The 72,089-nt window shown below is 36.1% G+C and overlaps 1 protein-coding gene across 1 annotated transcript; it reads left to right on the top strand.

The window, feature by feature from the left end:
- Nucleotides 1-13,438: 13,438 nt before the first annotated feature.
- Ogre (optic ganglion reduced) lies at nt 13,439-44,745 on the top strand. Its single transcript, XM_076805109.1, has 4 exons — nt 13,439-15,062; nt 21,033-21,140; nt 34,373-34,528; nt 41,403-44,745. The coding sequence occupies exons 1-4, from the start codon at nt 14,814-14,816 to the stop codon at nt 41,973-41,975; spliced, it is 1,086 nt and encodes a 361-aa protein (XP_076661224.1). The 5' UTR covers nt 13,439-14,813; the 3' UTR covers nt 41,976-44,745.
- Nucleotides 44,746-72,089: the final 27,344 nt, after the last annotated feature.

Genomic DNA, 72,089 nt, shown 5'->3' with positions numbered 1-72,089 from the left:
TGTGCTAATCGAAAATCTCTGTTTCCTGCCCATTTTTGATTTATGGAAGCATGCAACAAATCCTTTAATAGATTTTGGTCTGGAACTAATCGTTTTGGCAAGGTGTAATATTGATCTAACTTTGTGCAAAAAATCATGAGACCCTTCGAGACCCTTTCGTCACAATTTAAGTTTAAATATCAACTTTCAAAATTTCCAAGAGTGAACCATGCGGAAGTTACGATTATTTGATGTTCCAGGTGAAATTTTTTAGGAATATGTCTAATTAATAAAGGAAAATGTGAAGTGCGTATGATTTATTAATTTTTTATGTATAAAAAAATATTTAATAACAATTTTTTTTATCTTACATAAATTATTTTTATAGCGTTCATTGGAGCACTACCAAAAAATACCTGTTGCATTTTCGCAACAGTGGTCCAGTGAACGAAAACTTTGTTTATTTAACATAAAAAATTGTTATTAAATATTTTTTTATATGTATGAATGTCACATTTTTTTAATTATCTGATATGTATCCCTTAAAAATTTCACCTGAAACATCAAATAATTGTGACTTCCGTGAGATTCATTCTTAGAAATTCCGAAAGTTGATATTTAAACTTAAATTGCGGCGAAAGCATCTCGAAGTATCTCATGAAATTTTGCACAAAGCTAGATCAATATTATAACTTGCCAAAACAATTAGTTCCAGATCGAAGCTATTCAAAGGATTTTTTGTATTCCTCCATAAATAAAAAATGAGCGTAACGCAAAGAGGCTTCAGGTTAGTCTACATAAAGAAATTATTTAAAAATTTTTTTTATTTAAACAATTAATTCTAACTATCTATTTCACTTTTTCCTGCATTATATATGATATATCCCTAAAAAATTTCACCTGAAACATCAAATAGTCGTGACATCCGCGCGATTCATTCCTGGAAATTCCGAAAGTTGATATTTAAACTTAAATTGCGGCAAAAGCATCTCGAAGTATCTCATGAAATTTCGCACAAAGCTAGATCAATATTATAACTTGCTAAAACGATTAGTTCCAGATCGAAGCTATTCAAAGGATTTTTTGTATTCCTCCATAAATAAAAAATGAGCGTAACGCAAAAGGGCTTCAGGTTAGTCCATATTACTTAATGTTAAACAACTTTTTTTGGAAAATTTTTTTTGCCAGTTAATAGTTGAAGCCATTTACAATAACCCATATAATTTGTAGACCCCTAAGTATTCAATTATAGGCGGAGTAATTACATAACTATCTTTTTGCCGCCTTGGCACCACTGTGCGTCGTGGTCACTCCTTCACCCATCAATTTCGGATTCTGAAGAAGTGCAAATATCGTGTGACAACGCTAATATGTAACGCACATTGCTACAATGCTCTGCTTGTCAAGAGAAAGAGACCAATAGTCTATGAAAGAGAATTTGAAAATCAGTCTAGACGAGTTTACGAATATTTAAAACGTGCTACAGGTTTTGTAAAACTACTGAACTATTTGACTCATTGTATCCAGAAAGTAGCTTATATAAACTGTACGAGATTATATAAACTGTTGTTAGATAGCGATCGCTGATTGCATTAATGCGATCGTTCAAACATAAATATATAAATAAGTAATATAATAATCATTCGTAACTTTATAAAATAAAAAATCAGATATCAGTCATTTTAACGGATAAAGTAGTTTTAGTGACTGGAATGGATTCGTGAAAAGAAAAAGGTTAAATTAAAATTTTTCGACTTGAAGCGTACTGTGAAATACCTATTATTATGACGCATTGCCTTTTTCTTCCGGCGAGTATCGTTTACCATATAATCATTCTCGATTAACCGGTTCGAACGAGTGAAATCTTTATTGTGGCTCATGTAACCAGCATTAGAAGAATGTGAAAACTTGAAGTTGAGAAAGTATATTTCAACGATTTGAAATATGTGGTGATTACACGGTTGTACGGGGTAGTGGGCTCAATTATGTTATCGACTGAAGGATCTGGAGAATACCATTTCCCCATTCGATTTATACACATTTAACGAATTAAGGGATTGCATATCTGTTTACGGTTGAAAAATACGAGAAATTCGTCATTCTAGTTCGCTATCACCTTTTAGAAATTTCTCTTTTTGTTTTTCTTAATTCGACGAATTGTCTCTTTCACTTCATTGCGTCATAGTATCCCTATTGGTACAAATTGGTACAAGATATTTGTAAATAAAATAAAATTTTCCATATAATTGGGGGGAAGGGGGGCTATACAGGCAACGTTATCCATCACATAGATAATCAATATATTTTTCGTATAGTGACTCTAATAATTTATTTATTTACTGTAAGTATATATTATTTTTGACTTCTAAAACTAGAATTAAATGTGAAACTCATTTCTAAAAAATTACATACAACATATTTTTTTATCGACGCTAATGAAGACGATATTTATGTAGCTACATTGAGGTGGACCACCCTGTATAAATGTTAAAAACACTTGAAAATTTTAGTGGAACTGTAGTTATACTCCACAGAGTGTACACTTAAAATGTTAGAAGCGTCAAGATGTTATGTATCGCAAGTTATCAGTTCGTATAACAGAAATTACAGCGTGCATCGAAATAAGCAATCAGGGCGGCATGTTAGAGAACACCGTCGGCGAATATTTATATGAATAGCGTTATCGATTGCCATTGATACGGCGGCATAGAACATTAGACGTTTCTATATCAGCTTACTTCAGATTAAAGCTGCTCGATTTTCTTTCGTGGAATATTATTTTAGCAGGCGGTGCATGGCGCGGCGGTAGGTTCGTTGCCGGTTGTTAAATGGTACGTAACCGGAACTTCCTCGCCGCGTCGAGCCTCCGGGGGACTTTTCTCCACGATTTCATAAACATATGCGTGACATGTGTCACCGTCGATTTTACGCGCCTAAATATTTGTACACGAGCCGTCGTATCTGCTTTTATTTTTAAGCCGATGCCGCCACGCCGTTACCGATCTCATGCGTTCTTCTGCTATCTACGCGCACAACGGAAACGGATACACAGGTGACTCCCGTATAACGTGCTAGTTGCGTTACGCTCCTGCAAAATATCGTATAATTTGTAATGTTCTTTCAGTATAGTTGTTCCAGAATATGTGTGTAAAAGAATTTGTTAGAATTCGCAAAGTTGTCGACAATGGAAGAATGCAAATCGCGTTGCGAGATTCAGCGCGAATCTTTCAGCGCGTTTTTCTCGAAACCAGTTTTTTCGAAATAGTTGCCGCGATACCTCAAGGTCTAGTTGACCAGTTCACTTTCAATTTTGTGAGGATCTTCAGCACAGTATTTTTAAAATGCGTCAGTTTTTCCTTATTTTTTTTTATCGTACAAATCCCGAAAAATGCCAAGAAAGAAAAAATCTGTGACAGTTGTCACACGGCATGGGCTTGATAGTATAAATATTGATTACGCTGAATTATAACAACACACGAAGATGAATAAAATAATTGTATCCGTACAAAAAAGCTATAATATTGGAATTCCCGAATTCGCAAATTTTAAAACTTGCTTTTCTCGAAAATGAAGCTCCGTATGAAAAAACTATATTGTTTATTTTCGACTAGATTTTATGTGAGGAATCATCCCATTGCAGGTTGTACCACGTTTTCCCAAACACCCTGTATATAAATAAAGGTCTGTAAACAATCACATTATATTTATGTGATTATTAAACTGCGAAGTTTATGCATTTATGACAAAAATGAGTGGATGCAGCTTCAAACAATACAAAGATTAAAGGCATTTGAGAATATCGATACATTATTTGCAACTTATTAGAACCTGTAAAGAGCGTAATAAATTCCTGATTAGTTCCGGTGAATTGCAATTGATAGAATGAATTTTTATTTCGCATAAAGATCCGCAGAATGGAATTGGTAAAGTAGAAAATTTTGAAGATATGAAAAGACCTAATCTAAGAGCACCGTGATGCTATTTTCGACTTATTAGTATTATTAAAAGAAAAAGTACATTTTTATTTCGTTTCTGTTGCTTACAATTGGCTTACAAAATTTCTATTTTGCATACAATTCATCATTACATTCTTTGTACTTACATTAGTTGTTCTTACAATTTTTTCCTCTCAAATCTGGATTACAGAATATTTACGATTATGAATATTTATGTCACAATTTTAAAGCACTAAGGAAAAGTAACTTTAGGGTATTCGATATACAAATTATTCCTAATTTAGTTTCTACGCAAACATTTATCCGAAGATAGGAAAATAAATATAATTCAAGCATGAAGTCAATCAGGTGGAAAGAGAAAGCAAGGAATACTTCCAATATTACTATAAAAATAACAATAAACCGAGGTATAACAATCAAAGTCACTTGCGTGAATTTATCATCACTAGACTGTGGGTTTATGTGCAAAATAAAAATTTTCATTGTTGGAAGGAATAGAAACCAAATAGGAACCTCTTCCGTTCTTTAATCATTTTAATAGATAGAAAATAATATTTTGAGAAAAAGGTGGTCATTTTGGTGCCAAGACCATGCACGGAGCAGAATTTATTTGCTCCCTATTTCCTATGTTCATGTAAATTTTTACCAGCAAAACTTGTCGACAAATTCCGAGCCTAATGTGGAAACAGATGGCTCGGTATTTGAGTGCAAAGTTTGCAGTCGCAAATCCATGACAAATCCATGACAAACCTTGCCCTCGTGAAGAGGGCAGGTCAGCGGTACTAAGAGCGGACCTAATTGATTTAATCCACTCGGATAGGAAATTATTTAAAGTCACTTTCCCTAGGTTATTTCTACTACAAAATTAAGAAATGACTCGAAGTAGACAGAACTCTTTTAGTTGCCTGATATATGTAATCAATATTATATTAGTATTATAGCTTTTTTACTGGGAACTAAGTCGACTTTCGTATGTTTTAATTTTCTTTCTTGCGTTACAATTTCAATAACCGTGAAAGTTGGTACTTAAATACACATTATTCCGTACGAATATGTAAATCTAATTCACAGATTGGCATGACCTTAATGACCGAGGTTTCTCGGAAAAGAACAACACGGTAGTACACTTAGAAAGTATAGATGCCTGATTTATGTATTTCAGAAGATAACATATTATATGTAAATATGAACAAAATGGAACTATATTAGTAGTGGAACTACCTACCCCTGTTTCTATGACCTTTCCTATAAGCTTAAATACCGAATTGTATAAATATTTAATTTTAACTTATGATACGTTGTTTAATTTTATAATGTATTAGCTTCAATCTTCTAATTCGCAATACATGGTGGTCTTCAGCTACGATATTTAGATCGCAATCTATCATAGAAAAAGAATTTTATTTTTTAAGAAATACCATCGAGACACTTTTGCTAAGAGTACCTTACAGGATCATTATTTTGCTGCAATTTATATGCTGTGTCAGTAACTCTTCAATCATTTTTGTTAATTCGATTTTTTATCAGTTTGTTGACAAAGTAATTGGCACTGTCCAATTTACTGTGAGTGAAATTAATGACTGCTTTTTCATTGCATTTAATTACTACCCAAATCATCATCCTTCTCCACTCATGTGATATTTTATTTTTATAACATTTATTATCTTATACCGCGATATTATTGTCAGAATTATCGTCAATTATCGTCAGAACACCCACCATATTTTATTCTACATACAATTAACATTCTTCTTTGAGTTTAATCTTTAGTAATGATTACACTGCGGATTTTTATAGAAAATCAAAATTATTTGCATCGATTACAATGAACATGAGCCAAATGGAAATTTCATGGTTGTTTTAGTAATTTTAATAAATTGGTATTTGTATACTGGAGCTCCTAAATTCTTTTAATCTGTCTCCTGCTTTAAATTCACCTGCTCATGTTTGCCATAAGTGCACAAAATCCGCAGTCTAATAATGACCTCCTTTCAATTTTAGTCAGTGCACTGGTTGTCTGTTATACACTATGAGCATGTTAGATGATATTATTAATCCCAGAATTGCAAGTGGTTTCTAGATCTTATTAAAAATAATAAAAAAATTATTTTTCATTCTCTCACTATTATCGTGTAGTTGAAGTTACATAAGGAAGTAAAACAGCCAAAAGATACACTGATAAGAAAATAACTTTATTTACTTTGTATTAACTGTTATTAGTTATTAAAACTTTTATTTTGTTATTATAAGTACAAGAATCACCAGTTTCTGATTAATCGATATCACTGTGCAATTTTGCATAATTTATTAGAGATTTTTTAATCAGACCATATTATTAAACTGTGTATTTTATGCATTTATGGCAAAAATGAATAGATGAATCTTTCAACGCGTTTTTCCCGAAACCACCTTTTTTGAAACTACTGCGACGTTATTTAGAGAGAAGGGAATAAGAAAATGAGCAATTTCAGTTCAAAATTCCGCTATTTTCTAAATAATAAAGATTTTTTATTTATTTTGTTTTGATTATGAACCTTTATCTGTATTACCTACATAATATAAATATCCTCACATATTCAGTAATAATTACAACTTCAATGTAGTAGTTCATTAAATATTATGAAATGGCCACCCGAATCACCAGATTTGAACCCCATAGAAAAATGATTGGATGAACTGGACAGACAAGTACGGAACTTTTGCCTTACTTCGAAAACACATTTATGGAATATTTTCGAACGAAAATGGAATAATATAACAACAGAAAGTATGCAAAAATTGATCACGTAGATGCCAAGAATAGTGGAAACTGTAATAAAGAAAAGTGGCGGATTCTTCGATGAAAAGAAATATAAATATTTTTTTTTACTTCTTGGTAAGAGTTTTGATATACATATAAGTGCAGCATCCTTTCCTTGACATGTAAACCTTTAAATAAGGAAAACTTTGTTCGCATCCTTCAACGATTATTTCATTTTTACAGTGTTGAATACAAATATGATCACTGTCCTAAGACTTATGAGCGGGAATGTAATTCTAATTCATTTTTTTGTTTTCGATCAGCAGAAGAACCGGAACCATGGCAACAACCAACATACGTATATATTGTTCCAAACATATTCTATAAAAAGGAACAACTCGTGCAATTTTGATTATCTTTATTTTAAAAATAAATAACTTATGTAGGTACTTTAAATATTTATAAATCGTTCATTCATAAGAAAAGTGATACAACTTAAAATAAATTTATAAAAAAGATTATAATAATAAATATATAAATTGTGGTGTACTTTGTAACTAATGTACATGACTAAGTTGGTTATAGGTAATAAAAAAAATTGGAAATTTAGGGTAATTTTCAAATGGCTTTTCTGTGAAATTTCCTTTCTTTTCACTTATGTCACTTTTCTTATGAAAGAACGAAATATGTATGCAAAATCCAAATACAAAAAGTTCATATAGTTCTTCTGAAAAAAATCCTAAAGAGTAGTCAAAAAACGACTGCGGAAACCAGAATAATCACTTAAGTTAAACGTTAAACCGAATGGTGTACTTGTGAGCTCGAAATATTGCAATATCCTAAACGGATCGCGCAGGACGAGACAGCCCCTGGTATTTCCGGTTAGTGGGGCGAGACGTGGTCCTTTCAGAACCCTGTGCATTGTGCATCGTGCATCGTGCATCTGGTCACGTACACAGTCGCATCCGTCACCCTTCGTAAAATGGAATAAAGGCTTGCGCGAGACAACAGGAGGACGGAATACCACGAAATTGTTGGTATCGATTAACCCGCGGGGAGGTTACAGTCCTTCAAACTCTTTATTAGGCTGTACTGTATCTTGACAATATTTTTAAGGCGGCAGTCTCGCGTAAACGCTGCAAAATTTAATAATTGTCCTGAATTTTTTTCAAAGCGTGATGATACGTCTTACGTTATAATTTTTTTATGTAATTGATTTAGCTACATTTTTGTCATACAGAATAATCTTTGTTTTAATTACTTGTAATTAGACATAACGCAATAAATACATGTTAAAAATTGCATCCTTAAATCAATTCAATACAAAGAATACAGAAGAAGAAAATACAAAGAATGTAATAATTGAATTCAAATAAATACTGCACATTGTGTCACATCTACGTGCAGTTATAATTAACCAAAAATATTCTCGTGAAGTGTAAACGTATTTTGTAAAAGAAAAATAAGTAAGTAAATAAATAAGAAAAGTTAGTTATTTTACAGGCATTGTAAGCGTAAAAAATTATATGTCTTCATTTGTTGCCAATAGGTTTTTGTTTCTACCACTATTGACATTGTGTGCGCAGCATATCATATTTATATTTCATATTTATCAACCTCTGCAACTTCAAACATTGACTTTTAGGAAAAATTGTTCACTTAAATAATTATTAGATTGCGGACCTTTATGCAAAATAAAAATCATCTGCATCAATTATAAGAAACAAGGGTTAAATAAAAATGTATATCCTATCTCAATAATCTTAATAAGCTGAAAATAACAATTTTTTCTCAGGAATATATAAAATCCGCAAGTTTAATAATGATATATTGCATTTTATAGACAAATTTGAAAAAACTGGAATTAAACCAAATTTTCTTGCTTGTTCTAATGCTTCCAGTAAAGTACCTAATTATAAAGTCCAGTACCTAATTATTTCCTATTTATTTCCAAAATTAATCCTTGTTACTCTTTTGTTTATTTCCATAATTTATTTCTATTAGGTTCTTTATTAATTTAGTTAAGAGAAGATATTGTCCTTTACTATTTGTTCTGTAACGTGTGCCGATTCATTATTAAAAATTACATCCTTAATTTGAAAAATGTGAATTCATACATTGGAATTAATTTTCTGTCCAATGGAGTCATTTCCGAGAAAAACGTCTTAGACAAAACTTTTACATTTTTTTGCGTACAATTTGAATATGTAATAAAAAATACCAGGTCCCGTTAAAAAAAACGACTTCCGGTTTGAAAATCATATTTCCGGTTAGTACCGGAAATGGCAGCTATCACCATGCGATAGAGCGTACTCGAATTAGGTACTAAAATTTTTTTAGTTTTCAATAAAAATCACTCTCCACCATTTTAATAGGGGTGAACGAGTAGTCTAGGACAACCTGTACGTTAAATAGAAGATATATGGATTATGAAAATAAAAATATTTCGTCGTACTTTAATTGTCAGTCGAAGTTTATTAGTATAACAGTTGGTAAACATAATTCATTCTCCAAATTCGGATTTGAAGAAAATATTATCAAAACATCAAACCTGGTCATTTGCAAACCGATTTCAGCTATTGAAACAAGTGTATCAACGAATACCAAAATGATTTGTTACAATATGTTGTAACCTTTTCTATTAACAAGTTCATAAAAATTACCTATCTTTAACGTATCCCAATTTATATATACTAAAGTTAAGTAATATAACTATAAGTTAAATATACTAAAAGAAGAAAAACTATTAACTATGAAATATTTAAAATTTAATTATATCTTAGTTGTAAATCAGACATTTCAAATGCATTATACACTTAACCTTTCTCCTTTCGTATTAATTATTACACGAAACGTCAATGTATATAAGTGGAAAAAGATAGTGTACATTTGAACAAGATATTATCAAAATAATACATCTACACATTTCTTTGCTAGGTGCAATATTGTGACACTTATTAAATGTAAGCGAATCATAAAAAACTATTCAAGATATAACGTGTCGTAGTAATATTTTTAAAAATTTTGTACATAAAATGAATGGTAACAAGTAAACTAGTTAAAATTGACTTTTTTTATGAATAGATCACAACCACATGAAATAAAACAAAAATTTACTATTGTTTAGTTCCAAGTAACATGAAAATTTTGTTAGAATGTACTAATGGACACGTTTACTGAATTGGAACCTTTTTTCTTGTTTTCATTCTCTGAAGTTCATACTATTTTAATATGCTATTAGAACACTCCAAAATATTGTTCCAAACACTACTTCATTTTCTTATTTCTAATTTTTTAACAAGAAGAGATGCCTATTTTAATTAAATACACATTTGCGATCCTATTATAGACATTTCTATCACTATCGAACGTACGATAAATTAATACTAAATTACGAAATTTGATGGACGTACCGTATACAAAAATATTTATACTTCCATATACATCAATTTAATATATCAACAAATGAAATAAAGACTTTAACAAAATTCGATACAAGTGCAACTTTGTATCCTAAAATCATTCGTAATGAAAATAAAACCTTGTGTAATATTAATTTCTTTAAACTACTTTATAAACATAAATAAACATGAAGTGCAATTGCTTCTATACAAAATACATAGAAGACGATGAATTCCTTTACATTCTGCCGTCTATTAGATAGTCTATTTCTTCTGGCAAGTATAAAGCTTCCTCTTTCCCGTCAATAAAAGCGGATACAGCTGGAGAAAAATTAAAATCTGATGACTCATCGGTGTAATGAGTACGGTGAATGATCACACGCATTCCAAACCAATTGAAATGATATTGTTACACCGCCGCTAGAAAAGTTTGTACATAGTCGGTCACTGATGAAATGAAAGACGACTTTGTCACATTACGACTTCATCACATTATGACACGACTAATACTTGTCGGCACTAATTCTCGAAAATCTAAGAAAGAAATGCCCCGAGCCTATAAATTACCAAATGTTGAAAATGTGTTACTCCTCTTATGTAGAATATTTTTAAACAGTAGTTGCTCTCACTTATGTATACAAGTCTCATACAAACTCATTGACTAAGATTTATTGTAATCATTGTTATTTTTATTTCTTCACATTGGATAGAATCTAAATTCATTTGGCACATTTAATCTATTAGTACAAACATTAATTTTTAAGTTCATAATACATGTATTTTGATGTATCTTTTTATACATAATTGTATGGTTCAGATATGAGTAAACTGCGGATATTTATGAAAAATACAAATTTTCTACCTCAATTGCAACAAATTGGACTAAAACAGAAATTTATTCCCATTCTTAATAAGTTTAATGGGTTGAAAATAATATAACAGTATTCTTAATTTCTTCCTATATTTTTATTATCTCATGCTTCTCCTACTCATTTCCGCTATAAATGCATACAACTCTTCATCATCATATGAGTCACATGGTAATGAATCGTTTTTACGATACTAAATTAGAAGAATCATTGAAAAAAACTAATTACCCACGTAAATAGATAATTGCCCCTTCTCGAAGCTTAACTTTCCAAGGATTCCTTATTTGCTTTTCTTCTGTAAATTAAATAAAACGACTCAAATCCAATCAAGGGGACAGTCTCATTTAAACGCTGCAAAATTTAACAATTTTCATCAAATTTTTTCAAAATGGCGATACGTCCTACATTTTCATTGTTTTTATTGATTTAGCTTTTGTTATACACAACAATTTTTTATATAGTTTTCATTACATGTTTAATAATAATAAATACATGTTTAAAAATGGTATCTTGCTGGCGTAGATTATTAGAAATCTTAGACAGGCTTGAAACCAGAAAGTCAAGATGATTCTTGAAAAAATGTTGTACATACAATGCAAAAATATTAAGGATAAAGAAATGTTTATTTTCTGTGTTAATGATTCTATTATTCTAACATTGTACTGTAAATGATATTCCATTCTGTCAAACTGCATATTTTATTGTATCTCTCACATCCATATTTAACATAAGTCCACAATTTAAAAAATTCGATTTTTTGACCCGTCTAATCGAGATTGCTCCCTTAATGTGCTAGACGTGCTAGAGTGATAAAAATTCGAGAAACTGTTGCATTTTCCACGGTGATACGAAGATCACCGAGGCCCTACGTATTATTCTCGCGGTGACTGCAGGGTTCAATTGAATATAACGATCGAATTAAAGCGATTTACTTTCATTACGATGTTACCGACGACGTAGGGTGGGGCAGAAAGAGAAGATAACAAGAAGGAAGGGAAGAAGCAAGTGCATGCCATGACAGCGATGTTCAAGCTCTTCGAGTATACCGACTTTAAACATTACAAATTTTTATACTTTTCATTTAAAAAAAAAAGAATTTCACTTACGGCAAGTGAACAAATTATTATGAACGCTACGAAATTACTACTCATTTGAAGTTTGTTCAGAAATAAAAATGAAAATGCACTTGTATATAATATCTTTTTCAAATACAAAACACATTATTATGTTTCTAATGGCATATGACGAGGATTTTATATATGACGAATGTATATATATTGCAAGATATAATTATTTCAATTTATTTTTGTTTATTAAGTACTATATTTCATGTAGTTCTTGGTTGCTACGCCATGAGAAAACATGAATTTTTGGCAAAATTAAATTATATATGTACAAGCGAAAACCAGAGGAAAGTTAATATTTTACCATTAATGACATAATAAAACCGAAAATATATAAAATGTAATTTTTCCATCTGTTCGTAATAATTTAATTACCTACCGTCTCTTATAGTGGTATAAAATTTGCCTCTAAGTTATATTAATTCATTTGTATTCTGGATTGTAATATGTCGAGTCTATAATACATTTCTGTTTGAAGATACATCAGAAAACCTGAGAAACTTTATAAAGCTACGTTGTAGAGGACAAAAAGATAAATTGATGCTGCAGGTTTCTTGTATTTTAAAGCACTTAGGTTCGTTCACAAGACAATTCGCTGTTTCCCAGAACTGCAATCAAATGAAATTGGATCTCGTTGTTCTGCGAAAGTGAAATCTGACTTTTGCATCATATACTGTACATCTAAATAAAAATACACAATTTTAGTGTAATTTTTATTAACAAAGATAGTTCTTCTACCTTCGAGGTAAATATGTTTTTGCTGAATTGCAAATTTGTTACACTATTAACATGCCCAATTATGTAGAATTTCACACAGTAAAAGATTGATCAAAACGCAATGAATAAATCATTTATTTATTTTTTAACTACCAACAACTGTTCAGATATATTTATTCTATCTTAGAATAAACAAACGAATGGACGAATTTGTTATTTCATTAGTAGAGAGAAATTGTATTTATTTATTTTTTTCTTTATTAGTTAAGTGGATACAACCCCTAAGAAACAGAAGCTACAAGTCCGAAATCCTTTCTAAATAAGAAACAGCATGTAGCGAACGGAGATTGTCCGATGTCCCCAGGAAATCTGTAAAATCGAGCTTCGATTTTCCCTGAAAGAAGTCGCTGAAAAACGCCAGCTAGAGGGAGACCGAGCGCAGTGCACGGTAGCCGGAGCGGATCGGTCTGCGGCAGGAGCATGCACTATGGAAGCAGGGTATAGAGTGTACAATGCGGGCTCAAGTTTAGGGGGGAGTTTGTAGCAGCCGTCGGACCCCCACCGTTTCAGATCCCCACCTCCCGGGGCCCTCTCCTACTCGTTTCTACTCCACAGCAGTCCCCCTAGCACATCGAAAGAGTTTCCCTCTCGCCCCCCGACTGAACAACAAGCCACTGACTTCTCGTCAGTCGACGTTGAAGAGACTGCTACGCACGTACCGCATAGGTGTATATTGCCGACACCGGATTCGTAAACCGTTCGTTCCCTACGATCCTACCTGCGCGCGATACAATCCAGAAAGACCTAACCGAGAAAAAGAGTGCCGCGGCCGACCGGAACACGGGGTGAAACGATCCGAGTAGGGAGACAGAAGGAAGGAAGGAAGAAGAAGAAGAAGAATACGAGTAAAAGGAAAGCAAGCGGTAGGAGAAGGAGGGAAGAAAAAGAGAAAGAAAGAGGGAGAGGTTAAGAACGCCACCGAGAGACAACACCAAGGTAGAAAGGAGAGACGTTGTTACACAATTTCGCGTCAGGCCCGTGCGTTTCCTGACGACTACGATCGTTTTCGGCCCGACGGCTGCGATCATCGACAAGGATTGACAGTGAGTGCCGTGTCTCCGACACGAAACGATCGGCGCGGCACAGCACCTCAGCACGACGACACGTTCGCTGGCGGTTTGAAAGGTCGAGAGGGAAAACAGAGAATCACATGTAGCGTACGCTCGAGTAGGATCACGTGGAAAAAAGGACACGCTGTAGGCACCGCCAGGTGGACCGGCATTTGTTTACGGCGTCCGAACGTGTTCCGCGCCGTATATTTGTACGATCGATCGTCGAGAGAGAGAGGGAGAGAGAGTGTGTGTGCGTGTTCGCATGCGTGTGTGTGAGAGAGAAAGAAAGAGAGGAAGAGAGTAGAAAAGAGAGTGAGAAAGATGTTGTGATACGCGTGTTTTGTCAATGACGACTGTTGGCTGCGTTCAATTCCTCGGTCGCAACAGACTAAACTAGAAAGATCTCGTTGGGAACGTGGTTCGGTGACCGATCTGCAGAGCGCTTGTCGAGCGAGCGAGACCGAGCGACCACCATTCGAGGAAGGAACGAGAGAGGCTCCGTGTAACTGTGACCCGGTAGGAGGAGGAGGAAGAAAAGGAGGAGCGGTAGTAGGGCAGAAGAAAGAAGTAAGAAGGACGAAAGGCCGAAGGAGAAGGAGAAACTGGAGAAAAGGAAAAGAGGGAGGCAACGCCGCGTGGACACAGCCGTACGATCCGTGTGTCCGTTTCGTTTGGATTCGTTTCGTTTTACTGCTTTTCGTTGGCGGCCCCGCGGTAGATGAGAGGTCCTGCGGTAGTTGTTGCTGTTGTTTGTACAGTTCCCCCTTTGTTGTTCCCGTGATATACACTCGAGGCCCGGTGATCGTCGCGGGTGATCGTTCACGACCGGGACGCGACGGAAACGAACAGACAAATTTCTCGAGCCTCGAATTGAAAACGGGGACCGACCGCCACCGGTCGCGCCGCTGAACAATCATGTACAAGCTACTAGGGGGTCTCGCGCATTACCTGAAATGGCAGGAGATCACGACCGACTCGATGGTGTTTCGGTTGCACAACCATTTCACCACGGTGCTACTTTTCACGTGTTCGATGGTGATCACCGCCACCCAATACGTCGGTAATCCGATCTCCTGTATCGTTCAGGGTTTACCCACGCACCCTATCAACACATTTTGCTGGATCACGTCTACGTTCACCATGCCAGACGCGTTCAATCGACAGGTGGGTAATCGACTGTAATTTCAAATTTAGTCTCGCGCGGCTCGATCATCGCTTTTCGAGCCACCTGTTGACCCATCTCGCCGCAAGTGTTCTAAGCTGATTAAATCTAGCTTCCGTGCTCGTCAAGTTCATCGAATCGCAAGCCACGCCGGGACTTTGTCTCGTTTGTTAACGCGGCTTGCTGACAACATCACTACACGTGTGTCACGTTCACGATCACGCATTTTTCGTAAAGACAAGTCGGGTCCAGTTTCGTTTCCGTTGTTATTTCATTTCATAACACGTGGCGTAATACGGAATCTCGAACATTTTTTTGATAAAATATCGATCTTTTTTTTTTATCGATTACATCCTTTTTTTATTGAATATGTCCTTGATTACCGGACGCCCTTGATAGGATTTTTCGTGGTTCTGCCACGCCAAGATAGAGTTTGAAATATTAATTTTTTTTTGTTGGAGTATATTTACTTATCGAATGCCTATCAATGGGTATATTTCGTGATTAGAATTTTATGCATTTATATAGAAAAATTAAAAGAATTTGAAAGCATTAACATATTATCTTCAACTCACCAAAATCATTAAAGGAAGAATCAAATATTTAGCTGGCTTCTGTTCGTTACAATTGATCAAGGATACTTTTATTTTGTATAAATATCCATTGCCTATTTATCATTCTGCTATATCAAAATAGAGTTTAAGAATCTTAATTTCTTTTTATTGAAGAAGCTTAACTTACCACATATTTACATTAATTTATTTTATATACTATCATTTTAATAATTGATCTTTTCATGAGACATTATTTTTGATCATGTATTATTAAGGATTGTTTTTTTTTAGTCTGAGAGGTAAGTCAAGTAAGGCTTGATCTTTCCAATTTTGTTCTGCAAAAGCTAAACATCATTTTCTATAATTTGGTACATAAATTCATACATGTTTTGGAAGAGTTTATGCATTTTCATATTTCATTTGGTAAAATTTTATAGACTGAAACGTATACCGCTTACTATGGTTACATTCTTTCTAAACATCAAATTCCAGTTACAATCTATTGTTTTGTACGTTTAATTTACTAATGCAACAAGAGCAGATTTTTAAAACATTCTGAGGTGTATGATAAATGATACACAGACCATTTGCATAGCATTTTAATTGTTGTAACCTCTATATAAAAGTTCTAGTTATTAGAAACAGAGATAAGAAGAATAACTAAACGACGGTTTTTTTCCAACTAAAATTAATCTCAATGATGACACTATTTATAAAATGACCTAAGGTCACCGATACAAGGTTCAGATAAGTGGTAATGAAATATCATTTCCACGAGGTTAATTACAGCTACTCTACAGATACTGACAAAATCTTAATCCTTATTATAAAATTATGGAAATATTGTAGATTTATCAAAATAACGGGAATAACAAAATTTGTATACATATTTAAAAATTTTGTTTGTTTCCGAACAATTTAAAAATCTCTATAAACACTTCAAAAGATTGTTAGGCTAGTTTTCGATCGTCCATGTCATCATCAAAAAATTTGCACTCTAATTACGTGTTTCCTTGCAAATACGGATTCACGCTCGTTTATTTTTGCGTCAGCATACGTGACAACATCGTGCAGCGCTCAACACGTTCTTCTGCGAGATTTTATCTCTTTGATTTTGAAGAACTCGATTAGCGCCGGATTTGTTGGAAAAAAAAATAACGAAGAAATCTTCTTAGCACAACGGAACAATTAATTCTGTATGATAGACAGTACAAGACAGCACTATTTGCATATTGCATATTATTACAATGTACATATAACTCGACGTACCAATATTAGTGGTACAATTCGTTTTCATTCCTTGGCATTTCTTAATTGTAAACTTGCAATAGTAGAAGTAATAATTTAGGAATGCTCAATTATAAAAAATTTCATTATATTGCTTTAACGTTTTATAATGTATTCACATTCGATATTAAACGATCATCTGTTCTATAAGGATATATATAACTGTAATAACTGTTAATACTTGTTGATTAGAGAAGTGTAATGTGAAGATACTATAGGGCAAACTATTGAAGGAATTTGCTTCAGTTGGCTGGATACCCTTTCATATCTCAACGAATATGATTATATTGGGTGTTTACATCCCCACTTTAGGTTGTGGACTATAATTGAGGTCTATAAATGAGGTCATCCCAACACCGCTTTTGCAGACGTCGATTGAATATATTTTCCATGCAAGTCCATTCTCTGAGAGTTTATCTGTAAAATTGAAGGATGTAACTACATTTTAAAATACAGCTGAGCTGTTAGCGCAGGTGATAAGCTGTTTGCAGTATCGGTACACGTAGAAACCTAAATGTTGAGTTTAGATTTTACAGATAAAATATCGTTTACACTTGAAAAGTAGGTAAAGCTGGGAAAGGAGAGTATTATAATTTATTTTGTTATTTGGATTAATTAACTTGATAAAAAAAAATGGAATGGAGAACTGTAGATTTAATGACAATAACTTACGACCTTAACACTAAAAATAGAAAAATTATTAAATTTTATATTTTTGTTACAACGTCTAATTTTGTTATTATTCTATTGGTATACGACTTTTATTAATTTCTAATCAATGCACCATAATATTCTCCTGTGGAACGAATGACTGCAGGAAACAGGAGTCACGAATAAATAAAAATTACAATTATTTTATAATTCTCCTTTCTAAAAATTGGAACTTTTACATAATTATCTGATGTTTTAATATTATGATATTCTTATAAATATTTTCGCAAGTGAAATTAAAAATTGAACTGTGTGTTCTTGTATTTATAAAATCTATATGACACGAGGTTATCAACAATTTAAATGGCATGATTTTCTATTTGAACTTTGTTTTCCCATAATCATGTTTTTAGCACTTATGCTATCCTTGTCACTATTTCTTTATTGTATCAAATTGATTATCCAACTAATTTCGTATATCTTACCATGCAAGCAAGAATCTCATCTGCATGAGAATGTGAGAGAAAAATATTATGTAACGCAATGAAAAGAAAGCTACATTCTTATTGACTTAGATTTTATCTTACTTGATAACGGACCCCAGTACGACTAGTATGTTCAATAGATTATTTTAGTTCATGGTGAACAAATGATTTTATGTCTTAATTTACATAATTCTATATTCTAATAATTTAACAAACAAATTCGTTACTCTATAATTCTATCTTCAGCATCGATGCCGATATTATCTCAACCAGTAAATACTTCGTGTTATTTTACATCGTGTATAAACATAACATATTTTATTTATTGTAGTGAAAATGCTTAAAAATGATACTTTATTTGAAAAATTTTAACAAAACAAATTTATTTTGCAAATATTATAGTTTGTATATTATGGTACTATTTATTTTCTAAATCTATTTTCATTTTAACTTATTGAGGTAATTATAATTAAAATGTTTGTGGTTATTAATAGACTGCATATTTTATACGTTTATGACGAATGAGTAGATCAAATTCAGATCAGTAAGTACATTTAAAGAAATTGAACATGCTGTTTTATCATATTTAACTCATTAAAGTTATTAAAAAAGAAATAAATCTAGCTTCAATTAATCTACCTTGCAATTAATGCAGACATTTTTAATTTTGCATTAAAGTTCACAATCTAGTTATTAAAATAAAAATACTTCATTTGTTGAAATTTCGTCTCATATTTAATATATTGTATGCAAGCTATACAGCACCCAATATTTTAGAAAGTTATCATTCCGTTGATCTTACCCAGCTATTTTCCACGGCATCTTAGAAGAACATTTCGTCCATAGAACAATACTCTGTTAATTTGTATTGAGTGCATGCAAACTGAGGTGTAAATTCAATTCTCCAAAGACTAAACGTCTTAGCTGTGTACGTAACCGTTTATGTATTTCCAATGCACTTTGTGAAATCTAATACTTTTGTCTGTCATAAATAATTTCTATGAAATATACATAGACAATAGACAAAATTAGTTTATAAATGTTAACGCGTTTAAAGCATCTCGTAACTCAAGTTTGTTATTAAAATGTGAAGGTCTAATAGGGTTAGGTACTACATACACCGAACGAGTCACTTAACATGAAACTACCTCAGCTATTTATGATTATATGAAAAAAAACTTCTCAGCACATAGTCACACCATTGTAAGGCTTTATGCCACGATAGAGAAAATTTGTTGAAGGCGATTTTTTACGGCCACGTATTTTCAATGGTGTGAACTCAAAACCAATAAAACGAAAAATTCCAAAATGGTTGGGAAACATGTTCATTATCATCAAATAAGTCCTTCAAAATAATGCAGCTTCGTCTGAGAAAATTTTTTACATGACCACAAACATATTTTTATTTTTCATTTTAGGTTATTGATCTTTTATGTTTCACATTTATTTGGTTTCTTAACAATTCTAATGAGTTGAAAATAGTACAGCAGTACAATCATTTACAGTACAATGTTAAAATAATAGAATCATTATCACAGAAAATAAACATTTCTTTATCTTTAATGTTATACATTTATGACAACAATTGGTAGATACAATTTAAAATAGTGAAAAAATCAAGACAATTTAGAAACATTGGTATATTGTTCTCAACCTGATAAAATAATAAAGAAAGAAGTTGATGCACAAAATTTTATTTGTACAGAAAGGTCCACAGTTCAGATACAATATATAGTGACTCTCTCTTTAAGAAGTGGGCCAAACGACTTGGATTTTTTGTGAAGTCAAAAAAATTAGTTTACAACACCATGAGAAAAAGAAGTTTTGAAAAAACTACAATTGCTCGGAATGGTGGAGAAAATACTAAAAGTACTTGTAAAGAGTGTTCCAATACTTTCGCGACCCACTGTACCTACTTTTTGTATACAGACTTGTTAATCAGCCCACTGATTGCACTACAATTTTAACGTATTGTTTAAAGTTTAAGAAAACATCCATATTTTTCTCAATTCAACCTAACCGTGCATTGTATGATAAAGACAATTGCTTAGATTACATTTGCGAACGGACCAATCGATTACAATGGAAAAATCGAGTTTTCTGGTGCACGATGTTTGCCAAAAATTCATATGCAAGTGCAGAACATTTTCTTTCCCGTTAGTTAGTGAACTAATACTTCTTACTTCTCAAAAAAATTCGAGTCGATTGACCTAATATTTAAGAAGTTGTATTTTTAGGGTCAGTCTCATGTAGACGGAATAAAAACCAATTTTTTAAGAGTATATAACCTTAAAAGTACTTTCCCCAAATTTTATATTTCAACTCATTGAAATGACAAAATTATGACAATTTCAGGAGAACAATTGTAGTCAGTAGAAAACTTTAAACGCGTTTTTCTCGAAACGTAATGTTTGCACCTGGCGCAGATAAAGTCTCAAAAACTACATAACCAATAGCTTTGAAATTTTGACAAGTTATTCCGCACACTACCAGCTCTCATCGGTACCAAAATTACATTTTTTACGTTGAATGTATCATACTCATTTTATTAAAAAATCACTGAGAAACAGAATGGAATTTCGGAGTATGCAATTTACATATTCGACATGAATAAGAAGTGTCCTGATTATGATTTTGTTACATGAGAAACAACATTACTATATTCTTAATTTTTCCTAATCTTTTATTGTCTTATATTTCACTCAGCCAATTTCTTCATAAATGCATAAAAACATGTGTTTATTGTGGGTGACATAGAGCCAAGAAACAAGTAGTTAAAACTAAAAAATTGTTCTGTATGACAAACGAGTAGCTAAATCAATTTTAAGAAATTATAATGTGAGATCTACCAATACTTTGAAAAAAATTCATGAAAATTATTTTGAACGTTCCCAAGCCAGTGATTTCGAGAAACCCTCCCATTTAGTTCTCGTAGGATTGCTCGAGTGCATCTGCATCGCTTCGTGATTAATTATATTATGCTGATTTGTTGTAGGTTGGCGTGGAAGTCGCGCATCCAGGAGTGGCGAACGATTTCGGTGATGTCGACGCGAGGAAATACTACACTTACTACCAGTGGGTGTGCTTTGTGTTGTTCTTCCAGGTAAGGGCTGGTTTATCGGTAATCTTGCACGCGCGACAGATAAACCTGGGACAGCTGCGTTTTTGCTTTCGGTTTTGTTTTACCGGCTGCCCATTCTCACCTTTCGTATTGAATATCCGAGGCTGGTTCGAGGAGCGATTGTACCACCTCGTAAGACCGGCACACTCTGTACACTCCTTCATAGAACACGCTTGAGTCCTCGATTCTTGTCATTTTTGTCCGAATAGTTCGATTTTATTGTCTAGAACAGTAATGAGCAACTGGCGCGGGTACACTTGGCCCTGCAACGTACCGCCTGTTCGCGGGCGTTGGGTACAAAAATCATAACTTCTAAACCATTCAATTTTCGCCATAAGTATCTCAATACTTTTTCAAAGAGAACACAAAGACAATTTACATAAAAAAATTGTATGACATTGTATTCATAACAAAAACTGTAGTCACCATTATTTTTTATTGCATAAAAACTTTTGTGCAAATTTTCATTAACATGGTTTATTATTAGCTGAATATTGAGTAACTTTTGATCGAAATATTTTTTCAATATATTATCTAATAATACAAAATAATATATCAAATAAACAAAAAAATGTTTTATTGTAAATCTTTGTAAGAAATAAACAAGCAAGTAAAAATGATTTGATAGTATGTTTAAGCATTTAATATTGCGTTCGTTGCGGCCCGTACGTAGTATTATTTTAGGTTTCCACTTTTTGCACACTGCAGTCCGCAGGTTGCTCATCACTGGCCTAGAACTTCTACCTGGGCTTGAAATAAACAATTATGTTCAGGTGTCGAATGAGATAGTTGGAAATTTTCAATCAGTAGGTGTAGACATTAATTCAGGTCGCATTTAAATCACAGGCACTCACTATGCCGAGAATGATTTCATCCACACGACTTCACCTACAATCATTTTATTGAGAATTATTGGGTCATTGCATATGAAATGTCCGATTTTCGAATGCAAATGTTATAAAGTGCTTTAATCAAGAAACACTATTATAGTTTACAGGTTTGTTGTACAGGATGACCCAAACATGTACTTTCTTGAAAGGGGTGATTGTTGAGGATATTTAAAGTAACTTTATCGTTACTTTATTACGTTACGGCTTCGTTAAGGAGTTATTAACAAAAAAAAAAAACACGCTCCAATCAGGACGCAGCTAGAGCGGACGAGTTTCGGCTCGGCCAATGACAACGCTCGGCAGGACCTGATGCCGAGCCGCAATCCGTCCGCTATAGCTGCGCTCTGATTACGGCGCAGAAAGTTCTGTTATGTATTAATTTTTGTTTACACATTTTTTAGTTTATTTTTCTGAGATCAACATTAATCCTGTTATTAGAGTCAATATAAGTAGCTAATAATTCAAATTGACTACTAATTAATGTATTAAAAGAATTTAGGTAGGACATTTGTAATCTTGTAAAGTAAGTAGTCTTTTAAATTGTGGTCTTAAAATGGTTCCTCTGAAATCCAAAAATTAACGAAGCTGTAACATTTTGAAAAAAAAGATACATTCCTGGAATCTATTTTTAATAAAAATAATGCAACACTGCGAAGCTTAAAAAAAAAGAATATTTTTGCGAAAAATGTTTGTACCTGTTATACAGTTACAGTGACCTAATAAGATCATTCGATCAAATAAATCAAACGATTAGCATTGTTGAGTTATCTTGCACAAATTAGAAAAGCAATTTTGTGGAGAACACGTTTGAAATTCGAATATATATATAAATGTATAAACTTGCATGGTCTAATATTGTAATAACATCCAATTATTTATTAATATTTAATTTAATAATGTGGTTAAATCTTCGTTTATTATTTGCAAATGTTTGTAATTTGAGGTCAAAGTTCCCTGAAAGCAGGTATCCGCCGATCACAGTAGTTCGTAGGGCAGCTGAACCGAGAAGATACAGTCACCTTTGAAAATCAATGCGACTCAGAGGTTCAGTTATTAGACGACCATGAATTTTTATACAAAATAAAATAGATATTACCTGTTTTAATAATTTTAATAGATTGAAAATAATATAACAGTTTCTTTAGAATCTTTTTATGTTTTTACTGATTTATATTTTACTTACACATTTTTGTCATAAATGCGTAAAACCCGCAATCTACTTATAATCTACCGTATTAGATAACGAGTAGGCTGTAAATGTTTACATAGTTTTTCAATTTTGTAAACAAAATTGACAAAAGTAGAGTCAAATAAAATCACACTTTGTATGGTAATAGGATTAGCAGAACAAAAATGAATATAGATTTTATTCAATTCTATTCAACCTTGAATTTACTATTGCATATTTTTAAAAGTCGTTTTACCACCAATTTTTGGGTATTTTTTTCAGGAGAACTATCCAACTTTTTGCATTAGGATTTTACACGCATATTTTTGGGCATTTAAAGTACATGAGTGACATTTTTTTAAAGTATAAATAATCAAATTGACGCGAGTCATATATTTTTTTATAGAGTACATTTTAAAAAGCATGTGTTGACTTTTGTCATGGTTCCGGTTCTTCTGCTGATCGAAAACAAAAAATGAGTAATCCGTAATCCAGGACTACAAAAATTTATGTATAATTCGCGCAGTGCCGTCTTGAACCTTCTATACTTACGATAGCGGACTGAGTTTCTGGCATTCGGTGATTTTTGATGATGACTGTACGCTTCTCGGTTGAGCTGCCCTACGAATGTCTGCGATCGGCGGATTGTCTGTTTCTAGGGAGCTCTCTGGTCTCAAGTGATCAATTTTTATAACTAAAAACAAAGACACAACTGTAATTTTATTATTTTTGATCTTTTAATTGTGTTGATATACACATAATTGTGTAAATAATTATGTAATGTAAGATAAATACTATACATAATTGTGTAATGTAAGATAAATAAAATTGACACATGACAAAAATTTTGCCATAATTAGTGTAAATACGGTATAGTTTACACCAACGTGGATATTATGACACAATAAAGTGTAAAAATTATTTGTTGAATTCAGGACAATATGTTAGATTGTCGCCTATGCGAATAGCAAACACAAAAGGACGAGTTAACTCGTGATCCCCAGTTAAAAGGTTAAATTTTAGTTATGAATCTCGCATTATTATTGTCACTTGTTATTATTGTCGTAAAAATAATAATTTTTGATCTTTGTGACTGATTCAAATACTTTCATATATAACTGTAACAGCTCGCAAGTTTATGTTCATTGGGCGTTCACCTTCTAACCTTCGTTTTTTAAGGATACAATTACGTTCGCAATTAATTACACGATACATCCGGTACATTCTTGAGAGGTAACATGCTGGAGTGCGAACAATCGCTAAGCTTTAGCTAGCAAGAAGGAAACTTTCACCTAAAAATTTAAGCGTTTATTAGCTTTTCATAAGGAATTTGTTGACTGATTAAACGTAGCCGATTGTGATTAAAACTTATTAGTCACTTCGATGCAAGTCTATTTTTGCAATTTTTAATTATTACTGAATTTATAGTCAAATTAATAGTTATATTTTAATAGTTATTACTTATGCATAATATGTAAGTAATTAATAAGTATAGAATTATTTATTATTATTATTTATTTATTTGAGCCTCGAGGCTATGCAATGGACTTGGTTTACAAGTTCCTAATTATTACAATTTATAGAATTCACGAAAATAACATTTTTTAATATTAAAATAGTAAATTTTTGTGTAACACTACAGTTTGTATACTTTGTTATTAAACGGTTTTATACGAAACGACGAAGTTCCTGTTTAGAAACTATAGATAATTATTTTGGACTGGTTGAAAACAAATGTCTAGCAAAAATTGTAAAGAAATTGTGTATTTAAAGTTTTATTTTATGGTGAATAGTTGGAAACTGTTGCATTCACAAAATCGAAGTAAGTTTAAGAGTGGAGTACACAAAAAATTCCACTAAAATAGAAACTTCGTGATTGGGTAACTTTCATCTCCAGCTTATAGTTTATAGCTGGTACTGTAGGTCCATAAAGTTTTAAAGATGTTTACGCTATGCATTCATTTCTCATTGCAGCTATACTGTTTTGCTAAAAATGATAAAATTATTGAAAATTTTTCTGCTATCTATTTTCCGTGTTTTCGTGAATATTTTATGCGTTTTGGTAAATATTTCAGTTTAATATTGATTTTTTAAATAATTTATTATGAGTAGTATAATCACAGGTGTAATTGTGGTACGCTTTGCGAAATCTAGAAGCAAAACCACTATCGTGTGAACGGAAATTGGAATAGTAATGGCCCGATAACGCGTACTTACCCACATTGAAAGGAGAATTCTTGCTTAACAAGTTTAAAAATCAATTCCTTTTGTTTGCGGCTGAGTTCGTAAAAGTAACGAAGTTATAGCTCATTCGGTACGATAGTCCGAAATGTCTCAAACGTATGTGAGGTTTGTTGCCAATTTAGAAAAATATGTAAGTGGATCTTCTTGAAATTTTAACAAAAGTTTGAGCACAATCGTTTACTGTCTACTTCGAAAACATTTTCACTTGTGGTTCTAAGCAGATTAAAATCGACTCTTATTTGGTCGTTGCAATGTATGATGGAAGCTTTGACGGAAACAATGAATATTGTGGTTGTAAATTAGGGGATGAAAGAAAGTTTAAACTACATGGGTTTTCAATTTTTGGTAATATTCGACTCATGCGAGGCATCTCCGCAATACTATACGACAGTGATGGACACGGTAGGGGCCCCTCAAACGCCCGCTTCTCCCACCAATCTCTCTTTCATGCTGCATGCAATTTCGTCGCGTTCGCTGGTGTCTCGTGCAGAAATCAAAGTAAATAAATTCACAAACATTTGCAATTTGCTGATTTTGGAATAAAATTTACGTTCCTCCAGAGCTTTGCTTTAATAATTACAGTTACCGATGACGACACAAAATGTTCAGAGTGTTGCGTTTAAATATTTTGCATTGTAATAATATTAAAAACTAGTACGCATTTGTCGACATTTCTTTTCATTCGTGTGAACACACTGATTTTTTATCTGTCATCTACATCCTTAATTACTTGGAAGATAAAGATCTCAAGCACACTTTTAAGGTGGTATTCAATTTTTTGCAAAAAAAAGTTCAACAAAGAATTACTAACGAACTACAAAGTAACTGTAAAGTACAACAGAGAATTAAGAATTGTTTTGAAGAATTATTTTGGGGAGCAGTAAAACAAATTTGTTATACTTTTTCAACCAATAAATTACAAAATTTAGTTGCGAGTATACCAAAAATACTACAAGTCGCAATAGACAGCGACGATGGTCCTACAGAGTATTAAAACTAATACAATATTTGAATATAAAAATGTGGAATTAAACTTGCTTTAAATAACTAACTTAACTATTAGTTTTCTATCCATTTTTGAAGTTCTTTGGTTTTCATTATTTTGTAAGATGATATTCAAAAAATATTAATTACCGTTTTATAATAAAATTCAGTTTCTACGAGTCGTGGAAATTATCGTATGTATTACATTTTCAACTTTCTTTTGTCCGCCACTGTACAACAACGTAGACTACTTGCTATTTTCGACAATGAGAAAAGTCTGTTGAGGTTGCAGTTTAAAAATTGCCGCCTGCAAAAAGGAAAAATACATTCGATAGAATATTTTCGAAGATGGGAGAGATTTATTTTACGGTCTCAAAATTATAAATTAAAATTTTAAATTAATTTTTTAACCGTAAATATCTTGATACTACATTAACATTTACTTTACTGATGAAACGGGAAGAAAAATATATATTGACTTTTTATAAATTCTTTGTACATAAACTTATAACGATACTGGAGGATCGGAAATAGTATTATTATAGTATTAAATTTGACGCCAGATGGCGTCTTCGGTAACCGAAAGCAGTATTCAATTTGGCGCTAGATGGCGTCATCTGTAGATAAGTTGTTATGAATTTTAAAAACATTTTCTAAGTTGGTATGCAGGATAGCTAAAAAACTGATCGACTGATTACTTTTAAAGAAAATTTTGATTAACAAAATTTAGTTAGTGAAAACATTCGACTCATTATAAATGTGTCCAAGCAACATATTAAAAATCTCAGGTTTGTTTTTCGTATCCAGAGATAGGTACAATTCTAATCAGATAATTTAAACAAGATCATTTTTTAAATTTACATGACTATGGTAAATGCTGCACTGCACTTCAACGACAACTCTCATATCGAAAATGTTGACATGACAGTAACATTTCAATAAATAAATAAACAAATGTAACCATAAAAGTTCTTCTTGTAATTAAGGGCACAAGAGTTTGTTAAGGAGTTATTAACGATAAACACGGACCAATCAGAGCGCGGCTACAGCCGACGGATTTCACCTCGACGACAGGTCCTGCCGAGCGTAGCGTTGACATTGGCATAGCCGGAATCTGTTCGCCGTAGCCTCGCTCTGGTTGGTACGTGGTTTTCGTTAATAACTCCTTAACGAAGCCGCGGAAAACATTTTCGCAAAGGAAAAAGTCATTTCAAATGACCTCAGAAATCATCCCTTTCAAGGAAGTACAACATGTTTGGGAACACCCTGTATATAACGCCGATTAAACAGCGTTTTCATGCTTTTAGCTATTTATTACAGTAAACAAACGGTATTGTTATTAAATTTTGCGTTAGTATTTAGCGATAAGAAGCAATATTATAGGGTAATTTAGTTCCAAAAGTCCCAATAACTAAAATTTTAGAGATTGATGTATTTGAAGGAACAGGGTTATATAAGGCGGGTGCCTTAGAACAAGTGTTCAAATCAGGTGTACGTGACTGAGTCGTTTATTTACAATAAAGAGTGATGTCGCGAGAGCGTCCGGGGTGGTTCAACTAAAACCGGCGATTCGCTTAGACTCGCGGTTGAACTGTATTGCAACTTAGCAACGACCGGACTAGGCTCTAAGTCACTCGGCGGATACGCGGCTGAGTCTCGACTTCGTGACTTGGTTACGCGTCGGTAGTCTCTGCCTTATATCATCAAAAATGCTTGTCGGCTGATTGGTGGAAGTCCTTGCGGGGAACTTCCACCAAGCCGTGCATTTTGCATAACACGCCCACGTTCCACGCCTCTCGTGCGTGAGAAGGGTGAGCGTGTCGTTCTGTTAAAAATCTAATTTTGGTGATGCAGCGGGGTGTCTTCCGGGCCCGTGCTAAGTGCGGTACGTGACTGCTGGCTTACGTCAATGGGCCCAGCTTTCCCGGGTGATAGAAACCAGGCACGCGTCGCTGGGACACTCTAGGCTGGAGACCCTTAGACTACCCAAAATTTATGGCGTCCACTTGCGCTATTGAGTTCGTCGCTAGGAACTACAAGGACACATCTGTCCGCTAAGTGGCCAAAAACGTTAAAGACGTTTTCTCACAAATAGCGTCTTATGCTGTGCAAACCATAAATCTTTCTTGGTGCTGGTGCGCTGAAGATTTCTCTTCCGGCGCCCCGCTAGCCGCTACATCACCCCCTTACCAGTGCTAACGCTATCCTAACTTAATCCTAATTACCGGGTAATCTATACCTATTCTTATTGTAGCTGGCTATTTACAAAATGTACAATATATATACAACGTGGCAAGGTTGTCTCACGTTCCGACCTGCAGGTAGTCAGGAAATCTAACGCGTCTACCTGAGCGCGTGTGGACAGGTACCTGCGCGGGGGTCGGCTCGGTCGTCGGTTGCGAGTCTTTGTATCGTACGGTCTCGTCACCGTTTACCGTGTACGCGGGTTTAAGGCGGTCAATGGTTACCGTTGTGTCTTTTCCGCGCACTCGAATCTTGAAATTCTTCCCGTTACGCGAAATAACTGGGAAAGGTCCTTCGTACGCGTTTTGCAATGGGGTCCGCGTTGCGTCGGTACGAAGGTACACGTGGGAGGCGGTCGCTAGGTCTTTGTAGACAAACACTTTGTTGCCACCATGACGCGATCCCGGCACCGGGCGAACGTCGCGGAAGTGTTCGCGTAACTGCCTCACCATGCTCGCGGGGTCTTCGTTGCTCGCCGTGTTGGTAAAAAATTCGGCAGGTAGCCGAACGCTCTCGCCATAGACGAGCTCTGCCGTTGATGCCAGCAGGTCGTCCCGATACGCTGCCCTAATACCTAAAAGTACTACGGGCAACGCATCGGTCCAACGTTGCGTGCCGTGGCACTTTATGGCAGCTTTGAGCTGTCTATGGAAGCGCTCGACCATGCCGTTTGCCGCCGGATGATAGGATGCAGTTCGAATATGCTTCGCGCCTAATAAATTGCTCAGGTGTTTGAACAACTGCGATTCGAACTGCCTACCCTGGTCCGTTGTGATCCGGATGGGGGTACCGAATCTAGCCACCCATCCGGCGACAAACTCTTTCGCTACCGTTTCTGCCTCGATATTGGCGATCGGAAAGGCTTCGGGCCAACGCGTGAAGCGATCGACGCATGTGAGGCAGTATCTTTTGCCGTCTGATATCGGTAGCGGGCCCACCAAATCGAGATGGATGTGCTCGAATCTGGCGGACGGCGCTTTGAATTCTGATATCGGGCTGAAGACATGTCTACTCGTTTTAGCGCGCTGACATTCGGTACAACTGCGAGCCCAAGCGCGACAGTCGCGTTCTATCGACGGCCAAACAAATCTCTGTTTGCAGAGTTTCGCGGTGGCCTTGATACCTGGATGGGCGCAGTTATGGACAGCTGAGAACGCGTGTCGGCGAAACGGTGCTGTTACGAATGGGCGCGCGACATTCGTTGACACGTCGCAATAGACTTCGACGTCGCTGTCGATTAATTTGACGCGCTTGAGCGTTAATGAGGTGTCGGACGCGGTTAAGAACTTGTCGACTTCTTCGTCGTTTTCTTGCGAACGAGCTAATTCCGCGTAGTCTATAGTCGACGCGATGGATTCGATTCGCGATAGTGCGTCCGCCACCTCGTTATCTTTGCCGCTGATGTGCCGAATGTCAGTGGTGAACTGGCCTACGTAATCCAGATACCGAAACTGTCGAGGGGAACATTTGTCGGATCTCTGGTTGAACGCGAAAGTCAGAGGTTTATGATCGGTGTATATCGTGAACGAACGACCTTCGACCATATGTCGGAATTTCTTAACCGCTGTATATATCGCTAGAAGTTCGCGATCGTATGCGCTGTAGTTACGCTGTGCGGGCGACATGGATTTCGTGTGGAAGGCTAGTGGCCTCCACGAATTTCCTTGTCGCTGTTGCAGCGTTGCTCCGATCGCGAAATCCGACGCATCCACCATAATCGCGAGATGCGAACGACTCGATGGATGCGTTAGTAGCGTAGCGTTGGCAAGTGCATCTTTGGATGCTTGAAACGCTGTTTCCGCTTCACCTGACCATTGGATCGGGGCGTTGCCTTTCGCCGTCCGACCGCTGAGCAGGTGGTGAAGCGGTGTTTGTACAGCCGCGGCGTTAGGTATGAACCGTCTATAAAAGTTTAACATACCGAGGAACCTACGGAGCTGTTTCGCGGTCTCTGGTTTCGGAAATTCGTTTATGGCCTTTACTTTTTCAGGTAGAGGCCTCGTGCCGTTGCCGTTCACAATATACCCGAGAAACTTGACTTCGGTAGCGGCGAATACGCATTTGCTCGGGTTGACGATGACACCGTACTCGTTAAGCCGCTCGAGGAGTTGACGCAGATGTTCCATATGCTCGTCTTCATCGACTGACGCTACTAGAATATCGTCTAGATACGCATAGCAAAAATCGAAACCGCGTAAGACGGTGTCGATGAAGCGTTGAAACGTCTGCGCCGCGTTGCGCAAACCGAACGGCATGACGGTGTACTCGTACAACCCGAACGGCGTCGTTACCGCGGTCTTCGGAATATCGCGAGGGTTTACCGGTATCTGGTGGTACGCGCGGACCAGGTCTAACGTAGTAAACACTGTCTTCCCTGCTAATGTTCGCGCGAAGTCCTCGATATGTGGTATGGGATACCGGTCGGGGATCGTGCGAGCGTTTAAGGTCCTGTAATCGCCGCAGGGCCGCCATCCGTTGTCCTTCTTCTGCACCATGTGTAGGGCAGAAGCCCACTGGCTTTTAGAAGGACGGATGTGACCCCGAGATAACAGTTCCTCGAACTCTGCGCGAGCGACCTTGTACATATCGGTGGACAATCGGCGGGTCTTACAATACGCGGGGGTGCCGGGAGTCGTTACAATGTGATGTACAACATCGTGTTTGACTTGCCTAGGAGTCGCTGTGGGTCGGGTCACGTCGGGAAACTGGGCTAGCAGCTGGTGGTAGCGTGAGTTCCCCGCGATGGTCCGGATGGAGTCCGTGAAACCCACGACGGTGCGTCCCGTTGTCGTCCGCGATGTCGTCTGGTCGATCAGGCGTCGTCGCCTGAGGTCCACCAGTAGTCCGTAGCGCGTGAGGAAGTCGGCGCCAATGATGGGTTTTCCCACGTCGGCGATGATGAACCTCCACTGGAAGGCCCTCCGTAGTCCCAGGTTGAGGTCCATCACGCGGATGCCGTAGGTGCCGATCGTCGATCCGTTTGCCGCAACCATCTCGTATGACGTCTTGCTGACTCGGCCTTTGACGAGTGTGCGTGGATACACGCAAAGGTCCGAGCCAGTGTCGACGAGGTATTCGGTCTTCGTCACTTTGTCCGTGACGAAGAGGCGGCAGGTGGATGTTCCGTCACTGGCTGCCGCGGTCAGTGTCGGAGGGACTCGTTTCCCGCATACGAACACGGCTGGCGGCATTTGGTGGACTCCTTCCCAAACCTCTGGTGGTACCAGCAGACGTTCTCCGTCTTACCCGATGACCTGGACGAAGACCGACTCCGTCTGGGCGTCCTGCTTCCCTTGTGACTGCAAGGTCGGGATGTTTCGGCGACTCGAAGCTCCAGTCTCTCCAATCGGTCGATCAGGAGTTCTGCCAGGCGGTCGGACTGCGTTGGGGCCGACGTGCTGGCTACCTGGGTTGGCTGCACCTCCGCGTGGATGTGGTCGGCTATCTCGGCCAGCTTGTTTAATGGCAGGTCTGACTGAGCCGAGACGATCGCTCTGGTCACGTTGGGTAGCCTACCTGACCACAGGGTCCGCAGGAACTCGTCGCTGACTGTGGTACCTGCGAGGTTCCGCATATGGCGTAAGAATTGCGACGGGGTTCGGTCGCCTATTTCCTCCTGCTCCAGCAGCTGTCGAATCCTTTTCCCTTGGGTCGCCGACAGCCTCTTTAGTAGTTCGGACCTTAGTGTCCCGTATTTGTTGGCCTCCGGTGGGTTTATAAATATATCCTGCACCTCCAACGCGTATTTGGGTTCGAGCTGCGACAGTATATAATAAAATTTTGTCGTGTCAGCTGTAACCCCGTTTAGGGCGAACTGTGCTTCGATTTGGCGGAACCACAGCTCGGGTTGCTCAGGCCAGAAGGGTGGGATCTTGATGGCGACCTTGCTGACTTCTGGTGTCGTTGTCTCCATTTCAATAACACTGCACTACACGCACTTCGAGAGAGAAAAAAAATATGCGCGTGATTCGACTCAGTCACCCTGATCACGTCGGGGTCACCAATGAAGGAACAGGGTTATATAAGGCGGGTGCCTTAGAACAAGTGTTCAAATCAGGTGTACGTGACTGAGTCGTTTATTTACAATAAAGAGTGATGTCGCGAGAGCGTCCGGGGTGGTTCAACTAAAACCGGCGATTCGCTTAGACTCGCGGTTGAACTGTATTGCAACTTAGCAACGACCGGACTAGGCTCTAAGTCACTCGGCGGATACGCGGCTGAGTCTCGACTTCGTGACTTGGTTACGCGTCGGTAGTCTCTGCCTTATATCATCAAAAATGCTTGTCGGCTGATTGGTGGAAGTCCTTGCGGGGAACTTCCACCAAGCCGTGCATTTTGCATAACACGCCCACGTTCCACGCCTCTCGTGCGTGAGAAGGGTGAGCGTGTCGTTCTGTTAAAAATCTAATTTTGGTGATGCAGCGGGGTGTCTTCCGGGCCCGTGCTAAGTGCGGTACGTGACTGCTGGCTTACGTCAATGGGCCCAGCTTTCCCGGGTGATAGAAACCAGGCACGCGTCGCTGGGACACTCTAGGCTGGAGACCCTTAGACTACCCAAAATTTATGGCGTCCACTTGCGCTATTGAGTTCGTCGCTAGGAACTACAAGGACACATCTGTCCGCTAAGTGGCCAAAAACGTTAAAGACGTTGTCTCACAAATAGCGTCTTATGCTGTGCAAACCATAAATCTTTCTTGGTGCTGGTGCGCTGAAGATTTCTCTTCCGGCGCCCCGCTAGCCGCTACATATTTATAGTATACCAGATTGTAGGAATGTGTATAATTCAGATATAGACATTGACTGTTTGTAAGACGCTGACTTCTTCCATCTCTGACATCATTGTACTACGGTATGAAGCATTGCCCCCGGGGACAATCCAGCGCGCTCCCAGGATAAAGAGTGTTTGTTGCGCATGCTTGGTCTAGTATAAATCGACACACATGGACTACACTCTGTCCACCTTGACTATTTCCGCTGTTTGTAATAATATAAAAAAATTATACATACAAAACTTGCATGGTATAGGGGGAGAAATATTGCGATGCAAAGATTTGTTACATGGGTGAAGGCTTTTCGGACATTTCAAGGTTACCTTGATCTCTTTAAATGGAAGGATCTACCCCTTGTATCGTAAATCGATAGAGTATCAAATTCTGTGTAAAAATGTATTTACCTTCATACCTCCTAAGCCTAATAGTTAACGAGGTATTATCGAAATAATTTTCAATAGTTCGAACTCATGTCTCTCAACTTCAATATGGTATATCTCGTTAACTATTAGTTATGCAGATTTTGATACTCTATCAATTCACAATACAAAGTGTTTGTCATTCCATTTGAAGAAATCAAAGTGACCTTGAAATCTCTGAAACACTTTCATCCGTACAAAAAGTGCTTGCATCATAGTACTTCCCTCTCCATACTATGCATGTTTGGTATATATAATTTTTTTCATATTATTACAAATAACGGAAATATTCAAGGTGGTTAAAGGTATCAGGCTACCCTGTATATGACCGACGTGGCAGTCCACGTGTTAAACAATACAAGAGTTTGTAGCACACAGAGATCCCAGACATTGTCTGGACTTAACACGTGCAAGTTCTTCGAGCGAATGTTTGCGTATACTTTTTACCCATATAGTTTCAATGATTATACTGATTCGAATATGTTTACTTGAATAGGCGATAATGTGCTACGTGCCGCAGTGGCTGTGGAACATGTGGGAGGGCGGTTTGATCACCTCGTTGGTCATGGGTATGAATCACGGCCTCGATCAAGAAGAGAACATTCAGAAGAAGAAGTCCGCGTTGATGGATTATCTAATGACTCACATACAGGTAAGAGAAAAAAAGTCATACAAAATTTCAATCGAATTACAGTAAATGCTTCCAAGTATTAAATACATACATACAAGTAAAAGTGAATACTAGATTTCTTAAGCATAATCTTTTACTAGTACTAGGTTAGGGTAAATATAGTATACAATCTAAAGTTCCTAGACATCACGGAAAATTGAATTTTACCTGCCAATCTCTTTTTGCTTTTTCTGTAAATTTCATCCGTCATAAGAAAATAGTAGCCCTACATGATCTATGTCACAGCACGGACCCGAGGATTTGGCTTAGATCAAGACTATACTATTATCATTGATTATGAAAAGTAGTCATGGTATTTATAATCATTGATCAATCGTTACTAGAATAAATCAGTAATCATGATTACATTTGGTCAATTTAACATAGTATAAAAGTTAAGAGATTTTGGGAACGTCATTGTAATACATATTTTGAATCGTGGATTAAATAAGTAAATATGCTTCGAATGATATCCTGTCTGGTATCATTTTAATCAGAAAAATGACACAAATATATTGGTAAAAATTTCATAAAAAACTAATTAAAAATAAAGTTGTTTTGTCATTAAATTAATATCATTTCACAAATAAACCTAATCGCGTATTGCGCATAGCTCTGTCACATAATATCGAGGCAATCTTGCATTGAGTTGATGGATGATATATAGTGCAGCAAATTATGCGAGAGTGTTTGTAAGATTCGCTTTGTACTTGCACTTCGCGACAAAATTACAAGGTTGTTAAGTAAGTTCGTGACTTTTGTGCTGTGACTTCTTTCATCAGAATATGTCACTCTGTTATAATAACACTTTTACAAGATACTGTAACATAAAAGGAGACTATTGCTCGACAAAACAAGTCTCATTCGTGTGTTGCTCGTCGACCGCTGTAAAAAGAGAATAATTAGGCTGGGAACGCTAAATGCATCCGTCCTAATTCATTATCATTTGTTCCGGTCGCTGCAATATCCTCCGCCTAGAGGATATACCACACAGTTACATGTGTTTTAGTTCAATATCGTTCGAATTTTACTGACAAAAATAAGAAAAATTGTTACAAATGGAACGAAAGATTATCGATTCGAGTGAGACTATTTCGATTAAAAATTGTTATTTATGTCATTTTAATAAATAATTCTGTTCGAGACAAACGAATAGTTTGTCGCTTATGTTTTGAATGAATCCCGTGATGTAGATACGTAGATACGTAGTTATATAATTTTACAAAACTATCATAATGCAGTTAAAGTTTTTTAGAAGGTATGTATTTTGTTCGTAACATTTCCGATAACTACAAAGGAAGTAGAGATTCTTCTATGCAAGACCCTTTCTAACTTTCTCCAATAGATTGTTATGTTATTTGTTCTTTTGTTTCGCGAACATTGCTGGTTCCATAATGAACGGACATAAGTCGTTGTTTATTAAAAAATTAAAATTTAAAATTGCTAGTCCCAATGTTGGATAGAACAGCTGGACATTAACACATCACAGTACAATCGGCTCAATTTAAATAAGAATTAAGTAAGATTTGATTTTTTAAGTGATTTAACTAAGAATCGTCAAATGATTTTTGCAAAGAGTCGAGCGGTTAAAGAGACAATGGACACAAAAGCACGCGAGTAGTTCTTTTTCCGAAACAAACAGTAAAATAGGACAAATGATGAAAAAAAAATAGTAATATCAATTGAAAAACGCTTCAATTTAGATAGACCCGATAGATTTAATTATTATTATCGTGATTGGGGAAAAGAGAGACACGAAAGAACAGATGAATCTATAGATAAGGTGTTGTAGCGTAGATGATAATAATCTATAATGACAAAAGCGACATTTAGTCTTTTTAGAATAAAATGAATGGTAGTATCTATGTGCGCTGAAAATATCGAGAAATAGTTAATTAAATAGGTGCAATTTCAATACTATTATAAATTGCTAGAAAATAATTGTACGAAAAATTTATACAAACTATAGACAATTCAGTTATGAAAAAATTCTATTTTGAATAAATAGTTAATATTCCTCTAAAATTTTAGTGAACATTTATACAAGTCATTACACCGGAATTTTGGTAAAAGTTCACCTAACGTATTTACAGCTTTTCAGTATGCAAATAGTATATAGTATATGTAACATATAAAAAAAAGTATATAAAATAAAAAAAATTTTAAATAGATAATATATACTATTTTCATGTAATTTGTAAAAGAGAATTCCTTATAATTTTGTAGCATTGCCTTCCATTAAATAATTTGCAGGTGTAAGTAATTGTTTCTTTGCCTGAATTTTCAGAGATGTTACAGACTACAAAATTACGTAACTATGTCACGGTAATTACCAAAGTCATAGGTAACTTGTAGTTAAATTGTATTCCAATTTCAGTCGCAAAAAATATGATTATCGTTGCTGTCTCGCGTACGTAAAAAGTACCTTGAATTCTTGAATCCGATAGTCTGTTACGAAAATCAGTTACGTGTATTCAATATGAACGCCCCAATTACAGCATAATTGCAGTATAGTTGCACCATTGACAGTCTAAGATCCCGTGAATAACTGCACGTACTTCGAGGCTGGCTACGAACGAGTAGGTAGATATGTATAAAAGTTGATACGTTGCCAGATTGTTCTAATTACGTCAACGCTAAGGGTTAGATGTATTGAAAGTGATTGGCGTGTTATGGGAGCTAGGCATAAATGTGGTCGAGTCGCTCTATGCTAAATACGTCAAAGCATAATCGCCAGATCAAGACTTGTTCCCCCACTTTAATTTCCCCTTCTACCGGGCTATTCCCCACGCTTCCGCCGCGGCCCAGTCACGTGACGCGTTTCGTCTCCGTCGTGCATACTCCGGTATTGGCAGAGGAAGAGAGTAACTTTTTCCCTTCAATTCGTGCTCCCTCCCCTTATCTGGCGACACCGTTCGAAAGTACTACCTGTCTTGAATCTCAATTCTTAAGTCCTGAATCTCAAATCACTTGATGCTGCACAGTAATCTTCAACGAACAATTTAGTTCACCACCTAAATTACGTGTAAACTATTTGGTATATGAAAAAATGGTCGAAACGAAAGTCGTATAGTTTCAAAAGTAGCATACAATGTAACAATTAGTTTTTTTTTATTTTGATTTTTTATCGAGACATGATGGTCGCCTCGAATTTTTTTTATTGTAAGTGGTAAATTTTAATCTTGTGGTTGTGATAATCTCCATAAATGATTTTTAATATAAGTACGCAGATTTTTCTATATATGTCACAAAGGCCTGGATGATAAACGTCGCGGAATTATCGTAAAAGAGACAATCAGGAGCAAGTTGTTTTCACTCATACGGTAGTTCTAGTTTTAAAAACAATACAATTATTCATATAAAACTTTGTACAATGTTTTCACGTATTTTCAATTGCAAATTGAACTTTTTTTATTTCACAAATCGTTGATACTGTTAATAAATTCTAAAGAAATCTAGAGCCTAATGAAATAATTCCTTATTACCTCGTGAAGTTTTAATTATGGATACGAACTCTTGCATAGTAGGATATATTAGCATGTGATTCTTGCATAACTATATTGTGGAAAGTATGCTGGAAATATGCCAGTTTGTCAAGATACATAGGCTTCAAAAGACATTTCTTGTCAATTGCAAGGAACTTTGACAATTCATTTTATTTCAAAATTTCTTTTTTATACATTACGAACAAGAAATTTCAAACAATAGCATTAATACTTAAAATAATGTTCTTCGTGCTACAAGAAAAAATATCAAACATTGCTCTCGGTGAATTTTTAAATGTTTCTAATAATCATTATTTATTAATCTTCTACTGTTATTCGTAATGATGCAAAATCAATGTAACGGAAAGAAAAGTGGTTGCATTTGCTTTTTACTCAATGAAAAAAAGATTTTTTTTTAAATTAAATTCTTGTGCATTGAAGTTTGAAATTGTTCGTATCATGTAGAAATAATAGAACCGTTTGCAGAAGACATTGATCTTCCATAGTCGTTGCAATCCTCAAAGTAATAGAAAGATAATATGAGGTTTGAGTTTTTTAATTTCTTCATGTTTAATGCTTAGAAAATAATGCGAATTCGCTAATTATTAATGTGAGAAAAGATTCATTAAATTCTTTGATCTGGGCTAAGATGCGATGTGTGTAAGAAATTTTGTTTATACAATTATTTATTAGTGCCATCACTGTATCGACAGAATCTAAGGTAAAACTGTTTACATTTTATCGTAGCTTTGTCGTCAATAGAAGTTTGATCATTTATAATGAGAAGGCCACTTTTCACTTATGATTGTTCCTCCTACTTTTGTTACTTCCTCTGGAGATAAAGATTAAGAATTTGGAATAACTGTAATTATGATGGAGCAGTAATTAATCGCAAAGCTTTCATTGAAAACCAATAATTGGAACTTCTTTACCTTTAATAATTTCTGAAAAGATGAAGAAAACATTTACATTTAATTTAATGCTCAAATATTGACTATAAAACACTACAATTTTATTTCGATCTAAAAGAGAAAGGAAAATTATTCGTATTTATTTCGTATTTAGTAGATTCTCTTTACAAGTTTCATCGCAAGCCTGACTCGTTATTGTACAGGAAGGGGTCAAAAATATAAAATTATCGCCAAAATAACGTTATATTTATTTCTATTGTTATCCTACCTAAAATTATTTTGCTATTTCGTTGACTCACATAGAATAGTTTCACAACATTTCACAACATTGTTTCTATTAGTTCACGTAATATGAAAAGAAAGATTATAAATCATTTGTAATTTTATCGTTCAAATGATTTTTGTGTTTAAGTAACGCAAAAGTGGCATACAAACATTTAATTAAAAAACCATTTGAACGATCAAATTGTAAGTAATTCGAAATCCGATATTTCATAGTGCACGATCTGATACAATCAGTTATCTAAAGACAGCGGATCTTCATGCAAAACAAAAACTTTTATGCGAATTACAACAAATTGTAGTGAAATAGAAATTTATTTTCTTTTTTAATATGTTTAATAGTTTCAAAATAATATAACAGTATCATCAAATTTTTCTAATATTCTTACTGTTTTAAATTACACCTACTAATTTTTGCCATAAACGCATAAAATCCGCTGTCTATTTCTGATATAAGTGTTGGAAGCAAGACCAGTCGAAACGATCGCATCTGGGATTTTAGCTACATCTGGTTACAGTTTAACTATAAAAAACACAAATGTTTGCAAGTTCACTCAGATGATTACTCTATTGCTAATTGTATTTAGTCTGGTGATGACTCTGTGTCCGATATTTAGTCTAAAGAGAGGGAATATCAGTCTCGTATTCATCAGACGGAAATAGTCTACAGCTTCAAATAATCTGTAGTTTCGGTAACTTTTTCCGAGAATAGTTCATACATTAGCGAGTTGCAAGCAACAGTACGAATTTGTTTTGTCGCAAGATATAGTGATTTCTCTATATATGTCGCCAAGGCTTGGATGATAAACGTCGCGGAATTATCCTCACTACCGCGAGGTATAACCCGTGAAGGACCACGAAGTTCGAGAAGCCTTGGACGCCGAGAAAGGTAAACATAACACGGCTCAGGTATGTCTCCTGGACGATACACGACGCTGGCAAGACCCGTGTTGTTAACATATATCGAGAATTCATTGTAATTAGTACAATTGTTACAATTTCTGTGGGATCGTAGTATTGAACTCTCGTAAGCAATATTGACTAGTCTATGTACTTTACGGTGATCAGGACCCCGTCATACTAATACTTGGGACACCTGTTTCAACTATTGGAGAAACAATTAACGCCATCTAACACGGTATTACAGTTCAAAATATTGTATAAGATTAAACAAGCCTGAATGAATACTTCCCTACGCACGAGATGGGGAAAATGATTATAAAGTTAAAGATTACTGTTAAATAACAAAGAGCAAAAAATCCAAAAACACGTATCCCATATTTTTATTCACAGATCACACATGCGAATTCGCATAAAAATCGATTAACAGTTAGTATGAGGAATTGCAATAAAAAATTGTAAAGAAAATAAAAATTTTTAAGATATCGATTTTCGAAACATTCCTGTTTGACTAGATTTCCAATTCGAAAACTCGCAATTAGGTTGGACTTCAATGTGGACAGACCTACAATGTGGACGAATCTTTAATGTGGACGATGGCCGATAAGAAAAAAACATCTGTCATTATATTTCTGTGCGCATTTATGTGTCATTATATTATATTTCTTCATAAATCACAGTGTTCTTACAGAAATTTCGTCCACTGCATTTTAATACTAGGTTTACGGAGCACTAAGAGACCATTTATATTACTTTGTAAAAATAACAAGAACGTGTGTACCGTTTTTAGCCATTTTGTAAATAATTTGCACCCAAAGAAATAATTTTGTTGATGAATTCCCTATGGATGCGTGTTTACAATTTCAGTAAGTGTAAATTAAAAATATTAGAACACGTCACTTTGACGCGTTCCGTAAACCTAGTGTTAAACAGCTATTTCCGTAACTGTTTCAAGTCCTCCTTCGGACAAATCCTTAATTTCTATATACATATTTTTGAATTTACTTTTTTGAGACCAACATTGATCCTCTTATATGTAGCTTATACTGCAAACTGGCGGCTAAAAAAATCGAATTTCGAGAGGACCTGATCGAACCATTTTCATGTCAGATGATATTGTACAGATCAACCAAATATGGCTGCACTGCCATACGATAAAGATTGAGCAGAAGAAACGGGGAAAAGTAGCCGGGGTGTATAATGAGACGACTGGGTTAGATTCAATTTGCCTTCATTGAGTCCAATTCGTGTCAATTCACCCACTGCTTCTTCTTTCAGAGTCACAACATGTACGCGTACCGATACTTCGCCTGCGAGGCCCTCTGCTTGGTGAACATTTTCCTCCAAATGTACCTGATGAATCGGTTCTTCGACGGTGAGTTCCTCAGCTACGGACTACGCGTGTTGCAGTTCTCCGATGCGCCTCAGGAAGAACGCGTGGACCCTATGGTTTACGTGTTTCCACGGGTGACCAAGTGCCTCTTCTACAAATACGGTTCCTCGGGAACGATACAGCAGCACGACTCCCTCTGCGTGCTGCCTCTGAATATCGTCAACGAGAAGACCTACATCTTCATCTGGTTCTGGTTCACGATCCTCTCCATATTGCTGCTGGGTCTGATGGTGTACAGAGCTGCCATCATCTTCGCCCCGGTCGTCAGACCTCGGCTGCTGCATCTGTCCTCGCGGCTCCTGTCCATCGAGACCTGCCACAGCATCAGCAGGAAGATCGAGCTGGGCGACTGGTGGATCCTCTACGTACTATCCTCGAACATCGACTCGCTGATCTACAGGGACTTCTTGCAAGAACTGACTAAGAAGATGAGCGACATGCAGTCGGTCTCCGCTTAATTAAACAGACATCGACGGGAGCCCTCGCGAGACTCGTCGTCCTTCCTCTCACCACATCCTTTCTCTCTTTTCGTTTCTCTCTGTCCCGCTCGCTCTCCGCCTCGGTTCGTCGAGGACGTGACGAGAGTATCGATAGGAACCATATTCCCGTAGAAAGCCATCGCGCAATTCTGCAACGGCTCGCACCGAGTATACTTTTTCCATATCCAGCCGAGTCGAAAGGGAAACGCCGCGATCGCTGCGCACGACTGATAGAGAACGTGTTGCAGACACGCGATGACGCTCTAATACCGCGCAACCGACCACTTTAAGGATCTCTATACGCGCGTGTGCGAATAGCCGCGCAATCCGCGATCGTTTCCTCCGGTTTGCAACCGGAGGATCGTTCTACTCCCGATTAGCGGTCGTCGTCCCTCCCCAAAGTGAAGCTGCGTTTATCTCTGTCGAGGAAGTAATTGCTCAAAACAAACTCGGCGAACTCCGAGTCTCCGAGTCGCCGCGGCCATCGCCGCGACACTGGAATTCTCGATTGAACGGATCCTAGAGTAGAAACACCGTTTACTGTGCAACATTCTTCCGCCGTGAGATCATCCGGTGACACCTAACGCGACACGCGTTCATCGTAACGCGTCCCATTGCGAGAAATTCTATTTTCATATACATTCCTATCTAGCGTGTTCGAGTCGCTTCGAGGAACGCGTTCCCACCCCGAAGCAAACTACTATATTTTTTCTCGTGGTTGCGATTATGTAGGCCCCTTGTTACATTTTCGATTGCACTGTACGATAGACAAGATGTAGCGACTCGTGAAACCGAAGACCGACGCCTAAGCGATTGTAAACGGCTTCGAGAGCTTAAAACGTTTGTAAACCTGATGAGAGCACCCAACTGCTAGATCATCCAAAATGGAATAGGACATTGTTTGTTGAAAAGGTTTTTCCGAGTTCACTATACCTTGATTGTCAACTATGGACGGCGTATAAGATTCTACGTGATTGTAGCTAACTCGAAACATTTTGTACTGACTATTTTACCCATTTGTGTTCCATTGACGCGAAATCGGTGTCGAGAAGTCTGTTTAATAGAATACTGCAAGCAGCGTGTAGGAGACTCCATGTTTCTTTTAATCAACGTTTATCGCATTTGCATTATGCCAATCTTATAATTTGCGTGTTCATCAACTCATTACCAAGACACATATATGTATGGAGCCTTACTAATCATACTTTCCATTTCATCAATCTACCATAACATTTATCTTTTCTTCGGGAAAGCTGATACGTGTTCTCCAAATACTCAAAGTCCGAATATACTTTGACATCAGTGACTGTTCTGTCTCTCTCGCGTTCAACATGGTTGCTAGTTACTATCTAACGTCGCGAGCACTGTTGATCGCTATAAGTAATTTGTAGAGCGGAAACCTCATACACAGCCGTACATTGAACTTGCCAGGATCAACGACAATCTTGCTGTTTTGTTTGCTTTTTAACTCTTTGTGGTCCTATTTAGAGCTAAACTTGGCATTGACTGTTGCACCAATTTATCTATTTGCACCTATTTCAATAGCTGATAGATTAGTAAAGTTATATGTAAGAGTATAATTGAATTCAAGATGCAAGGACCGGGTAAGTCTAGATTTTGACAATTATTTAATTCTCGCTTCAATCAGTAATATATAAAAATGTATACAATTTCAACAAGTATAATTTTACTAAAAAATGGACCTGCCCGGCGTTCCCACTAAGCTCCTCAATTATATTATAATATAACAAATTCTGAAATAGAAAGAGAGGTACACTTTAAACTGCAAAGGGTTAAAATCGTGATCGTCTCTTTCGATGATTCGTCGACTACGTTAGAAAACATGGCTGAACTATTTGAAATTACTGAGCATATGCGGCAGTACCAGAACATTTGGCAATGTCCGAGTATTTATCTCGGTTGGACCTGTATCACAGAATCTCGATTCGAATCTCTATCGGCCTTTTGGTTCTACGACAACCGAGTTGACGTATCCTGGCAAGTTTTTGGTTACATGACATGGAACGGGCATTTGAATTTTGATGTAACTTTCTCAAAAGTTGGTACTGACTTTGCCTTCAAATGTCCCAACCACTATTTAACTTAAATCATAAGCGTTATTGCAGCTTATTTTTCGAAAGAAGAGAAACTGAAGTATTCCAATAGAAATAATTGCTGCCCACCCCACTTCTATCATTTACGTGTTACGAGCCTGGTGTGGTTTATTAAAGAAAAGATTAGAATCCGTTGCAACCGAATTGCCAATGCCTCCGAAGTACCCTGAAGTGCGAGTTAATTCAGTTACAAGTAGGTTACAAGCGACATGTAAATTACTTAAAGAAACATATGGTTTGTTTTTTTTTTTTCTATAAATCGATAAAACTATGTATTACAGAGAATTCTGTAAAGTATTATAGATTCTATATTATGGATTCAGGATAATAATGTAGATACAAATTATTAATAGAAACGTGTATCTCTTATTAACACGTTCTAGATGGGCGAATTAAATGCGCGTCGTGCAAAGCCGAGCTCGAAGGTTGAAGGCATCGAAACAAGCGTCGTAAAGTGAACAGCTGCCAATTTTTCAAGTTTAATTTACGACATTCCTTGTCTTGAAACTTAGTTCGAGCTAAGTCCATCAAGCAAGCACCATCCCGAACGTGTTGAAATGTAAAATACACATTGTTATTCATTTTGTACTATTGTATATATGAAATTTATTTGGTAATATTACATATATATATATATATATATATATATATATATATATATATATTCGCAATCAAATGAATTGAATATTTATTTTACGTCGATTAAAAATTATGTGCCTAGTTCGTTTTTCGGAACTCTGTTATCGAGTATCGCAATTGTTTGAAACTACCGATTACTTGGGTCGCTTGTGATCAATTTGTGCTTATAACTAGATTGCGGATCTTTCTGCAAAATAAAAACTTTCTAAGTCAATTGTGAAAAACAAAAGACAGATGGGAACGTGCTTCTTCGTTTAATAGTTTTAACAAGTTGAAATTGACACAATAATATTCTGAAATTCTTCTAATGTCTTCACAATCTTGTATTTCACCTGTTTATTTTTATCATAAATGCATAAAATCCGCAATCTTCTTATAACCCGCTATTATCGGGTCAAATTGCAAAAACCTGATTCTGTTACCTACACTACATGAGTTACAGTGATTTATTGACAAAAGAATATACCGAAGAAATAACGATCAATGTTAATGAAAGAGGAGAAAGTGGTTACTTACAAAAATATTTGCAGTTTATTTACTAAAGAAGCTTCCGATGGTCTGAAGCTCTTCCGATGTATTTCGATCAAATACTTTCGTGAGCACTATTTTCTATCAGAATTTCATACAAACTTTGAATCATTACTTCGATATGTTGCCGAGACTCTAAGTATACTTTCAGTTCAGCCATCATTGACAATTCGGTATGCAATACGTTTTGTGTCTGACAAATGTGATATTAGCCCTAGCTACGCACTAGTAGAAAGGATTACGAATATTGTCCCTTGCATCGCACTTTCGTTAATCGTTGTCATACCATTTTCCTGGGGCTCCACGTGGGTTCGACCTGACAGCTAGTGGCAAGAATGTCAAGTACACGATCGAACGACATTGATCTGTATTTACCAACGTTTTCCTTTTCATTATTGACAAAGGAATCTCAGTGGTGCATTAGTAACGAACCTGCGGATCTTTAAAGAAATCTAGAAAATTTATATTTTCGTAGCTGGAATTTGCGAAATTTAAATAAAATAGAACTGTACTTTCTGTATTAATTGTTTCGATAAGTTAAAAGATAATATAGAAAAAGTGAAATTCTATGAGAATTTTCGTCTTGTTCCTTCTTGAAGATTTTTATTAGCCATAACTGCCTAAAACTCCGCGTTCTAATTACTATCATTCCTGTCGGTAGCGAAAACATTTCCATTTTCACCTTCGTTCGCTTGCGTAATGATTTGTGACAGGATCGTAGTTCGTATATCGGAAATTTGTTATAGAAATAAAATACGCGCTTCCAAGAAGGCGAAACACTCATGCGCGTGTTGTAGAAGAAGGCATTAATTTCTTTATGCGTTGTCAACTATGCTGATCATACAGCTTCGTTCACCGTGCCAGTTTAAGAATCTACAGTGGATTCAAAAATTATTCAACGCTAAATTTCAAATTTTTCAAAAATCGTCGATATTTAAAGTTTAAAGTCTGATAATTTCCTGAAAAATAAAAATGGTACAATTATAAACCTGGACCCATTTCAAAGCTTGAAGCCTCTACTTTCCGATAGCTTTGTCCATTTTTTCTAGAATATTTTTGTACGGTATAGCAGGCGAAAAATTGAAGGTGAATTGAAATTTTCTCTCGAAAGTACAAGTTAAAACGTCAGTAAAACCATTTAAAAAATGTTTGAAGACCTCTTAAAACATGTAATGTGCGATTTTTCTTTACTGTTTTATAAAATAAAAATGAGGAACAAGTTTGATCGTGCAAAGCCTTATGATGTACCTTATAGTTATTGTAAATTTGGCAGTACACCTGCCATCCGAAACTTAATAAATCGAGCAAAAAAATTGCACGCCATGAAAAAAGAATTTTCCCAATAAACAGAAAAAATATACAGAGTTTCCCAAAAATGCTGCACTTCCTTGAAAGGGATGATTCCTGAGGTTATTTGAGGTAACTTTCTCTTTTGCGAAATTGTTTTCCGTGGCTTCGTTAGGGAGTTATTAAAGAAAAACACAGACCAATGAGAGTGCGGCTACAGCTGACGGATTCCAGTTCGGCCAATGCCAACGCCAGGCTCAGCGCGAGCCGCTGTAGCCGCCCTCTGATTGGTCTGTGTTTTTCTTTAATAACTCCTTAACGAAGCCGCGGAGAACATTTTCGCAAAGGAAAAAGTTACTTCGAATTACCTCAGGAATCATCCCTTTCAAGGAAGCACATCATTTTGGGACAAAAATGAATGACGCATTATGTCTAGGTTGATTGTTGTACGGGAAGTTAGTGTTCAAACACTTTTTGGATCCACTATACATATGTCAAACGAATTTGATCGTGTCTTTTGTTGGAATATAAAAACCGATACCGAACTGTTCGAAGTCCGGTACCATTTCTGTGAACGATTAAAGATTGCTAGTGTGCCATTTCACTTGGCCACCAATCTCTTTGTTATAGAAACGCTGTAGCAAGCGAACAAACGTCGGTGTACAGTTCGACATACATATTTTAGCTGACTTTTTTGTAAACATTTATTTGTAGCGAAATAAAGAAGCTTTGCGGCAGTTGATGCTTGCCGACCGACTAGTGTAAGGGACCCAATTACTGTAGGGGTACCAATTATTGTGCCTATATTAATTATACTTATTTTTGAAGCATAATGAATATTAAAAAAGAGATATATAACATATATATTAACAGATTTTAATGAAAAATTTAATATCTGCTTTTTAATATTTGTTATACTTTAAAAATAAGTATAATCAATATAAGCACAGTAATTGATACCCCACAGTAAGTGGGTCCCTTACCCTATTCCTCGTTTTGGTCGCGATCTTGCTGTGTTAGCGTCCATATGCCTGCCATGCAATGCTTTCGAAGATTATACAGGTTCTTCTATCGATAATAAATAGCCGAGAAGATGATAACATATATTTCGATGTTATGCTTTTCCTTTAGTATTATTATAGTAATATTTACAAAATAAAAAGTATCCAATTATGTAAAAATCAGACGAAATTATTGTTTTTGTTTTGTACTATGAAAAGTTAATTGATGGTTAAGCTCGAAGAATTTTCTAGATTGTTGGTGGAAAATATTTGGTCGAAGGAACTAAACGTGCCTAATAAAAACGAAAAAATATATATTTTACTTATGGTGATAGAAGTTACTTCTATTTAGGTAAAATGTTAACGTAAGGATAATTATTCTGTTCGTTTGTAAAATTCCAAAGGTGATCGAGTGATTGGAAGAAGCTTTAGGTCTTCTCCATATGTTCAATAACGTTCTTGACTATTTTTTACTATTAAATTATGGATTTTATGCATTTGTACCATATTTGAATGTGTAAAAACGCAATAAAAGAACGACTTTAGCAAAATACAATAATGTTTGAATTTCAGTTATAACCGAGTATACCAGTTATCGTCGTTTCCATCCTTTTCCGTTTTACACTTTAATTTAGCCAATTATGTGTATTCATAATGTTGGTTAATCACAGTTTATATATTCTATAACATATGAACATAATATTATATCTTTTTGTAAATAACACATTTGGGTAATTTGAGTAAACCAACAAAAAGCAATTAAAAATCAAATACAGTGTCTACTCGATATATGTCTAAAACACGGGTCTGGCTAGGGACACATATCGGCTGAAAGTCACTATTCTTTGATACACTGCCGAACGTAGAAAAGTTTATCGGTGTGAGACCACTACTAATCCCATAACAAAACTCCTTTATTTTTCATTATTCACTAATGAAAATTAGCGTAAATATGATCCGAATAATATCGTGTTTGGTATCATTTTTATTAGAAAAATGCCACGAATATGATGGTGAAAGACCCATAAAAATGTAATGAAAAATAAAGAAATTTTGTTATTGGATTAGTAGTGGTCTCCTGGTCTCACACTGATGTACTCGACCCGTATTACGTTTACACTTCTCGACGATCGAGGCCACTCGAGCTTTGGGACCCTTCACGGGGTATACCACGCCGCAGTGGGTATGGTTCTGGGACTTTTATCGGCTAGATATTCGGGACATATATCGAGTACAGACTGTTTAAACTGACTGACTGACTGTTAAGACCGTTTTAAATTTACTATGAACTTATAGTCGATTAATATCCGTATTGATACATTTTTATACCAGATATGAAACCTGTACCTTTTTCGCTGTTTCAATATGAATATAATTTAAATATTGAAGTCACTTCTTTTTTTGTGCCAAAGTAGGAAGAAATAGTGAGCGCCCATTAAAATGATATAAAAGAGAGTACAATACTTTATTTTAATCTTCACTATAATGAGTAAATATTTCGTGTGTACTGTAATATTTGAAGTTATTATAATAGAATAAATGGTTTCTGTTCTCATTGTTTCCCGGTGCAACGATACTTGTTTGAGTGGTTTTGGGTTTTTGTTAAAAATTGATTTTAATTTAACTAAAATTAATTACAGTAGTGCAGAAACATAAGCAACAAAAAAAAAATGGTTAAAAAATTGTTTCATTCGACGTTTACCTTAGAGGTTTGCAATGCCCCCACTCTCCCCATATATGAATCCAAATGGCTCTTATTTATACACATCACATGTACTTGAAGCTAAAACATAAATACTGTTCTAAATATAAAGTTGATGCTTCAAAACCGTAATTATTTTTGCGCCAATCTAAGCAGCGACACATTTTAAAATAAATCCGAGTACTTGTTGAAGGTGCAAGAAGTTTGTGGGTTCAACGAACCCTTTCATAGGACATCCAAGATTGATGATGACGTCTGAACATGGAATCACTAATTTATTTCTTTGCAGACAACCGTTGAAACAGAGGATCGTCGCCAGGAACGACGAACAAGAGGACAAGTTAGATGTCTTTTACATTATTACTAGAGTGATAAAACTAAATGTAGCGATCGGATGACACATTTATTTCGATGACCGACCTTCCTGAGATGCCCTCCAGTCCCGATGACGCGGAAACTGTCGAAAGAACGTGGGCGAGAATTTAGCGATCAACGGACGAGATTATTCTATACATTGTTTCCAACGAATCATACTATTCTAATGACCTCTGAGTAACAGTATCGCGATGAATTGAAAAACTGACTTCTTTTGTACATTGGAAAGAAGCTTGTCGTACTTTTTATGTTAGATATTTCTCGTTATGTTTCGTTTTCTTCTTCTGACAAAACTATTTTTATAATAAAACAATAACCGATACGAATTTTATCATCAATTTATATAAAACGAATAAAAGTGAACCGACTAAATACAAAAATGGTATTAAGATGTAACATAAATATGTTTGGTTATAAGTACAAATATGCATGTTAACGATTTAGTTATGACTTATGCTATACTCATTGCAAATATTAGGTTGTCGCATATGAAATGTCCGATTTTTAACAGTAACGTTAAACCTAACATAACTTTTCTCTAAATAAAACTTATTGATCAGGTTAAGTGAATGAATTCCAAGTTTCTTAATAGGATTACTTCATTCAGTCATCTCCATTTTTGAGTTTTTTCTACTATCGTGCGCTCATTTACTATCAGATTTTGACCAAACATCCCATATATCGTTAATATGTTTATACCTCCACTCATATAAAAAGAGTGCATAACAATCACATTGATTCAGTTTGAAATAAATTTTATGTAGATTTGAAGGTAAATATCTAAATAAAAACTGGACATGAGATCTTAAACTCTCAAATAGTACATACAGTCCACGAAATTACCATAGTTCCGTGTGTAATTTCTTCGTAATTTTAATTCAGATTTAAGAAACAAATACGGCATAATTATCACTATTATATTAAGTTATATTGAGTTAAGATACGTTCTTTTAAGTGATTAATTTAAAAAATATCTATTTCTGACAAAAGGATGTGCGAAATTTCTATAGTTCTAGTTAATAAATAATAGTTTATTTACTCTATAAAATCAAAATGTTAATGATTATGTTAATATGGTATATTACTACCATTTTTCAAAATAATTTGAAAAATTCCGTTATTCATACTTTTAGTTAACATTTTTATAGCGGATATGTCTAGCTATTTTTAAATTCTGTTATTGCTGCAAATTGTTTTCCATTTGAATGCATCTTGTAGATTAGTATTTTCTAAAGGTTTTCTATGGGGTTGAAGTCTGGAGAACGGGCGAGTCACTGCATTAACTTAATATTTTTGTTGCAAAACCATAATCAGTTTTGATGAATGAACGGCCGCGTTATCATGTTGAATTATGGACCCATCCAAGCCCATTTCTCCCATGAACGGTAACAAAAGATGTTCTGTAAATTTCTGGGAATTCATTTCTGTCGTTATCCATCATATTGGCGTCTTTGTGAAAAAGCTAAGTGCACTCTGAACCATAACACTCTCACCATCAAAATTTTGACTCATAGCAATGTCGTGTGACTTACTCAAATCGCGCCAATAATACTTAAAACCATCTAGATCAGGCATGGGCAACTTGTGGCTCGCGGGCCAGTGTCGCCAAGTGATACCCATTTGGGTATCTGTTTCCTCACCTTTTCCCCTTCCACTACCCTATTCTACCACCATGAGCACACTCCAATGTCTCCCACTAAGACCGTAGATTGATTACGTGACGTGCCGCGTGGTGCCGCGCGCGACTGAGGCGACGCTTGGTGTCCCATTCAACCCCCGTAGCGCACGCACAACGTGTCACAAATTACTCTGGTCATCAGAGAGGGGGGGGGGGGTGGCATTGTATTCCCCTCGATTTTCTCGACCTGACGACACTGTCGCGGGCCACAGACGACTCCTCTCCCTACTCCTGGTCCCTCCCCACCAAACTCCTGTGGAGTGTAGATGTACACGCATTTATTCGCGGTCATGCGGTCACGCAAGGCAAAGCATGAAATAGCGAAGCGACAGTGACAAAGAAATCGCCCGGGCCTGATCTACATAGATCAGAGCTGTCCAACTTCTTCCCCGTCGCTGCTTTACGATCCTACTCCTAGTCATTCAGCTCCCCCACTAACTGATACATTAGCCGCGTCCGGGCGAGAGAAAGAGAGAGGAAGAGCTCATTCAGTATCCCTTCTCTGGGCAACGTCTTTCTCGCCGCCCCACTACTAACTTCGTTACTCCTACTCCTACCCGCCACCAGTAGTTACGGTGGGAATCGCTACTAGGGATAGAAAAGTAGTGAGACAAATCTCCTTTGGCTCGCGGGCCACAAGTTGCTCAGCTTTGGAGTAGACCAGTGCTGGACACGGTTGAGGCTTCTCGAACGTTTGCTTCCCCCACCAACATTGTCGTCAGGTCGACGTCAGTGTCGTCAGGTCGAGAAAATCGAGGGGAATACAATGTACCCCCTCTCTGATGACCAGAGTAATATGTGACACGTTGCGTGTGCGCGACGGGGATTGAGTGGGACACCAAGCGTCGCCCCAGTTGCGCGCGGCACCACGTGACACGTCATGTGACCAGTCTACGGTCTTAGTGGGGGACGTTGGAGTGTGCTCATGGTGGTGGAATGGGATATTGGAAGTGTGGACAAGGAGGAGAGGAAGCAGATACCCAAATGGCCGTCTTCTGGCGACCCTGCTACTCGCGATAGGCGAAGCGCGTCCTTTCTCCATGGTATGGACGCTACGATGGGGACGGTTTTGCCACAATTGCTGCAAATGCACGCAGCCCAGTGTCGCCAGATGAGGGGAGGGAGCATGAATTGAGGGGAAAAAGTTACCCTCTCTCCGCCAGTACCGGAGTGCGCACGACAGAGACGAAATGCATCGGAAGCTTGAGGAATAGCGCGGTAGAAGGGGAAATTAGAGTCGGGGAGCAAGCCTTGATCTGGCGACACTGGCCCAGCCCTGATCTAGATCAAATTTCTCTCGGTCGAAAAAGATGACGTTTTTCCATTCTTCGTTCCAGGACATGTATCTTTTAGCAAACACGAGTCGTGTTATTTTATGATCATGCGTTAAGGGCGGTTTTGAACCTTTTGTAGCCCATACAAATCGTTTACTTTTTCCACAAATTTTTACCTTTCAGATACCGGAAGATCTAATTCCGCTTGTATTTGTCTTGCTTATTACATTTTAATGTGATGCAGCACGTAAGAATGACGACGTTTGCCTTCAATTCAGCTTCCTATTTTCGCCTTTATACTGCTGACGTTACTAACGCTCACGTACAGAAATGTCAAATTTAAACTTTTTTTTAAGTCCGCCACCGTATGCGTCATCCGTCGCGAGTGTGTCATAGTAGCACGGAGTACCGTTCACGAGTGATCTCGACATGACGGGCCAATTTGAAGAACTTGAAGAAAACATAAGACGCACAAATCAAACGCGTGTTGAGGCCATCGCTAGACAAGCCGGTAGGTGGAATCGTGTGTTCGCATCGACGCCGACGTAGGTTCGGGGGAGAGGGGTTTATAGAGGTAGTGAGACAGTTAGAGGTACAGAAAGGGAGAGAGAGAGAGAGAGAAAGAGGTAGAAAGAGAATGAGAGAAAAGATGCGGGAGGAGAGACAAGGGTAAAAACTACAAAAATAAAATTGGACGGACCTAAAAGAGATCAGAGAAAAGTAACAGTCGCGACGATCGTGTTTTGGCAATCGGTAACTGTTCCGCTTCGCGGATGCGTTTTCAGTCAGTTTTCAACTAAAACTTGTACCCGCGCGAGATATCGATGCACGATTGAGAAGTTTTTCGAGTGTTGTACACGGTCCTTTTTGTCTTGCTCATATTCAATCGCGTCATTGCGTGAATCAGTTCGTCATCGGTCCACCAATATTAGAAATGACAAATCCTGGAAGAAATCGATGCTCGTCCACGTTGAGATCGACGCGATCTTAATCGTTCGAGTATGAAGTATACGTCAATCGTAGACTCCACCGCAGGACATTATGTAAACGGTGAATTGGCTCCGTCGTTCAATGGGATTCCTCGGAACAAGAAAAAGAACGAATCGAAGATGATCGATATCGCCACAGGGCTTTATTATCTGCTGCGCGTAAGTGTTCTTCTGCTGATTGACCCACTGAAGAAAGAAGTTTAAACCTGGATTCTCGTTAGTTGTAAAATGAGTTGCTGATCGTCATTAACTCGCCATTAGCTTAACACCTCGGCAGTGGTGAATAAATGGACTGAGGATTTTTATATATTTATGATAAAAATAAGTGGATCAAAGAGCAAAATAGAAAGAACATTTTAAGAATTTAAAAATAGCGTTCTATTATTTTCCACCTATTAAAATGATTAAAAAACGAAATATATGTCTATGTTATTTCTGCGTCTTGCAATTAATGTAGACAAATCAACTCGTAATTACTCATATTTAATATATGGAAGATTTTTCTATGAACGATAAAAGTAAACGCAATGTTGAAACTCGTCGTATGCAAAGAAAATATTAATATAAAAAATAATACGTTGGTTTTTTCATAATGTGCAGAATCAGCAAATTAAAATCATCCCCGCAAATTCAGAACATTTTAGTGGCGATGTCTATTGTCATTTTCACCGTTCGAAATGTTGCAGTGTTCTATTGCTCTGTTATATTACTTAAATTTCTTTATATTTCTGTTATGGAAGCAGATAATTTATTATTTTATATTTGGCAGAAAGAGAAGGAATCCGTTATTTTATTAATACTTTTCTAAAACATCATTATCTTATACCATATTTGTTTAATATTTGCAGGGTGATTTAGCTAAGTGTGCCATCTAAGTTCTTGGTAAATTATTTGGTATATGGGGAAATACTTGAAATGAAAGTTGTATGGTTTCAAGAGTAACGTACAATGTAATAATTAGTTACTTTTTCCTTAATAAAACACAAATGCATAAAAATCCACACTCTTGTAGTTGAACCGAATGTAAAGTTTTTTCTGTCGTAAATGTCATGAACGAACCATAATATTTTTATCAGTTACATTATTTGGTCTTGAACAAAAATTCTTTCAACAACAGTGAACACTTTCGCGAGCGATTAGCGAGAACCCAGCTTGTCTCGCATGCAGAGTCGCCAGATCAAGACTTGTTCCCCCACTTTAATTTCCCCTTCTACCGCGCTATTCCCCCACGCTCCCGCCGCGGCCCGGTCATGTGACGCGTTTCGTCACTGTCATGCATACTCCGGTACTAGCAGAGAGAGAGGGTAACTCTTTTCCCCTCGATTTGTGGTCCCTCCCCTCATCTGGCGACACTGCTCGCATGCAAAGCACGAATAGTTACAAATAAAGTATATCGCAAAACAGAAAAGAATAGAAATAATCGTGGTCTCCCAGGTGCCCAGAGTAAAAGACGACGGCATCACCTTCAGGCTGCACGCGTTGACAACCGTTTTGATATTAACGTTTTCCATAATTATCAGCAGCAAGCAGATCGTGGGAAATCCAATAGAATGTGTCCACACGAGGTATTCTTAAGGGTAAACTCTTTGCGAACGAAAGGTGTTGTGGTTAATCATATCGACAGTGGCGGACGAAAGAAAGTTTAAAGTTGATATGCCTATATAGGAGCGTCAGTAACTTTAGTATGTTGGTAACATTCGCCTAATCTAATTGTAAGGTATTCACTAGGGTGGCTCTTATTTTTGACATTTGAATTTTTTTTATGCCACTCCCTTCCCTCTCCAGGATTGTTCAATTAATAAAGAAGTTTTGTTGAAGATATTTTTCGATACAGTCGATAATTTATTTTATTCGAGAAAAACAATTTTACAAGTGTTTAATTAGTTATTTTAATGTTTAAGGGCCCGGTAGTACACTTTCCCGTTATCCGATCGAGTTCAAACTTTGCACAACCTTTCTTTTTTTTTTAATTTGAGCAATCTTGAGGGGTGGCGAAAAAAATTTCGGAAAAAATTTTTGTCAAGAGTAAATAAGAGCCACACTAGTATCCACGTGACACTATGCAACGCGACGTGAAACTTCATTTCTCTATTCGTCTGTTTTCGCGTAACGCGTTTACAATACATTTCGTTCGACGCGTACAGTGGGCAAAAGTAAGATTCAGGGGCAAAAATAAAAAAATGATTGTATTTACATATATATTTTTTACAGAAATACACACAAAAAACCATTTATTCACAAACACTAAACAAAACAAATAAATGACTGAGCATCGATTTAAGGAAGGAACACTAGTGTTGAGATATAATTTCTTTACACCTTGCAGAAATCAGTAAAGATTTAATCTAGCACTGTAGCTATGTAATTGTTCTTTTATGCGAACACTCATGTTCCACTGACTAGTACGGATAATCGAGATTCTATTCTATGTACAGTGAATTAAACAAGTAAATATGATTCGAATTGTATCGTGTTTGGTGTCGCTTCAATCAGATAAATATCACAAATATATGTTGGTTAGAGATTCACAAAAGAATTATTATGAATAAAACAGTTCTATAACTGTCATGTCCTTTTCTACGTTCTACTTTTCCGTGAAATCTGTTGTATTATGATAACACTGATGTATGCTTGACCTCTATGATCTCAAACTGTAGTTAATGAAATATCAACATAATCGAAGTTTATGTCGTTCGTTTCTTCCGAGTATGTAGGCAGAAACACTAACTATATCCCAACTAACTCCCAACTATTGGATACCGTTGGCCAACCATAAATGCTACTAGGCAATTCCTATTGATAAATGTAAAAAATTAATTCGACAAAATATTAAACAAAAACTAAAATTTTATATTTTTGTCGTTAAAAGATATTCCCTTGTGTTTTAAACTTTTGTCCGCCGAAATATAAAACTTTTGTTATCTTTTTGTATACAGAGTGTTCGACTACAGGTTGGAGGAAATTTGAGGGGTGGTTCTCCATGACAATCTAAGACAAAAATGAACAGTAAAAAATTTGTGATATCGGCTTCATTTTTTAGTTATTAAGAGTTAAAAATTCGCCTAAAATGCGGCAACCCGGCCAACAGAGGTATATGTTACGTACGCCATAGAGACGAGCGACAGTCACGTATCAAGTGACAAATACTCCGCGTGCCTCGCAAGAAGTCATCTGGCAAGAATTCGGCGTGTCCGATTGGGTCATTTCTCATGCATTTTCGGTTCTAGCTGAATTATTAGCTAAAGTCTGTGACGTCAAAGCCTAACCATTGGGTGCGAGCGAGGACCTCCTTTTACGTGACTGTCGCGTGCCTTTATGACGTAAGCAACGTACTGTCGTTCGGGTTGCCGTATTTTAGGCGGATTTTTAATGGATAATAACTAAAAACTGAAGCTGAAATCGCAATTCTTTTATTCTTCATTTTCGTCTTATATTGTCTTGGAGAACCACCCCTTAATTTTTTCCTACCTGTAGTCGAAAAACCTGTATTATATCTAATATGTTCAGAAGCATAACGCAAACCTGTAATACATCGGGACGTTACTGCGTTTCAAGGGAATATTATTAAACTATTGACATCCAACACCAATAAAATTGTCATTCGCAAAGAGTTTATGCCAACGCAATGAAATGATTGAAGTAAAACGTATGTGTTCACTTTTCGGCAAACCTTCCGCGACTTCAGTCTTTTATTCGCACAGAGATATCCCCGTTGAGGCTTTCAACGCATACTGTTGGATACACAGCACTTATTTTGTGACCGGAGCAATGTTAGGGATAACCGGAAGCAACGTCGCAGCAGCTGGTATCGCGTCGTCCTTTGGAAATCTTCAATCCAATTGGTATAATCAGCGAGAAAATGATCCAATCACTGCCCATCAGACGACTAGGAACGTAAAATATTACCAGTGGGTTGTCTTCGTCTTGATATTACAAGTAAGTGTAGATTTATGTACTGAAGAGTGACTCAAAAATTCATTCCTTTTGAGTCGCTTGATTTTCAGACTTTTGTTGTACCAAATAATAGCTCATATTAAGACACGAATCGGTGCTATTCAAGTTAAGTTGGCAATTAATTTCCTAGATGTCAGAGGTCATCGTTGGTCAACGCGCCAACTTAAAACGTACGGATTTTTAGGTGATTTTGGTAACGTTGTTTAGTTATAGATATATTACATATATCTGATTTGATACCTGTATCAATGTTGTATCAATATGTCATAATACGGCAACAGCCAACCGTTCGAACACCATTTCCACATGTACAATAATATTTTACAGCGTGTTAAGAAATGTTCAATCACGTTTATAGTCGTAACTTATGAACAAATGTTTCAGCCAATTTATAATTTGCAGGGTATTAGGCGCTTATACTAACGAATTTCTCTGGCAAATATTATTCAAAAATAGCGTTTCAAAACAAAATTATAAATTTTTGTCTGAACGTAACCAATCGTTAATAAACGGCAATCTTGTTGAAAAGTTTCATTTTTAACGGATTTTTTGCCACCTTTTGACCAAAAACAATGATCTAATGAAAGAAAACTGGCGTGTGAAAATTGGCGTGTGGAATGACCCAATCGGATGGCTTAGAGCTGCATTCCTGCTAAGGATCTTCTTGTCATCTCATCACAATACATAACTATCGCACTGAAAATTGATAAATTCCCAGGAGAGTAGAGAAGGTTCTTTACTATGCGTATATGTCGGTATAAATTTTTTTTTTCAAATCGGACTTTGGCACATTATGCGCTCACTATTAGGCAATACAAAAATATATTTTTTTAATAAAAAACGAAAATTTATAAAGTGGATTTTTTGCCGCCTCGGCACTACTGTGCAGCGTGCTAGCAATTTCACCGTAGAAGAATAAGGTCCACGTTATTAAGCATTCACTGTATTCATGATATTCACAGAAATCGAATAAAAGAGCCTGGGAGGAAGTCAATACGTCAATAGACATCCCGATTAGGGATAAAATGACACAGTTTTGATAGAAGTCTATCGAGGTGCCTCTCCATCTTGTCGGCGGATCGGCGAGGCGCGACGCGATGCGGCGCAGGGATCAACACGTTTTACTAATGAAACACGTGTTCCCGAGGAAAGCACACAAATAGAACTCGGTAGTGTGGATATGATTGATTTGTGTTTAAGGAGTCGGGGAAACGGGAAGTGAGCTGATTGACGTGTAGGTGTTTCCAACCGTTTGGACCGAGTACAAGGCAAAATTGATTATTTTCTTTTTCACGATACGCACGGCCTTTGAACGCGTTTTCACGCGCGCTGCATTTGTCACAGGAGCGGCAGAATTTTCACCAAGATAATATTGTTGTGGCCCATTTCTTTTGCGCGCCACCAGCTCTTTCTGTGAACTCTTGTACAGTGTATTTACAGTAGCAGTACAGTTTTCGTCTTTGAGAATGGACGGAAGCGACAATGTTTCTACTGTGGACTACTGGAGTAGTGAGACTAGTTATAGGTTCATTGGATATTCGGTAAATTGACTTAGCACTAGGTTTACGGAGCACCAAAAGTGGCTATTTTCGACTGTTTTAGAAAAATAATCAGAATATATTCCGTATGACTTTTAGCGGCTTTTACCATAATATATGTATCCAAGGAATAAATGCATTGAATGCATTTTCTATAAAGGCATCTTTACAGTCTCAATAATTGTAAATTAAACAATTTCTGTCTGGTAAATCGTAGTGTTAATATTCTGATAAACTGTGTCGCAATACAGAGATTTTCGAATTATCACTAGAAGTAGATTGCGGATTTTATGCACTTATTGCAAAAAATGTGTAGGATTAACACACAACAATGAAAACGTCAGAAGAATTTAAAAATACTGTTATATTGTTTTTAATCTATTACACCTATTGAGGCAAGAAGAAATAGATTTCTATTTTATTCCAATTTATTATAATCGAGGCGGAGAATTTTTATTTTTGCACAAAGATCCGTAGTTTAACTATGAGAATGTTGCAGAACAGCTCGCGACCAATTGTGCAAATCTTAATCATTTATTCTTATAGTTACACTGGTGGAGAGCAAATTAAAAATTGTCTTCATTGAACATAACATACAGGTGCCAAACAAAAATTACTTTCATTTTTTAATGATTGTAGCGAGTTAAAACTAATATATACGTACACTGTGTCTTTAAATTCTACTTAGATGCTCGTTTTTATCAGAAATGTTTGAAAATCATTTTATACTTTTTACTCCAGTCAAAACACGTTCTACGAACTGTACAAAGAATTACCATCTAAATCATGCATATCATTTTCCAATTCATGAAATTTTACAGAAATTGTTTGGAACTTATGATTACTCACACCACTGTGCGTATGAATAACTTCCTTATCCTTATACATTAGCTTCGCAGTTCATACGCTTCGTTAAATATAATTTTTTAAGTGGAAGGAGAATATGCTTTTTGATTTGATGGATGAAGTTTGTATTTATTCTATTTTAAAGTATGCAGGGTGTTCAAAAAATGTTGCACTTCTTTGAATGGGGCGATTCCTGAGGTCATTCGAAGTACTTTTTTCCTTTGCGAAAATGTTCTTCCAGGCTTCGTTAAGGAACTATTAACGAAAAACACGGACCAACTAGAGCGCGGCTTCGGCGGACGGAGTCCGACTCAGCCAATGCCAACGCCACGCTCAGCTGTAGACGCGCTCTGATTGGTCCATGTTTTACATATAGTAAAGACAGTTTCAAAATTACATAAACTGTTGAGGTACGTTAATAATAATGTTAATATAAATGTAATTTTTACGAAAGCAAACGAATCGCAGTCTTTATATTGGAATTTATATCACGATGGTTTTCGCAAGGGACACATTTTCATTTTACCACATTACACATAATATAAGGAAAAATAGATTTCTTCCAGCAAGAAATTTCTCGTTTCGCTGTTACGTAATTACCTATTTAGATAGTTGAGATATTTAATATCGTAAAGGACTCAGAGAAGAAAGAAGTTCTTTGAAGGATAAAAACGGTGTGTAATGGTATGTTAGAATGAAGCTAAGTTGGAAAAGCAAGTGAACAAATAAAAGACATGTTGGAAGCCAGAGAAGACAAGTTTAGAATGTACAAAAATAAGAACATATTTGAGTTTCGTTTACATAGAAAAATAGAAAAGATGCGGAAAAATATTTTGGACAAAGGTCATAGAGTAAATTAAAGTGTGAAAATGTTATATAAAAATCTTACCTTTATAGTTATAATATGAAAAGAAATACAGTGTTTACTCGATATATGTCCAAAACACGAGTCTAGTCAGGGACATATACCGGTCACAAGATACTATTCTCTGATCCACGCCGAACGTAGAAAGGGACAGCGAAGCTCTAGAGGCCTCGGTTCAAGTCCCCTCACGGGGTATACCCCGCAGCAGTGGGGATAGTTCTGGGACTTTTGTCGGCTAAGCATTTGGGTATATATAGAGAGAGAGGGTAAACACTGTAGTTGGCGTCTCATTTTATTGTTCCGAAATGGTTCAATGGTGTTTTACCTCTTCATGACGAACCAATAAATCAGCCCTGGTAACCCCAGTCGCCAAGCTTCTTATCATTGCGATTTGAAAGGAGATTTCTGACTCTTTTCTCATACAGCGCAATCATTCCGAATTCTATCGATAGACTTCCGGTAAATCGTCAATTTAATTCACGGAATAGTAGTCGAACAGATTCCCGAACTTAACACCGACGTCGATCAATGATCTTCTAGTTTCATAGCAACACTTTAACATTCGATCGATCGCAGGTTTATCCGGCCGTCCATCCGCGTACGCTCACTTTATATCGAAGTAATTGATCTTAATATAGTTCGAAAACAGACGCGCACCGTTTTCGAACAAGCGGCGTTCTAGTAGAATTTAACCGTAATATTTATTGTATCGTCGTGAGGAAACTTTGGGCCATTTATTTGAGAAAGCACGCCGAGGGAGCGAGATTTCCTCCTCCGTTCGTTCGAATGTAAGCAGTTAGCACGTGGACCACTGGTGCCACTAGAGATTTACTCGTAGATCATTCGGCCACGTGGTCTCCGTCTAAATTAACCTTAAGGGGGTGTTCTGGTCTAGAACCATTTGAAAAAATCGATTTTTCTTTTTCTGCACTTTCTTAAAACACATGTCTGCAAAAATACTTGTTGGGGAGGGGGGTGGGGGGTCTTGCGTCACGGCAGTGAAAACAAGTGATTTTTAAGAATCTTTTTTAGAATAATTATTGAACATATCGGACTAGACCTTCTGGGGATACAAACAATTCTTAATTACTATTATTATTTATTCAATTCTTAATTATTATTCGTTTTATAATACGCACGTTTCTCGAAACTATGCTTTTTAACCTGGCCTGCACGATAACTCGACAACTAGTAAAGTAATCGACTTTGGACGAAGCTCTTTCATTTCTTTACATATTTATTTCGGGATTGAACCTGAAATGTATACAGGGTGTCCCAAAAATGTTGTATTTCCTTGAACGGGGGTTATTCCTGCGGTCATTTGAAGAAGGTTTTTCCTTTGAGTAAATGTTCTCCGCGGCTTTGTTAGGAAGTTATTAACGAAAAAAAAAACACGGACCAATCAGGATGCAGCAACAGCGGACGGATTTCGGGTCGGCCAATGCCAACGTCACCCTCAGCGGGACTCTGCTAGAGCCGCGCTCTGATTGGTCCGTGTTTTTCGTTAATAACTTCTTAACGAAGCCGCGGAGAATATTTTCGCAAAGAAAAAAGTTACTTCAAATAACCTCGGGAATCACCCATTTCAAGGAATTGCAACATTTTTGGGACACCTTGTATTCGATTTTTTTGAACAATATAAATTTATCTAATCAGCCGAAAAATGTAAACTTTTCTTCCGAATCATAGAACTTTTCCAACTTTCCATATTCTACTTTAAAAATAGGTTCGGACCCAGCGTATAGTATCTAGCTTGAAGGAAATTTCTCATTTTTTGAGTTTCGATCCCTGTGTCAGACACTGCATGCGTCGATCCGGAGCGCACAAAGTCTCGTACTCTATGTTGCTGAATTCGTTTTCCCTTTTAATTGAAAGAATACAACGTGCAGTTGTTTCAGATAGAAAAAGAAAGTTGAAATCAGGTAAAGGATTTGAAATAGTGGTCGTCGATGAGTGGTTATAAATTTTTCGGTTATGAACAATACGGTTAAGGATGTTCCACGCCAAATCAGCCGCTTAGTGCTTATCGTTGGAAATTCTTCATATTTTTCGTCCCGTTAATACAGCCATAATTGCGCGAACTCTCGGAGCACGCTTATAGAGCGTAAAAAGCTGTTTGAGGAAGCGTACGGATTATTTTCTCAGGAAATATGCCGGACCCGTGGAAATATTAAAATACTACGGCACCCGGGATGGCAGCAGCTTGAGCGACGTCGCCCTGTTTTCAATTTTTAATTGCTCCCTTCGGTGTCGTGTTTTACCCGGCTTAAGCCATAAAGTGATTTCATGGCACGTGCTCCGTCGACGCTCGAGCATATTTATTTTCAGCCTTGTCGTCTACACTTGAAGACACAATATTGTAAAACACTCTGGAAATTACAGAAATAAATGCTTGATATAGGCGATGGGTAATAACACCGTACCGCTCAAGACATTTTCAGTCCCCGGGGAAATTTGGTATAGTTATTTTTCAAAATAATTCGAAGGATAGATAATATTTTGTGCTAATACTGCGATAGAATAAGTGTCTATTTACAATGAATCGTTACTAGACTACGGATTTTATGCATTTATGTCAAAAACGAGTCGATCAAATACAAAACAGTGAAAATTTTCGAAGAAATTAAAAATGCTGTTGTATTGTTTTCGACTTATCAACACATTATCTACCAGCGATTATGCCATCATTTTTTGAAGTCTATAGTCCACGGCTAGGGATTTGTTAATGGATGTTTTAACAGTAGTAGCAATTTTAATCCTGATCCAACAAGTCACCTCCAGTACAGTAATTTAATAATTCCATTTGAAACTATTAGGTAAAAAATTATTTTCAAGTTTTCTTTTACTATAGTACAATTATTGAGAATTCTATTAATAGGCTTGCGGAAGGTAAAGTGTTAAACTAATAAAAAATGGAAAAAATGTATGCACATATGTAGTTTCTATATTTTGTAATGCATTCACACAATTTTTATTTTGCATACAAATGCTTGAAACGATATGTAACGTGTGAACTGCAGCATTGTTATTTTAGAAAATAAGATTATCATCTTCAATTTCTTCTGTGAATGGTAACAAAATTATTTCCAAAAAAGTTTTGTATATCGATTAGAATTCATTTTAGACGAAATACACGAAAAATACGAAATACTCACATTATTAGCGTACTGCCGTCAATATTACGGCTCATTGCAATATATTTTTCTTTCGACAAATCGTGCCAGTAGAATTTCTAACCATCTGTTCCATCTAAATTAAAGGTTGTAGCAAATTAAATTGAATTTGCAATAGGCCATTCGATAGCTTATCCAAAGAAAATACTTTGTGCCAATTTTCAACCCTATATGTCAATATGGAGGGTAGTAATGGGGTGACAACGAAAATCAGGTTTTTCCATAATTTCTCTTATCCTCTACAATTGAAAATTTTGAAAAAATCAGGCATATTTTAGCTGTTCGTTTGCACACCCATCATTTTTTCCAGAATTTTTAGCTTCGAAAACGAATTTTAAAAAATAAATAATCTTTTCAAATGCCGATTTCTTGTAGAAGTTATGAGATACTAAGCTTATATTTTTACAGTTTTAGCATCTCGTTATGGTTGTTAACATATCATTTTTTCAGATTTTTCAAAGTTGGGGCACATAATTAAAAAATTAAATTCCGACCAATCGATTCCAACCAATTTGAATTTTTTCAAAAAATTTTTTCAACATCAACTGGTAAACTAAGAAAATATTCAAGTAATTTGGTACAGTCTTGAAAAGTTATCGCCTTTTTAAAAGTGTCTGAATATTACTGTGAGTGACTGTACGTTGTAATTACGTTGGTGCCACAGATGTGCACTCAGTCTTTTATATTAAAAAATCTAAATTTCTTACTTTCGGTTTTTCGTCAATGAAACTTTTACTATCATATTCGTCTCGTCTTTTCTGATTAAAATGACACCATACACGATATGATTACGATCATAATTGCTTGTGTAACAAGCGATTCAAGTTTCGGAATTGACATTTACGGTAGTGGTACACGAATTTTTAATTTCGCTTGTTACACAAGCAATTATGATCGTAACTATATCGTGTTTGGTGTCATTTTAATTAAAAATACGTGACAAATACGATGGTAAAAAAATTCATAAAAAAAAAAAATAAAAAATTAGAAAAGTTGCAATCTTTTGCTTCGCTTGCATTAGTGTTAGTCTCACCGATACTTCACCCCTCGTTGGCTCGGTCGTCGAGCGTGTTTACCGCTTGACAAGTTCGAAGGGGAATCCCCCCGTGGTAGGGATACAGTTTTGACAGTTACGGTAGAGATCTCTTCGACAGTTACGGAGCGAATACTGTACTATTAATATTTCGAAATCATGATATAAACTTTCAAAACTCTCGAGAATTTTAATGGTACTAGAGTTATGCATCTCGGCGTACTTAACTTCGTCTGCCGAAAGCTTATTAATATGCTTTTCAATAATTGTGCTGTACCAAATGGAACCTTAAAAAATCTTCTTTTACACAATAATCCCGAACGAAATGATTAGATTGCGTTAATGAGGAGGAGTCGCTGGTTTATTATTCAAGAGTCTGTTGCAGTTGAAGGATCTATTGAAGAAATCCTCAGCTATGGGCCATAGACTTTCAAAAATGATGGAATAATCGCCAGTAGCTAATGTGTTAACGAAAACGTAGAAAATTTGACTGTTTGAAGGTGTTCAAAGCAGAATATCTTCTTGATACGATTTCGTTTCGCAAATTGTGAGCTTTTTGTTTGAATTTTGTCGGCGTTTTCGGCCAAAATGCGGCGACGGTCGAGTTTTCGCGGGTTCGTCCGGCGCGGCGAGCCTCGGCTCTCGCGACGCGGTGCGTTTTAATGTTGCGCTTCTACGCTCGAACATTTCGGGTTTGGTGTTTCTATTCCTGGAGCGGGTTGACTCCTCGCTCGCGGCTCCTACGGGAGGTGCTATGCCCTGGCTAGCAAACACGAGCAGTCGAGCCGAGTCGAGTTTGAGTCGAGTCGTGTCGAGCCGCGTCGTGTTGTGTCGTGTCGAGTTCTAGCGTGCTTCTGCCTTCCGCTTCGGCTTCGGCAACTGCTTCTTCGTGGCGTGTGGAAGCTGCGCGTGCGGCCCGAGCAGCGTCGACAGGCACCTCCTCTTCCGATCGTACGAAATTTCTGCGTTCAGCCGAATTCCCGGTCGCAAAGTTCCCTTTATATTCCATGGCTCGATGCTCGATTACCATTTGCCTTCTCGTCGCGGAACGAATTTTCTCTTGGTGAAGATTCGACCCGCGCGACACGGTGCGCGTGTCTTGGTGATTTTCACGGTGAAGAATGAACTCAGTGTTTTGTTGAGAAATAAATTCGGAGGAGAGAAACGTAGACGGAGAAATAGGATGCCCGGACAGAATGAGAGAGAAAGCGACGGGTGGATCTCTTGATGTGCATCGCGAAAGGAGTTCGTTGACTTACTGGCGAGGAATATTTAGAAGCGTGATTTTACACGCTAAACCCGAAACGTTCAATTTTTTTCTCCGGTTCGGCTCGCGCACTCGCTTCAATCTCGTTTCTAACTTCTTCCTCCGATTCTTGGACCGAAGACACGAGCGTTCACCGGATATGAACCTCTTCTCGCGGAGCTAAACACTTCTCTCGCCGGCGATTCATAGAACATTTTAACGAAACAAGAGACCTCTATTCCCGAAAACCGTTCGTTCGACCTATTCTCGGTACCGCTTCAATATATTCTTCTGACAGTCTCCGTTGCCCACGGAGCGCCGAAGGCTGTATCGCTCCAGGCTCGTTGCTAATTCATTTATTTTGCCTTATCATGTCGTATCGAACTCCTCATGCAGATTGCAAACGGAATCGAATACAAGCGAATGTCACTCATTCGTTCTAAGGTAAAACGCGGTACTATTTTCCACTATTTCATTAACTCTGGAACTGTAAGAACTTCCGTCACAATCACGGCTCACAGATTTTTAAATTTACGACCCCAGTGGACCTCGATTATCCGAATCCCCGAAGTCTTTAGTGTCCCAACATGCTTCAAATGTGAATAGCTCAATCTATGGCTGTTCATATGCAACGCTATTTATTATACAAATTAATAAGAATTGAGATTGCAAAGATGCATTTATGGGGAACTTATTCCGTATTTCTTTAGACATGTATGTGAGAATAGATAAAAATTTAATAAATACGCTTTTATTATATTTTATAAACTAATGTGAAATTCTAGACAGATCTAGCGTTTACAGAGCACTAAACTTTAAACATAATACATGCAAATGTTATTCGTTTCTGTTAAAGTAACGAAAACAATTTGTTGTTATCGATATTTAGCCGGTAGAGTAAGTGGAAGGGCACATTCAGCATAACTGCCTCTTTACTTTTTAGGAAATTGTGAAGGTTAGATAACTGTGTTCATTGTAACTGCGAAAGAAATCGTGAGGCAAGGGGTTAAGGTAACAACCCTTGGCCTCGTTCCGCAAATACAAACACTATGATCCCAGGTCCTCTTTTGTTTAGTAAAATACAAACTCGTGATATTCGTTAACCAAAATTAACTTTATAATTTTGTATGCCCTTTTGAAAATAATACCAGGTCCTGTAATCAATTATTGAAAGAAACAAGTTTTAAGACCGAGCTATATTTCTTCTTTTCTGTGTAAAGTAAAAGCGACTCTTTAACATCAATTTTAAAGACAATTGCGACGACGAACAATTTTTTTTTTAAATCGTAGGTATATGAGAAATTTATAAAGAACCCTTAATATTTCTTAATATTTCTAGAGTTAATATCAAGAATTGAATACTTATACATGTATATTACACACTACGTAAAGTTAAAAAATTATTACTACTGTATTACACGTTGGTGATAATAATAATAACATTATAAAAATAGATTGATCGAGAAAGCGGCATTATTAAATTACAGGAAAAATGAAAATGAATAATGAGAATGGTTTCTATAAATGACATTTTATTTACAATTTTTTGTTACTAAATAATACTTTAAGCTTTGCAGGTAGGATGACAAAATATTAGATTCTTTTCTTATTACATATTTTAATTTATCTTAATTTTTATTTTGAGCAATGTTACAATACCTATACAGGTTTTTCAATTTTGAACACTTGCAAAGATGCCAAACTAGACAAATAAAATATAAAAAATTTTGTTGCAGTCAACGTAATTACAAGGTACTTTATACTAATATGAATATTATAACTGTCGCAATTCTTATAAGTAGACTACAGATCAAATTATTAGAAGCACATCATGAAAATGAAGACATCAATAATTCATAAAAAAAAAAAAATAATAAAAATTTAGTATAATTATACTTTCATCTAAGAATGAATTGTTTTATCTAGTTTTCACAATGTATGCGAGTAGCGTTAACAGTATGATCACCCACTATATATAAAATATTTTTTATATGAGAAATGAATTTCATATTTAGTGCTAACTTTGTATATAAAAAGAAATATATACTTACAGTTATTATTTAAATTATTAGAGTTACAGTTACAGTACAAAAAATATATTTATCGCTTACGTGACGGATAATATTGTCTATAGTATTGCTAAACGTATATTGACAATGTAATATTTTATAAAATACTCCACAAAACTAATAAGAACACGGTGTAGAGATTTCTTCGTTGATCTTTCCGTTTTTTTATTGTTCAAACGAACACGTGGTCGAATACCACACGTGGTGAATTACTAACAAACTCTCGGGTTACAAAACTGCATTGATGCAACGCACAAACCGATTAACACTGTTAACGAATCCGTCGATCTTTACCTCGCCTGCGATCTAAAAATGTCTACCGCTTAACACTACTCGTGTGCTCTAATAGCTATTATTATTAATATCTTTCCGGCATTCGATCGGTGAAAATAGCCCAAGATGTTGAAGGAAAGCAGTAACTGCCGTACTAAAACAGTAACGACATAATTGCTGAATTTTTTAAGAAAATGGTAGACGAACGAACTATTTTCCGAAATAAATACGTTTTAAGTAACTAATTGACGATATATTCATTAATTGTTAAATTTTTAGCAAAGAAACATGCAAATTTTTATTTTATTTAACGTCATTATTGGTGGTCATTTTCAATCATTTAAATTGAAAATTATTATACTAAATTATGTATTTATTCTTTTATAATAATTAACAAATATTGTATCTTATAAAATTACATTATGTCGAATGATTTAAATTATATCTTTTTATTTCACAGGGATACCCAAGTTGAATATCACATCCGGGTATTGAAAGAAAACACGAACTGTTTGACACTTATCTGGTTTCTATATTTTAACATAAAGTTTTCTTATGCCATTCATTATGGAACACAGTATCATTTGAATAAGCGTCTCCTCTCATTCATCTCAATTTTCCATTATATTTTCATATAACTACCACTGTTTGCCATTAATGGCGGCCGTGTTATTGTTTTCGGCACGTCAATCATCTCTGGATCATTGAAGTAGACTTTATTTCTCAAAAATCTTTCTCGAGAAATTAAGTGTTCATTAACATGTTCACGGACGTGAATGCTGTAGCGTTCATTTTCATAGTGATGCAAAATGACATGAATGCTGTAGCGTTCAAATTTTAAAGCCAATTTTTATTCATTTAATTTTATACAACCTTAAGTTTTTGTAATTAATATACATTTCAAAGTAATCACTAACTGTCATTACTAATGACAGTTAACTTATTATTATTGTTTATGTCTAATGAGATTTCGGATAGTACAACTAGTTTCAAGAAAAATTGTCTGCCTATTTTTGCAGCTCACTGAAATTTTTACTGTCCGTGAACGTGTTAAATTTATTTTTCCATTGTGAACAAAAATCGAAGGAAAACTTGAATGATACTGTTGATTGAGACACTAATATAGTTATTAGTGTCATAAATCAGACTTTATTTAAAATGAAGAAACCACACGAATCTCAAATCATTTGTTTTATTTCCATCTGAAGATGTAACACTGTATTTAGGTAGCTCTACATACTAAACACACTTTTTACGGATGTCGTTGTACGTGTTCGTCAAAATATGTAGTTTAAATTTATAATTTATTTAATATACAGGGTGTCAATTTGAACTAAAAGAGTACCTAAATTATTTCCGATATTATTGAAAGTAAGAAAAAATGACTAAATAGAATATGCATGGTTCTGAGGCATGCATCTGATGGCGATAATAAAAAATCGTGTGGGGTCATTTTAACGGTTTTTTCAAGGCCATCGTATTTTTTTGTGCATATCAACATGTATTTTTTATAACGCGATGTGGTAGTCGGCGTCAAGATGAGTTCAACGACCTACACGCCATGACCTTGAAGTACTTTTGAAAAAATCAGTTTCAGTTTGAAGAATGTAAAAGTAATAAAACGAAAACGGTAATATCACCTCATTTTAATAGATGCTCAAAATGCTGTGTAATAACTTCACTTCTTTCATGATTCATTTTAAATTAATGTGATCGTCAAACATTTTATTTTGAATGTGTGTAGTAGATTCCGTTCAACTGGAAATGCTGGAATGTCTTATTGAAAGAATAAAGCATTGCAAAATGTCACAAGTAAACTTTTAAAACATTCAGAGCTATGTCACTCATTTGCTGTAATAATGACATAAATAAAGAAAATCACGATTTTACGGAAAACGAGATTGCATCTTCTGAATTGTTATAATTATTCTGTGGATTTTATACATTTATGGATAAAATATGTAGGCGAATTTAAAACAGTGAAAACATTGGAAAACTTCAAGGACACGGTTACAGTACATTACTTTCGATTTATTAAAATGATTAATACGTAATATAACCTTCTATTGAATTCCAGTTTCTTGAAATCAATGCAGAACATTTTTATTTTGCGTGTAGATCCAGAGTGTTGTTATAACTTTGATATAATATCACATTAAAATGTGAAAATTATTCGGTAATATGTTTAACTTATGTGGGAATGTAATAATATGTTCATTCAGTGTTGTGAATGCTCATTTACCTTTAAAACAACTCTAACATTGATTTATGACACTGTTGATGTGAAATTTACTCTTTAATCAAGAGTTACAGTCTTCATTCGATACATGTCGCAAATATCTAGCCGATAAAAGTCCCGGAACTATCCCCACTGCCGCGTCGTATAGCCCGTGAGGGGCAAAAAACCACGGCTGGCCCACTCAAGCTTTGCTCTCCTTTCCTACGTTCGGCAGTGTACCAAAAAATAGTATATTCCAGCCGATATATGTCCCTGGCCAGACCCGTGTTTTAGACATATATCGAGTAGACACTGTACATAGTACTATGTCGACATTCTTAGAAAAAATATTCAACAAAAGCTACTACAGTATTAAACTTTACTACTATTACTTTACGTTATGAATTCAAAGAACAGTATTAATGATAAAGAAGAGGAAGAAACGATAACTTTTACAGAAATGTCGCAATAATACGAAATACGATAAATAATATAATCCATACGTCAAATTCAAACACGTAACTAACAAATGTATGTCAGAATTGAATTTATACAATCGGATCACACTTGATGATGCAATAATGGGACAAGTGCTGTCACGAAACTCTACCGGCAAACAAGTATAAGTCTAACCTGTTTTTTAAATGTATTAGTAACTCGAGATCTGAAAATTTTGTGTTGTATCATTGTTGCTCGAAATGAGCGATATGAACGCATCAAATTAAATTGACGTTGGAGTCTCTTTTATTATTTAATGTGCAAAAGAATTATTTACATCGTACAATGTCCCCGTGCATACAAAACATTTTTTTTTATAGATTCAATTCTATATTAATTTTTTTATAGATTCAATTATATATTATGTAACACATTGTATATTCAGTACAATAAAAAATTAAAGTATACACGTTCGAAATATTTAAAAAATTAAAATATTGAATTAAAGTTGTGTAATTATTAAACAATTTCAAGCGTCGACATACTCAGGAATTCTTCAATTTCTACTGTACTTGGTTTGGTGTTACCAACATTGACTTGTCCAATTTCGGTTTACTGTTTTTATACGTATTTCGAAAAGTCAAAGCTACAATAAAGTATTGAACAACAAATTCCAAAGACATAAAACGTAATCGTACAGTGGAGAGGTTAAATATAACAATAACAAATAGTAATTATAGATATTTCTACAAACTTGGTAACAATTTTAAATGTGGACTAAAAATAATAAAGTTAAGAATAACCTACCCATGAAATGGTATGATATTTCCGTTCTTCAAGTTTCAACACATTT

Source organism: Halictus rubicundus, chromosome 2, assembly GCF_050948215.1.
Source record: "Halictus rubicundus isolate RS-2024b chromosome 2, iyHalRubi1_principal, whole genome shotgun sequence".
Classification (NCBI taxonomy): domain Eukaryota; kingdom Metazoa; phylum Arthropoda; class Insecta; order Hymenoptera; family Halictidae; genus Halictus; species Halictus rubicundus.
Note: the sequence above shows the minus strand (reverse complement) of the source record. Positions and strands in the feature narration are given on the sequence as shown.

Coding starts and splice junctions, on each gene's coding strand:
- Ogre (XM_076805109.1), top strand. CDS start 14,814: ATGTACAAGCTACTAGGGGGTCTCGCGCATTACCTGAAATGGCAGGAG. Junction 21,141..34,372: donor GCTTTGTGTTGTTCTTCCAG/GTAAGGGCTGGT, acceptor TTACTTGAATAG/GCGATAATGTGCTACGTGCC. Junction 34,529..41,402: donor ATCTAATGACTCACATACAG/GTAAGAGAAAAA, acceptor TTCTTCTTTCAG/AGTCACAACATGTACGCGTA.